Below are 72,089 nucleotides of genomic sequence, written 5' to 3' on the forward strand. Positions count from 1 at the left end.
TTTATGAAGCATTCAATCCATTTCTGGCCCTTTTCACAAGAAGGAAGGGATGCTCCTGTCACTCTCTGATCGTCACACATGGTGGATGCTGTGGTCCTTCTTCAGGCTTGGTGGCTGGTTTTGGTATCTCTGTCTTCTTACCTATATTCTTTTTAAACATAACTTTCCTACTTTTGTGTTCTTGGTCAAAAAATCTGGAGTGCTTTTAAAAGTAGCATAATGTCTGGCTGAAATGATGAATTTTTACCATTAAAAGTTGTAAAAATAAGCTATTTCAAAGTTGCTACTCGTTCTTGCTTCTAATTTCAGAAAACATTTGTTTATATATTTGTCTTTTGTTTCAGCTAAAGTATCAACATGTGTTGGGTTTTTTTTTTCATTTTTTAAAAAGTCATCATTTTTTAAAGCTATTACTGAATGACAATGTCAATCACTCTTCTAGATCCCAAGGATCAATTAGTGAACACAACTGACAAGATCCTTGCTCTGTCAAAAATCACATTCAAGATAGGGGAGAGAAATCCCACTGATACAGGGGACAGCGTTTTAGCATCTTCGGAGGTGATGCATAACAAGGATAAAGGGACACAAAGATTGGCAGGGGTCAGAGAGCTGGAGGGCATGTCAGAGTTCTCCGTGCACAGCAAGTAGTCTCACATTGGTTTTGAACAAAATCTGGTATCTTTCTCACACTAAAAGCAGACATTTTCTCTGAAATGTTATCTATAGCATAGAAAAGTAGATATTTCTTCAGAGACAGAGGCTAGGCTGGAATCACTCAGGATGTATCACTTGCTTTTCAGATCCTACGGTTTCTGTAGGAAACATGTCTGTCTTCTTTCTCAGATGAATGGTCTCTGGTGATAGAAAGATGGCTTAGTGATTAAGAACACTGGTTGTCCTTCCAGAGGAGCAGTGTTTGATTCTCAGCACCTACCTACATAGACGCTCATACCTGTCTGTAACTCTAGTCCCAAGAGATCCTATGCTGACTTGGGACCTCCAAGGGTATTGCATGAATTTTGTGCATAAAAAATACACACAGCAAAACAACTGTACACATTTAAAAAAAGAAGAAAGGAGGGAGGGAGAGAGATGGAGACTGAGAGGGAGAGAGAGGAAAGGAGGGAGGGAGGGAAAGAGAGGAGTGGAAAGAGGGTGGGAGGGAAGGAGGGAGGGAGGGAGGGAGGGAGGGAGGGAGGGAGGGAGGGAGGGAGGGAGGGAGGGAGAGAAGGGGACAGGGAGATAGTCAGGACTCTGCATGAAGAGGGCACTGTGTCTGGTATGATTCTGCCAAAAGTCCTGGAGCTTGGGACTGTGGAACTGTGAGTCTGTGGGTCTGTGAGTCTGTGGATCTATGGGTCTGTGGGTCTGTGGAACTGTGGATCTGAGAGTCTGGTCTATGGTGCTACAGAGATCCTTTCCATTAGTTGAAGTCAGGATCATTTTTTTCCTTTGAAAAGGCTGGAAACTTCTCTTTTGCTCAGGAACTGGGAGGGTCTTTCCTCAGTTGGTGGGAAGGGCCATTTTCCTTTCAAGGCAACCAATAGGCAGAGCCAGCAAGTGATATTTCAGGGACACCTTGTTTTTGGTAACGATTATTTCTGAGAGTAAATCTAGCAACAGAAGGGTAGACTTTTCATTTTGCAACCGAACCCAGTTCTAACTGGTGTCAATGGACTAATTAGACACTCGAGAGACTTGGTTTTAACTAGGATAAAGTCTGACTGCTCGTTACATCAGTGTTGCTTGTTAGAACTCTAGAAGTTCTGACCTACACTAATAATACAGAAAATGTGAGAAGAAGTGCAACTATCAGAAGAAAAGATTATTACTTAGAAATGTCAAAACAATCAGCTGAAAGACCTTCCTAATTCAGAGCACTCAGCTACATGCGTGAATACTAGGTACTACTTAAAGATCTAAGAAATTATACTATACTAACGTGCAACTTGAAAATGTATGTACTAAGCAAAAAGAAATTCCACTGGTGAAATAAAAAATCATAAACCTTTTTAGCAATCAATACACTAAGAAATATTTTGAACTTCTATATTGAAAATATTAAATGCTCTCTATGAAATACTAAACAACTAGGTAGATGGAAATCCAAATTGTACACTGGGGTTTCAGGAAGCTGAGTTGTGAATTATGCGAGGAAATCAGGTCACCTCTCATTACTTTTAGGTGGATAGCAACTATATTTAGGAAATGGCTGTGTTAACATTATTATTGTTGTTGTTGTTTTTTTTTTTTTTTTTTAGTTTTTATTTTATATGTGTTCTTGTTTCATCGGCATGTATATCTGTGCACCACATGCATGCAGTGCCACGAGAGGCCAGAAGAGGACATCAGATGCCTTGGAACTGTAGTTACAGATGATGTAAGCTGTCATGTAGGTGCTGGGAATGGGACTCAGTTTCTCTGGGAAAGTTGCCAGTGCCATCTCTCGAAATGTTAGCCACTGTGTTAACATTTCGTTACCTTTGTAGTACCCAAAACAGTTAAGGATATAAAATAAGAGTTGAAGTCAATGTGAGTTAGTTACAGTTTTATGAGGCAGCAAGTAGGAAGTAAACTATAAAGTGAAGGCATGCATATTTTTCTATACCACACATGCCCGTTTCTGCTTTTCTTCCATTATCCTTTCCCCCTGGCAATGTCAAACTTACTTTAGCCAGCTCAACCCTCCTTTCTCATAGTGCCTTGGAGCTTCCCTGTGAAATGATGCTGGACTTAGCAGTCCTACAGACATCATTTATTTGATGCCATTTGTGATAACATGCCTTAGCCTGCATTTTTATGACAGCATCTGAAAAATCTTTGCCTGACACATACGAGGTGATGGTGCAGATGGGATAATGACTTAAGAGAATGCTTATGAACGGGGAAGAAGTAGAGAGGACTGGAGTAAGTAGAAAGACATAAATCAGGATTCGAGTAACACTCGAGTGAAGACCAAGGATTGTTAATCTGCCTTTACTAACAGCAGCCTTATATGTCTTCATTTACAGGCAGTTAGTCAGCAGCTCTTCATATGAAAACCTGTCTTCAACTGTGGCCAAAGCCAAAACATGGAAGTGGCTAAGAAATGGATTAAAAAATCTATTGCAATGATGTCTGGCATAAAGAGCATGATAGGAAAGCTTCATTACCAATGGACGGATTGCCTCAATTACTAGCTAACATTGAAAAGGCAAAGAATAGGCATCTTTCAAGATGTTGTGGAAAATCTAACTTTGATAAGGCAATTACAAAATAAAATAATTATTTTACAGAGAGACAATAATTCCTATGCCTCATTGTCTCTGATGGTGTGCATGGGAAACAGTATTCTTCCTTTTGCTGTACAAGGTAAAACATTATGGGTAGCACCTTGCTGTGGCTTTATTTTTTCCATACTCTAAGTCATGAACTCCCCACATGTAAAATATATAGTTTGCAAATGTCTGTTATCTCTATACCCAGGAGACTAACTCTGCAAAACCACAAGTTCAAGGCCTAATCAGCTAATCAGAGCTAGTCTCAGAAGAAAAAAAATGAAAGAGAGAGAGACAGAGAAAGAGAGAGAGAGAGAGAGAGAGAGAGAGAGAGAGATTGAGAGAGGAAGGAAGGAAGGAAGGAAGGAAGGAAGGAAGGAAGGAAGGAAGGAAGGAAGGAAGACATGTAACACAACCAAATCCAACTAAACTAAGACACAAAACCAACCAACCAAACAAACAAACATATCCAATCTACTTGGGTGCCAGGAAGCAAGGGCAATATCACTAAATAGATAAGAGACAACTTATGATGAAATAGAATTCTACAGTTCTTGTTTAATACTCTCTAATAGCTGAAACTTCTATTTATTTAGCACTTTCCATGTGCTTTGTACTGCCTCAGACTCTTTTTTCATAGAAAAAAATTTGCCTTTGTAACTTGTGGGGAAGCAAAACCCTCATTTTACCAAAAGAGACCACTGCTTGTAGAAGTTGAGCACATGTGAGCTTAAATTCAGATTTCAAGCAAGCCTATTTGAAAGTTCTTTTTCTTCCCCACACTGGAGGCAAGCATAGCTTTGGTGATGTAGATTTATTACTGCTTTCATCCCAGACAGAAGTTTTCTGAATGGGAGCTTTCTTTGATCCTGCAAGAATCTGATGCCAACACCTCCCTGATGGGAGGGGCAGGAGGAGAGACAGTTGTAATATTCAATGATCTGCAACCAATGCACCCGGAGTCACCGTCTTTCATCCAGACTGTGTGGACACATTTTAAAAATGACATCTATTACCACATTAGAAGCAGCCCATAATAGTCTCTTATGGAATGTTTGTCTCAATTGTGGTTATTTAATGGCGTTATACCAAATTTCAAAGGGCTCTTATGGTAAACAGACATAGTTCTCAAAGTCTGGGCCTCTCTCTCTCTCTCTCTCTCTCTCTCTCTCTCTCTCTCTCTCTCTCTCTCTCCATCTTTCCCTCTGTAATTTATTTTCTTCAGTCTCTAATTTTCTGGTCTTAGGCGTTTCCTCTCTAAGGAAGAGCGCTACATAAATTCTATGATTAGCACAACTTAAGACTTAAGTGTTAATGACATTGTTATTATGAAGAGGGAAAAATACATAAATCCATTTGATCCTGGCATCTGTGCAAAAGCACACTAATGCTCCTCAGGTTAAAACTCCATGTTAAGCTCTGACTCAGGGCAAAGTTGAAAGCTGAGCTAAAGCCATGAATAAAGTCAGACTGGAGTTGGTGACAGCCCTCATCTTCAGCCGTACATGTAGGTATTAAGTGGGATGGAACAAGCCTCAGGGGACAGTGACGTGCATGCTGCTGCAGGTCCCAAGCCTTTAGCAGGAGCAGAGGACTATCCTGTTTCACACTGTGGTTACATCTGTGGTTTCTAAGTGTTTCTTTCCCTCCTTTCTCTCTTCTTTGAGCACAGGGCATGGTTATAATGATATGTAAACAAAATAAAAAATAATGAGCAATATCTTTTACGGTTCTAATTTAACATTATTAAAACGACACAATATTGCCTCAGAAGAAAGTGGTAGAGGGCAAATGCTGTTAAACAGAAATTAAATACCAATATGCTGGCATATTATTGTCTACACGCTTGGCTAGATTGCGCTTTGTATTGCTGCCACAGGCAAGCTATGCCTATGAGAAGATAAAAGAAATCTAGAAAAATGTCTGACATTTTCTGAACTGTTTTGACACTCTTAAGAGCTGAAAGCAGAAGAATTTCAAGTGCACTGAGCCTTTCCCAAGGCAGACACTCCACATTTGCTGCCCACGATTCCAGGTAAGTGAACCAATCAAAATACCCAAGTGGGTTCTTGAAAGGACCATTCACAGGAACAGGAACCAATTCTAAATATTGACAGATGTTGACTTTGGGATTCAGTGTCAAAAACATGTCAGCAACTTCAGCAAAGGAAAGAAAAAAGAAGGAACAAACAAAATAAGTATAACAGTCTTGAATATTTGTTGGCTCTGGGGCTGTAGGGATTTATTGTCTTATGATTTCTAGTCTGTATGCTTTTGACATTTTTAATGGGAGAGTTCATTTTCAAGAGTCATCACTTCAAGAATGGCTTATTTGATGAGTTCTTCACCTTCCTTGTGCTCGGGCATGGATACGTGTATTTTGTTGGACTGTTGTCAACAAAATGTCCCAACTCTTTTTACTGCCGTTGAATTTTTTGCATTGCATATAGGATGAAAGGGAGCGTTGGGGGATTCTTCCTAGAATGGCAGTATTTGTATAGTGCTGGGATTTGCCAAGTTTTGATTATGGCCTTTGCGAAGAAAAGTACCTTGCAGACAGAGCTCCCATCTGTATGTGAGCAACTGGGACGTTTCTTGAGCAGTGGGATCCTCACAGTTGTCAACACATTTTGAAAGCTGTGCTGCAAACACTGAGTTACCTCAGACATGAGCTAAGCAGTACAGCCAGTACAGTGGGAACTGTATAGCTAAGAGATGGAAAGGAAGCTAGAGGGATGGTGATTGAGAAAGAGCTGCATGCCAGCAAACATTCCTGAGACCTCCATGCCCCTCTGCAGGATCCCTGGTTTTAATCTTAACTGGGAATGGATTCTCTTCAGGTCACTATAGTCATCTTTAGTGTTTCTCTCTTCGGTGTTTGACACTACCCATATCACACAACCCAAGCTCACAGCAATAAAATTTCAGGCCTTGGGAAGTTTCCTGGGTACCTCCTGGGCCAAAGAGAAAGCAGCTAGCCATGCATATCACACAGCTTGTTTCCTTGTTCGGTTGCTTCTGTGAACTTGCCCACCCCTCTGCGTGCCAGCTTCTCTCGTATATGTTTTTTTATGTTCTGTCATTGAATCAGACAGTCACCTGCCTTCCTAGGCCTCATGACCCTAGATGAGGGTTCTTTTCCTATCAAGATAAATATTTGGGGGACATCACGCACCTTCTCATTTCTACCTTGTGTATCAGAAGATATTCTTGCTAGCTTTACCAGATTAGAATCCTTTTTTTTTTTCATACTTTTTTTTTTCAAACATGCTTTGGTCTAGCTATGCTGAAGTTGTTACCATCTCTCTTAGAGGACCTTTGGTTTGTCTCTGTTTCCAGCTTGTCTTCTGTGGAGCACTTCATCCCCCTGCCATCAATTGGTCCACTCCTTCTATCACGAAAGTCCTGAGCATCAGATCTGGGTCACCAGGCCTTGTGAGAAAACACCTTTACATGCTGAGTCACCTCATCAGCTCCTATCTAACTTTAAGCACAGCCCATGGGTTTATAAATGTGTTGACTTCTGTTTGCAGTTGAAAAAAAAAGTGGTGTAGTTGAATAAGAAGTTGATGCAGAGGTGGGAGTCTCTAGTTTTGTAATTACACAGATGCGTACATCAGAATGCCGCAAACAAAGGGTTGAGTGCCTTTGGACTGAGAATTCTCATTTGTCACTTTCCCTCTTTCAACTTTATAAGGACTTAGCTTTCAAGTTAGTTCTCCAAACTTGTTTTGTGAAGATCTGGAGAAGCTGCAGCAACTTTACTTTTAGTTTAGTAATAAATGTAAATAAATGACATGTTTAGTAATAAACAAGGCATGGGATCCATTTATAGTTCTGAAATGGCCCCAGTCATCCTGTAAGGCACTGACCCATTGAACTTGGTAGTTGCAACTGAAGACAGTGTGGCTTTGATCTGTGAGAGGCTGCTGATCTGTGCTCAGGGAATGACCTTGTAGCAGGTTCTTCCTTGTGAACTTGAATTTGAATACCATCTTCCCTCCCACATACGGCTGAGACTTACTGAGTAATGCTTTGGATATCTCTCTTCAGTTTGCTGACATTTACTCCTTCTCTGGATCAGAGTAAGGATGTACCTAATTCATGAGCTTTCTAATCTTAGTCTGTGTTGAGCAATAAAGTAAAGAATATCCGCACATTTTCTTTAGGTCCTATGTCTACAAAACATAACCATGTTGAAAATTATCATGTGGGTAAAGAGAGAATAGTCTGGCTTTTGTGTTGATCCAGTCGATTTCTTTTCCAGTTTACCATCCATCTAGAGAGCCAAGTTGGCATCACCCTGTGGCTGAGTTTGGGTATCTTCAAGGTTGTCTTCTTAACATTGATCCTCTATCATAATGGTCCTCAACCTTCCTAATGCTGTGACCCTTTAGTAAGTCTGTCATGTGGTAGTGACCCCTCAACCATAAAATTATTTCATTGCTACTTCATAACTGTAATTTTGCTAGTGTTTTAAATTTTAAAGCAAATATTGGGCATGCAGGATATCTGATGTGTGATCCTCAAAGGGGTCACAACCCAAATGTTGAAAGCCATTGCCTATCACTATACTCCAGGCTCAGAGTGGAAGACATATTGCAGCCTTATTTCTTGTGGGCTTCTTTCATCCATACACATTCTATAAATAGAAGCACAAGATTGCCAAGGCAGTCAGGCTCACTCCTTCATTTCCTGGCAGGTGAAGTGCAAGTTGCCAGGTTTCTAGCTATAAGGCTGACAGATATGCTCCTTGGGAACTTACATCCTAGAAGATAAAGCTTTCAGAGAAACGAAGAGTCAGAGAGTTATGTTGCATTGCTTCTTTCTCCTCAACCATTGCTGGAGGAGGTCCCCATAAGTCCATATATCTTTGGGAGTATCAAAATATAGGTACTTCATGGGTTTAATAATTCTTAAATATTCAGTTTAAAGTAACTGTGCCTAATAAACATTCACCACTAACAATTTTTTCACTTTCTTACATTAACTAATAGTCCTTAGATTTATTTGTAAATTCAAGAAATTACTTGCTACAGTCTTGAAACGATTACAGTCACCCGTATGTGATAACTGATATTGCATACAAATAAATGGGAAGCCAGCAGTGTGCTTTAGTCTGCTGGTCCCACTGTAATGTAATGTCATGGAAGAAGCAATTTATAAACAACAGAAAGCAATTTTCTTTTAAATCTGGAGGCTGGAATTTTAGGGAGATGGAGGGCTTGGTGTTTGGTGAGGTGCCAGGCTCTCTGTGTCCAAAATGGCAGCTTTCAAGAGACATATTTAAGACATAGCATGATGTTAAAAATTATGAATCTAGTCACTAGTAAATCTTGAGTGATTACTGTGTTTCAAGTTCTGTTTGGCAGCAGCTATGGAGAAGAATTAAGTATGAGAAGGATAATGTAAACTAGCTTACCGGGACTGAAGTGAGTCTCATTAGGAAACCTCAGAGAGCAAGGGAATCCCATTCATAGTAATAGGAACAGGTTGATGGAATCTGAGATTGAATTCCTGACACAAAGTGTAATCAATATACAATGATGTGAAGTGGAATGTGCATCAAATAAGAACATATGTGTGAAGTCTTTGAGGTGGGAAATCCAATGTGTGACTCCTTATTCTGCAGGTAATATGTGGAGGATATTCTGATTGATTTCAACCAACCATGATAGACCATGAAATAGGAAAGATAGTTAAGCGAGCAAGGTTAAACAGATCCCCTGTGCCTCTCCTTCAGGCAGTTATTTCCCCTTTGGAATTCAGAAAGGAATGCAGAACATTATTTTTTTCAGCATCACTTGGAATGCTTGTACCTGAGAAAAATTATAAAATCCTATGGGGAAAAAATGTCTTTGCAAGAAAAAAGATCATGACCATCACACAGACACAAAAATGAGCATTAAGCATTGGTGGAACTAAGGAGATATTTTACTTGGCTCGAGAAAAACTTAAGAATGAATGCATCTATTTGTAATTTGGAGATTTGCAAGGTCTGGGCAAATGCTATGTAGGGAGTTTTGGGAGAGAAGATAGTTAGTTGCCTACCCATGAAACACAATTTGCATAGCTATAGGTAAGAGTTACCTTCGTAGTTTATCAAGTTTTAAAAATACTCCTGTGGAATTTTCATCAGACAACCCTGTGGGGGGAAATCATCTGGAATCTCAAAGGTAGTCCTTTTTTTTTTCTTTTTTTTTTTTTTTTTACTAAAGTACAAATGCCTCCCTGTGGTTTTACACATGAAACCAGAATGTATTTCTCCAGCCATGCTTAGTGATCATTGGATAAAAATTTAATCCACTTTTGTAGATTAAGGAATATATATATTTATATAAAAGTTAGCTTAAGTCTAAAAGGTAAGTTTATGGCACTGTGTTTGCTTATTTTGTTTTGCTTGAGACAACCTCTTACTTCACGGGCTATTCTGGAACTTGGTAAGCAGCACAAGCTAGATTGGCATCCTTGGTGTCAGGCAAACAGCACAGGCAAGATTGATACTCTTGGTCTCATGCCTGAAATGCTTTCTTAGGAGTTCTTAGTGTTCTCTATTGTGTGCCTGATGGAGACCTTACCTTTCCCTTCGGCACATCTCTTAAGAACTCATGGTGACGATTGTTAAGCATTTACAATAACCCTCTAGTCATTGTGAGAAATAAATAAACAACCTGTTTTTTTTTTTTTTCTCTAAGATACAAACCTGCCTCTAAATATACAAACTTAGATACCTGGTGACTGTAAAAGTTCATTTCAGCTGTGAGCACGGAGCCATTCAAACACCTCTTCCTTTTTCCTTCCCGGGGGATAGACAAGACAAGTTCCCTAGGCTGGACACAGAAAGAAGCAGGAAGATGAAGTAGAGCTTACAATCTCAGATTACTCTAATGAAACAACTATGTTTCATTAGATCTGAGCCTGAAAAGTTCACCCAGTGTCAGCCGGTGCTACAGATGCACTTAAAGAAAAGACTTTTATTTTGAATTAGTTGCAGGCACACATGCTCACATAAAACTTCTAGCACAGGTACCCAAAACTACAAAGGCATTGGACTCCCTTGGAGTTGGAGCTACTGTGGTTGTTAGCTGCCTGATGTGGGTACTTGGGCCCTATGAAAGAGCAGTAAGCTCTCTTAACCACTGAGCCATCATCTCTCCAGCCCCACAAATGCACTTGCAATTTAGTGGTATTTTGGTAATCTGACATTTTGGGTCTTCACAAAATGAAATATGTTATAAGTGTTAGAATTTCTAGAAGCAATTAATATACCATGTCTAGAAAACATTTGGCATAAAGAAATGTATGTATACTTGTAACTGCAAAAACATCTATGAGTCTTCCTTTTATTTAATTAAGGCATGTAATAGGATGATTCTAGTATGTTTTCTCCAAGACGAGTTATATTAGATAAGCTAATCTTGTTGTTCAGCATATGTTTCAGGGTTCAGCCTACTGGGGCTGATGAGATGGTGTAGTGTTTGAGAGCACTGGCTGTTTTTCTAGAGCACCCACATTTTATTCCCAGCATTCACATGATGACTCAGAATTGTTTGCAACTTCAGTTTCAGGGAATCCCATACTTCTTTCTGGCCTCCAATGGCACCAGTCATGTATATTGTAGACAGACATACCCACAGGCAAACACTCATACACATAATTTCCCCTTAAGTCTTCAGTTTTATTCTAGTTCTCAAAGCTATTATAATTAATATACAAGCATTTAACATTTTTTGTTAGAAGCATTGTGAGAATTTCACAAGCCACGTAGAGCTCAGAAAAATACTTGTTTAGCCTTCACTAGTCACAGACATACACAGTCTGCTGTCCAGCTCCAGATAAGGTTACACGAGGTTAAGACATTCTGTACAATTGACTCAGGGTCACTTAGTAAATATGGAGGAACCAAGACAAGGCTATGGCTGAACCCCTTGACCTGATATTATGTTATTATTTATGTAAGCAGATAAATACATTATGAAGTAAAGTCTTAAATGTTTTCCGGGTGCATACAGCTAAACTCTTAATGTCTATGCAGTATTAACTGTTGAAAAGGGCTTCTCTTCTTATAGTTCTAATGAGGAAATAGGAAGAATGAATAAGAAGGAGCACACAACTTTGATCAAAAACACTCATGGAGCTCATGGAAGGGACATCTGCAAAATGTTAAAATAGAAAAAAAAGAAAATCATCATGGGTTTCTGATTACATGAAATGGACCTAAACCTTGTCGCTTCTTCCCTTATGATGTCATGCATTTCCTTGACTCATTTCTGAGGAATCTGCAGTTACCATCAATTGTAGAATAGGCATATAATTTCCCTCAAGCTATCTGGCGGAGCTAGAGAAAATAAAACAATGATTTTATGTCATTGCTGTCTAATGCCCTGGGAGCTATCCAGCCCACCCACACTCTATCAAGATGCCATTATGGGAAGAATAAGTTCCTTGTAACCCAGAGCAATACAATTTCAAGTATGTGGTGCTGTGTGTGCCTCTGACCATTACAAAAATATCCATTCAAGCAACGCTAAGCCATCTGAGGAGTCATTGCTCTCATCTAATTCTGCACTAGATCATTTGAATATAAAAGTTTCCAAAAGAGATATTTTGTTTACTTATAGATTCTATTTTCCATTCATTTCAAATCCATGTACCAAGTGTCTCATTCCATGTGCATGCCAAAGGAAACAGATCATAGTATGTGGCTAAATGGGTTCCTTCTTACCACCTTCCTGATGTATGTGATGACTGGGCCCCATTCCCAGATTCTGAGATTCAGAGATTCTGAATAAATGGAGTTGAGACAAAGCCAAGAACTGTTCATTTTTAATGTTTCAGATTGTATGAATACCAGTCTAAACACCACACTTTAGGTCACTTTCTTTGATTCTCCATTTCCTCATCTGGCTTAACAATAACAGCTCCTGTAGAATGAGGTTTGTACCTAAGGCAAAATGTTATTTAGAACAAACTACGACACTCCTTATCCATGCAAATAATAATCAATTGAATGCACAGTACTTTTGCATTAGAGTTATTTTGAAGAGTTTTTAAACATTATTGTTTTGAGATTATATATGTATATGTAATTATACATATATATGTAAATATGTATACATATATATAAATATGTATACACACACACACACATATATATATATATATATATATATATATATTTACATCATTCCTTATTTTCCCTTCCATCCTCTATTTTCACACACACACACATACATGTCAATTGGAATTTGACATTTGATCTATTTGGAATAAATACTATGTGTGTTATCTTGGGTTTATACTATAGACATATGAAGGTGTTCCCAGAGAGTTTTGATTGGGATGAAAGACTCACCTGGAATGTGGGCAGCATCATTCCATCCGTTGCAGCTGTAGATGAATGAAAGCCTGAAAGGGGCAGAGCAGCAGCACAGCATCCCCCTCTGCTTCTTACTGAAGCTGCAATGTGACCAGCAGCCTCACCTTCCTGCTTCCATTTCTTCTTTCCTACAGTGGACTGTATCCCCTCGAACTGTAAGTCCAAATAAACTCTTCCTGCATTAAGTTATTTCTTGCCTGGCATTAGTCACAGCAATTAGAAAAGTGACTAAAGAATAAAAGATACTAGCCCAAAACTTAGGATACCCAAGATATAAGATACAATTTGCTAAATGCATGAAACTCAGGAAGAATGAAGACCAAAGTGTGGACACTGTGCCCCTTCTTAGAATTGAAAACAAAACACCCATGGAAGGAGTTACAGAGACAAAGTTTGGAGCTGTGACGAAAGAATGGACGATCTAGAGTCTTCCATATCCAGGGATCCACCCCATAATCAGCTTCCAAACGCTGACACCATTGCATATACTAGCAAGATTTTGCTGAAAGGTCCCAGATATAGCTGTCTCTAGTGAGACTATGCCAGGGCCTAGCAAACACAAAAGTGGATGCTCACAGTCAGCTATTGGATGGATCACAGGGCTCCCAATGGAGGAGCTAGAGAAAGTACCCAAGGAGCTAAAGGGATCTGCAACCCTATAGATGGAACAACATTCTGAACTAACCAGTACCCCGGATCTCTTGACTATAGCTGCATATGTATCGAAAGATGGCCTAGTCGGCCATCACTGGAAAGAGAGGCCCATTGGACACACAAACTTTATATGCCCCAGTACAGGGGAACGCCAGGGCCAAAAATAGGAATGGGTGGGTAGGGAAGTGGGGGGGGGAGAGTATGGGGGACTTTTGGGATAGCATTGGAAATGTAATTGAGGAAAATACATAATAATAATAATAATCACCATCATCATCATCATCATCATCATAAAAGAAATTGGTCACTATGAAGTAAGGCCATTGCTGGTATAAACTAGACGGCTTCTTCATTAGCACAAAACATTTTATTTTTATTTTTTGTTAGATATTTTTTTATTTAGATTTCAAATGCTATTCCCAAAGTTCCCTATACCCTCCCCCTGCCCTGCTTCCCTACCCACCCACTCCCACATCTTGGCCCTGGCGTTCCCCTATACTGGGGCATATAAAGTTTGCAAGACGTAGGGGCCTCTCTTCCCAATGATGGCCAACTAGGCCATCTTCTGCTACATATGCAGGTAGGGACAAGAGTTCTGGGGTACTGGTTAGTTCATATTATTGTTCCACCTATAGGGTTGCAGACCCCTTTAGCTCCTTGGGTACTTCCTCTAGCTCCTCCATTGTGGGCCCTGTGTTACATCTTATAGATGACTGTGAGCATCTACTTCTGTATTTGCCAGGCATAGCCTCATACGAGACAGCTATACCAGGGTCCCTTCAGCAAAAACTTGCTGGCATATGCAATAGTGTCTGGGTTTGGTGGCTGATTATGGGATGGATCCCAGGGTGTGGTAGTCTCTGGATAGTCCATCTTTTCGTCTTAGCTCCAAACGTTGTCTCTGTAACTCTTTCCATGGGTATTTTGTTCCTTATTCTAAGGAGGAATGAAGTATCCACACGATGGTCTTTCGTCTTCTTGATTTTCTTGTGTTTTGCAAATTGTATCTTGGGTATTCTAAGTTTCTGAACTAATATCCACTTATCAGTGAGTGCATATCTAGTGACTTCTTTTATGACTGGGTTACCTAACTAAGGATGATATCCTCCAGATACATCCATTTGCCCAATAGTCACAAATAATATAAAATACTGTGGTGTGACTCTAAGGAAGTGAAAGATCTGTATGATAAGAACTTCAAGTCTCTGAAGAAAGAAATTGAAAAAGATCTCAGAAGATGGAAAGATTTCCCATGCTCATGGATTGGCAGGATTAATATAGTCAAAATGGCTATCCTGCTGAAAGCAATCTACAGATTCAATGCAATCCCCATCAAAATTCCAACTCAATTCTTCACTGAGTTAGAAAGGGTAATTTGCAAATTCATCTGGAATAATAAAAAACTTGGATAGAAAAAACTATTCTCAACAATAAAAAAACCTCTGGTGGAATCACCATGCCTGTCCTCAAGCTGTACTACAGAGCAATTGTAATAAAAACTGCATGGTACTGATACAGCGACAGACAGGTAGATCAATGGAATAGAATTGAAGACCCGAAATGAACCCACACACCTATGGTCACTTGATCTTTGATAAGCGAGCAAAAACCATCCAGTGGAAAAAAGACAGCATTTTCAACAAGTGGTGCTGGCACAACTGGCATTTATCATGTAGAAGAATGTGAATTGATCCATTCTTATCTCCTTGTACAAAGCTCAAATCTAAGTGGATCAAAGACCTCCACATAAAACCAGAGATCCTGAAATTTATAGAGGAGAAAGTGGGGAAAAGCCTCGAAGATATGGGCACAGGGGAAAAATTCCTAAACAGAACAGCAATAGCTTGTGCTATAAGATCAAGAATTGACAAATGGGACCTCATAAAATTGCAAAGCTTTCGTAAGGCAAAAGACACCTTCAATAAGACAAAAAGGCCACCAACAGATTGGTAAAGGATTTTTACCAATCTTAAATCTGATAGGGGACTAATATCCAATATATACAAAGAGCTCAAGAAGCTGAACTCCAGAAATTCAAATAACCCCATTAAAAATAGGGTACAGAGCTAAACAAAGAATTCTCAACTGAGGCATACCAAATGGCTGAGGAGCACCTGAAAAAAATGTTCAAAATCCTCAATCATCAGGGAAATGCAAATCAAAACAACGTTGAGATTCCACCTCACACAATTCAGAATGGCTAAGTTCAAGACAGCTGCTGGAAAGGATGTGGAGAAAGAGGAACACTCCTCTATTTCTGGTGGGATTGCAAGCTTGTACAACCACTCTGGAAGTCAGTCTGGGGAAGTACTACCGGAAGATCCAGCCATTCCTCTCCTGGGCATATACCCAGAAGATGTTCCAACTGGTAATAGGGACACATGTTCAACTATGTTCATAGCAGCCTTATTTATAATAGCCAGATGTGGGAAAGAACCTAGATGTCCCTCAACAGAAGACTAGATACAGAAAATGTGGTACATTTACACAATGGAGTACAAAATACTTCTTAAAAAGGAATTATAATCAAGCCATGAGAATCTTCCATGCTGCCTCTTTGGATCAATTTTGATTCATAACCCAAAGTATGCTCAGGTATAACAGGCTATCAATTACCTTTTGGTTATATTTTGTGATTCCTAACAGTCACATGCTCTACAGGATGCAGGCTAATTCAGCACTTCACAGTGTTCCTATTCCTTGAGCATAGGATGTGATTTTAAAAGTCAATGAGAGCTGTGAGCCAAAATGTCTTTGTTCACATAAAATGACATTTAGAGTGAATTAGCCTTCTTTGGCTGCTGGTTATAGTTGCCTGGGAATGTTGCCTCATCTCTTTATTGTAAGGGGAGCCAGCCTGAGGACAGGCTGGGGATAGGGGGAACAAAACGGACGGGGGAAACCTAATTTATTTATTATAGGATTAAACCACTGAATCAGTGTCCCTAGAATTTCTTTCTTGCATCCTATTTATATGTGGATATTCTGTAATAATTTTCCATATTCTGTAAACCACTTTCAATTCTGTTTCCTATTAGAGATAACTGACACATCAATTTTATAAGCATATTCACCTTGAAATTAATTAAAATGATCCAAGTGTCGCTACACTGGGGTCTCATTTTAGCATGGCATTTATGGACAATATGGCTGGACAAGTGACTTAACTTCTGTTGGCTTCACATTCCTTATTTGTGGAATAGTACAGTTGGGCTAGATCATCTCTAAAGCCATCCTAAGTTTCAGTGCTGGGATCTATTTAATTACCTGCCGTGTGAAACATATTAATGCTTTATGCCCTCAACAATGGGGTCACACACATGTCCTCTAATGGCTACAGAACATAATGACACCTATGTAACATGATGACCACATTCACGCTTTGATGATACTCCACTATCACTCTAGTTAGATGCTCTGATTGACAGAGACCGAATCATTACGACTATGGACAATTACAGCTCTTTAAATGATGCTGTAATTAAAAAAAAAAATCATGTCTCTAATATTTATAACTTTGAGGGGAGGGAAAAACAACCCAAGAAGTACTTTCAACTTTTTTTCACATGACACCTCTATTTACATAAATATGGGCATGACTGTTTAAAATGCAAAGTTACCTGTCCAGATGGGAACAAAGCTCAGCGCCCTGGTTCTTTTCCTCCCTGGAAGTACACATCCTTCACCTTTGTGTGACTTTGAAGGGTTAGTTACATGGGGAAGTGAAATGCAAATTCAATGTGTGCTCCATCAAAGCACAGCTATTGTGGGTGTGACATCTTTCGTATACCATAAAACTGGCACCTTCAATTTTTTTTTTCTGAGCAACCTTAAGTGGGATTTTTGTTTCCTATTTCCTAATGACAGGAAAACAAATGAATAATGCAGCAAAATAAGTAATATATCATGGAAAACTGCGTTGTTTCAAAGTTAAAAGTTAAGATGGGGTATGGATCCAGCTTAGTGGTTAGGCTTTTGCCTAGTCTGCATGAAGCCTTGTGGTCAGCATTGAGTAACACACACACACACACACACACACACACACGCATGCATGAACACATGTAATCTAATGCCCTTGTAATAGTAATCATTCCAACATTGCCTTTTCGGTCTCTTTTTTTCAATTGTCGCAGGCTTATGTCTCCTTGGGGAAGAGTTTCCTGGTACAGCTCTGGTCATTAGCATCCAGCCCCAGAACTTCCCACTCATAAGCGCATTCCTGTGCTTTTTGAAAAATAGAAACATCACAGGATGCACCTTAGAGATGAGCATTTTAATGTTTTAGTTGTGAATGAAATTAAAGAAAAAGTAAAAATGATGATAGAAAGTTGAGTATATGTAAAACAGTGTTTTAAAATACCATTCCTAATTGTAAAACATGATTTTTGATAGGTTCATGCACACATATAATGCATATTAGTCATTTCAACCCCATCTCCTCCCTCATGTCCCCCACCCCCCATCCTGTGAAACTTCTCTTCCCATGAAGTCCCTATCCTAGGTTTCCATCTTCCTTTTGTGTGTGACCCAGTTGGTTTAAATAAGACCACCTGCATCAGCATGGGTGGAAAATAATTGACATGAGGATGGCAACTTATTGGTGGCTATACCACTAGAGAGAATGATCCCTTCCCCTCCAGCAACTGTTACCTGATCATGGCTCCTCAGTTAGAGATGGAGGCCTCAGAAGCACTCTCCACTCCAAGACTAAGTATCCCCAGGCCCAATCTTGTGCAGTTCTTTCCTAGGTAGCCACACCTGCAGGGAGTTCATGAGTGCACGAGTCACGTGCAGAAAGATTTTCTTCTGACTGTCTCTGCATCTTCTGGCTGTTCCATTCTTTCTGCCCACTCTTCCATAGTACAACCCAAACTTTGACGGGGATGACAGAAGTGTCATATTTAAGGTCAAGGACTTCACTGTAACTTATTCTGGACACTTGGATCAGTGATGAGTCTCACTAAATAGCACCTGCTATGACTATCCCTTTGTTCATATTCCCTCAGATCCAATAAGCTGAGATGATATGGCTATCTTTTTTTTTTTTAAGTAATTAGTACATGCGATTTATTTTTGGTCTTCCTTGCCCCCAAAATTTCTCTAGCTCCTAATTCCATAAACTTCTTAGCCAATTCCTTGTTCCTATGGGGAAAGAGTAAATTAAACACTTTTCCATTGGCCTGGTGAGCAACTCAAGGTGAGCTCCTGCGGTAAGCCCTCTGTATTTAATGCTTCCTTTGTAGTGTCAGATAACTTTCTCTATAAATATGCATTTGTATTGACACAATGCCTCTGCTGTGTTCCTTCTATTTCTTGGTGAGTTAGAAAATACATAAGCTATGATTAGCAAGATTCTCACATCTCTGTTCTAGTAAGGTGGGAATGAACTGAGAATGGGTCTAAGCATCGTTGATTTCCTGGTCCTCTCTGGCGGTCTGATCTCTCGTGTCTGTAGCCAAAGCTCTTTGGGTTCTTTATCAAATGTTCTGTTCTGGAACTTACGTTGGAAAAAAAAAAAAAGACAGGGGACTTCTGACTTCAGAGTCAGATCTTTATCTGTGCACTTTGGAATCTCCCCTTCATACTTGTCTGGATGTTTAGAGCCATTCAAAGCAGAACACTGTTCTGAAAATCAGCTTAAAGTCTGTGCTGGGACCATCTCTAGATGCAAAGTTGTATGTTAGGATAAAACTCTCCTGATAAGCTTGACTTTTGATAGTCAAGGTTACTAGGTCTGTCATTTGAAATCATGAATGTGTGCGTGCCTTTTTCCTTCTCCGCCTTCTCTACCTTCCTTCTTCCTTTCCTTCCTTCTTTAATATGTGTGTGTGTGTGTATACACACATATACATATATTGTCTAACATATATAATTTATAACTTATAATACTATATATAAATATATTTATATCTTCATTGATTCATTTACCTATTCATTCACTAAACATCCATAGGGCCATAGCTGGCCTAGATGCTGTCAATTTGACACTGAGAAAGGAACAAAGGGCCTCTACTTAGTTTAGCAGCTTTATAGTCCCTTAGGAAGAAAGACTGAAAACTGAGAAAGATGAAAAGATTGTGGCTGAAGCCATGAAGGCAGGAGTACAGAGCTACAAGTGAACGTCGGGGTCATCTAGTCTAGCCAGTATGACAGGAAGTGCTTCCTACAGAATTGCTAGAAGATGGAAGACTATTCTCGATAGGAGAAATTGTGAAAGGGCCAGAAATTATAGGGAATGAAAGGAAAATACATTTTACTGAAGCCTAGATTCTCTGTGTCTTAAGTGAGAGAGGCCAGAATGAATGTGGAGAGACTGCCCAGGAAAGGCCATTGAGGGCCATTTTATAAGCTGCATGTCGTCTGAGGGCACTGGTCAATGATGGTGCCCGTGGTTCAACTGTAAGTGGGCAACTCGGGACCCTGTGACTACAAAACTGTTCTTTCTGTTGGCTTACTAACAGTGACACTTCAGTTGTAATTAAGTATTATCATTTTGTAAGGTGTTGTCATTGATGGAAACTGGAATGTGTTTCATGGAGAATTAGGCATGGTAGAACACGCTAGGAATCACAGCACTTAGGAGGCCAGGTGTGTGAAGACAAGGAGTTTATGGATAGCCTGATCTACACAGTGACTCATCTGAAAACCAAAACATAAATAAAATACTTTCTTGGATTTCTGTGTTTTATTTCTTGCAATGATCTCTGAATCTGTAATTATCATAATATACAAAAGTTAAATGCTTCTGTAATAGTATCTAATGTATTGTAATAATAAAATTAAAATAATAAATAAAACAAATACAAACAAAATTGAGTTGTTTCTTAGTCATTCAAGAAGAACAAAATTTAGAGTTTGCTTAAAGACTAATCTCAATTATATTTCATACAGAGTCAAAACCTGCTGTCCTATCATATCTGTTAGGGAAGTTAATTAGTGAAACCAAGGTTTTCAACCATCTCTGTCAACTCTTTGAGTAACAAAACAACGCAAAATGGCATTTAAAGGGAGTGATGTGCTATCATGTAACTCAAACATCTGTAGGATACCCTCACACGTGCCCTGTGATAGTTTGGTCTCTCTTACTCTTTCTCTATACTTGTGTCCCTTTTGTCCCCATTCACATGCCAGTTTTTGTTCCCAAGGTTTTGTCTTCCATGCTGTGACAGTTCTAGGGACTCAAGTCTTTAAGCCGTAGCATGTGCTGTCTCCTCAGAGGGAGATTATCTTCCTCCCCAAGTTCATCATCTTATGTGTAGTTGGGTTTCACATCCTAAATTGAATCACTGTTCCATCCGTGATTGGAGACCAGAGGAACATAAGTGCAGATTGGTACAAGAATGGAGGAGCTGTACTTGAAGCAAAGGTACATTTATCTGATGCTGTCCTCTAGCTACAGCGCCAGCTTGTGGGAATCAGTCATTAAATCCTTGGGAATTTTGCAAGTAGTAGTTATCTATAAGCATTATTAAAAATAAAATTAGTGCTGGAGCAATGGCTGAGTAATTAAGAGTCTTTGCTGCACTTTCAAAGACTTTCTTATCAAGTGGCTCACAGTCTTTTATAGTCCTAGCTTTAGAGGCTTCAGTTCCTTCTTCTGGCCTTCAGGGACAACTTTGCTCACATGCACATCTACCCCCAACCCCCACAGAGACACATATAGAAATATGTAATAAAATAAAATCAATCTTAAGAAATTATGTAGCCTGTTATATTATAGTGAACATAAATAGAATGTATATGCAGAACCCACCACTTCCTAATTATTATACTTGATATTAGTATCAAATACACCCATAGGGTAATGGATATGCATCTGAGTGTCATCTGACAGGAATAGGATACAATGTACTTCTGTGTATTTCTTAACTGCACACCCAGTGATGCTATTTTGGTGATGTGAAAGTAGCCACTGTGAGCATGTCTATGCCATGGAAAAGAACAAGAAGACATGACATGGAACTGGTCTACTGCTCATCAGAATCAATAGGGAAAATGAAGTCAGTGAATACAGCAGCAAGGAACACAGCAGAGTTTTGCTTAGCCATAAAGAATTAAATTATGTCCTTTTGAGGAAGTGGCTAGAAATACAAACACAATAAGCAAAACGAGCCAAACTACAAAAGAGCAATATCATCTTTTTCTCATACACAGATGTTAGATATGCTACCACTGGATAATGTAATCTACTAAATAGAATACATATGGCATGAATGGAGACAGGGAACTCATGTGTGGGGGAACAAAATGGCATAAAGGAAATGAGGAATAAGAGACGGTAAAGGGTGTAAGAAAGACAAAGTACACCATTCCTTCTTTCATGTACCAACCTAAATTTAATTATACACTCGTTTATCCACAAGACAAAAGGGGGTCTTAGGAGAGGAAAGGGAACAGCCAGAAGACACACTTCAGGAGGATTGCACTAAGAACAACGGGTATAAACTAAGCATAATGAATGATATATATGCATGGAAGTGTCATAGGGTAACATAAATTTTAATGAAAAACTAAGACTTTAAAATAAAACAAAACCTACCTCCCAATACTTGTTTCTTTTGGGTCTTTGTAGGAGAGGTAAACTGATTGACACCCCAGGGCCTGTGCCTGCTTCTCCTGCCATCTGGCACCTAGCCTATGTACTGTAGTAGCTCCATCCAGGATCCCCATCATTTTGTCACCCAGAACTCAAAGCTGGGATTCTTCTCCTTGGATGATGTTGCTATCACTAAAGTGACTTTAGGCGAGGAAATCAGACTGGATTTTGAGTCTAATTTGGATTCTATAGAGTTGAAGGGACAAGCTGGAAAGTAAGGTGGCCATTTTCCTAGGGTTGCTTGTCTCTGGTTCCTCTTCACTATACCCAGAAGCTGAGCATTTTTCCCAGGTGAGTTTCTAGAGTGCCATTGAGAAGCAAGGACATGATTTATAGCTTTGTCCCCATCAGCTGAGTGGCAGGTAACATCTGGGAAGGCACCTTTGATTGTCGCTGGATATCACAGTTGACCCTCTATGTTCCATTCTTGGATTCAACCATTGATCGAAAAGTTTGAAGGGGGAAAATATCTTCCCAGAACATCTACGGATTTTTTCTTGTCATTTTCTCCTAGCAATGTAATCAGAGAAACTCTATATATAACATTTTAAATTAGGGGTTATAAAGTAATCTTAGGGTGACTTAAATAATATGGGAGATGGTATGTAAATTATATGCAAATAGCATGTCATTTTTATACATGGGGCTTGAGTATCTGTGAGCTTGGGTATCCGAGTAGGGTGGAGATCCTGAAATCTGTCCCATGTGGGTATATAGGGACTGTACACAGAGATAGTTGTAGTTGTGCATCTGTGTGGTCTCCTCCATAGTGAATGCAATGTTGAGTGACCAACTGCGACGAAAGTGATCATGGGACATCTAAGGCTGGGTCTGGGCATTATGACTTCTGCTTTTCCTTTCTGAACCATTTTCTTTTAGGGACTCCAGATGGAAGAAGGCAAGGGAATAGACATGAATCCCTGTGAAGAATCCCACAGGTATAGAACTGAAGGAGGCTGGTAATCACCAACAATGAAGTGTCAGATGGGCCTTGGAGCAGTCCCTACAACTCCAAGTCAGAGTATCAATGATTGCGATTCCAAATGATATGTGATGCCTGGCGAGAGATTGTGACTTGAAATTACTTATCAAAACTGAAATTTAGAAATGAATTGCTGGTTTTAAACCAGAATGTTTTAGAGGTTTACCATGCAATATTAGACAACCACTATATGTTGTATGGCCATGGGCATAATCCATACAGGCAAGATGATATTAACCCCTACCTTACAAAATTATGGAGAGGGTTGAATGGGATATATATGTCACATGCAGGCTTCAGTGTAAACACATAGCAAATGGTATGTATTTGCTCAATAGTGGCAGTATTTTAGGTGTTCCTATCTCTACTCTATCCAGCTCTTTCCAAAACTCTAACTCCAGGTTTGACCTAGGAGCTAAGTTCTGTCCTGTCCTTTAATCAGTGTGCTATGACTCCAGCAACTCATTCTTTAGACTCCAGACTATATACTCAATATGGATATAGGCCATATGGGTATTGATATAGACTATAAATTATACTTATTTTTGTGGAGAAAATATTAACCACCCCCCCAGGACACCATAGCCTATTTCCCAGTGTTTTTCTAAAAGCATCATGCCCACAGTGACTTCTAGCCCTTTGCATTGCTCAATGAGTCTCCATTACCATTTTGCTGATTTTATGCATGTGTTTTCTAAAACAAGTGAACATCCATTCCACTTCTTGCCCTCATCCTGTGCACCTTAAACTTCAAGGGTTAAATGTGGAAAAGGGAAAAGGAAATGCCATTTGCAGTGGGAACATGAGGAGAAGTGACAGTTTTTGATTCTCAGCATTCATTTACCTCACTTTCAGGATGTTGGGTGCCTGCATACCTGACAGAGACTGTAAGGATCAACTAGGCTGAGGTGAAGTACTCAATATCTTCCTTCGATGGTAACTATCAGATATCCCAGTAACAATAGAAGATGTCCCATAAGCCGCAGTATCATTTCATCACATGCTTAACCAACCCTTTTACATTGCTATGACTGGATCAGAGGGGCATGTACTTGCAGTTTGCATCTTGCTTGCCTTCTACACTCATTCCTTGCAGCTGTCTTCTCATCTCTACTATTCACACCCTGGAAAGAATACAAATGACTGGCATCTGTCTCTCTTGTCTCCCAACAAGCTTAAGTTGCCTGGTACTTTCCAATGTTCTATTTCAAATATCCGCCAACATCCTTTAGAGCCAAGAAGGACTGTTGTTGCTCATGTATTTCTGGATCACCACTTAGTGGTGTTGCCTGAAAATGACACAACGCATCACTCAGGGATCTTTCCTTCCATTCTGAACACTAAAAGGACAGGTGATTTGTTCACATGGTCCAAGACTTCCAGATATTTTGTCTGACAATTCACTGGCAGATTCTAAACGTGGCTACTTAGTGACTCCTCCATCTGGTGGTTTCACTTGCGATGTAGAAGCACCAGGTTCTAAATGGGATTGCCACAGTTAGGGGGACTGTAAGGAAAACTCTGCTGAAGTAGGGACTTACACTTGCCAGGATCACAGCTTGCATCTGGCAAAGTTTCAGTGGCTGATGAAAGTTGTGTGTGTGATATGACTGTGAAGATGGCAGAGGGGACATGGGTAGGTTACCCTTTAATGGCTAGGCCTATTACACTAAAACAGCCTTTTGTGAATGTCAGAAAGCATCAAATAGAAGAGGCAGAGAAACAAAGGATCAACAGAAATACCAACCGTGCCACACCTTTGAGGTGCTATTATTTCAAGTTCAAGTGTTATTGATATGATTTAATTCATCTTTTTAGGATGTGGCCACATTTGAAGATGCACAAAAACATGCTGAACAGGCAGAGAGAAATGTACAAATGGACCAGCGAGGTGACAACCTCAGCCCCGAGATTGCAACGTTTCAGCTTCTACAGCATCACTCGTAAGCCAGACACGGACCAACTTCTCATCTGCCTCACTGGGAGACTGTGATTTTGCTGTCTGGTGCATTTTGGGTCACATCTGTTGGCTGCATTCTCATCTCTGAGATTTGTGCTGGCTGATAGCTTCAAGCCACGGTTATCTATGCCTGCTGCTCCTACTCCTTTCTTAGGATGTCTCCAGGGGGACATAGTATGTCGAATGTAGGAGTCTTGACCTTATTAATCAATAGATGGTGACTACATCCAGGCAGTTCCATATGTTTCAGAATAGGAAACTTTATAAATGTAAAATTCTTTATGAAAACTTATTTATTAAAACCATTTATTAAAGCTTAATCTACTTTATTAATAATAAACTTTTGAAACAGGTTTGTTCACAATAAACATGGTTGTTTCTTTTTGGCTCTTGTGTGTCCTTGACGCCTGCATTATTCCATCTCTCGTGACAAACTGATTAAAACTCATTGTTTCAACCCTGAAAATTTGGCTCTCGTCTCTATAAGGCTTTAAATTTCACCATGCCTGTCTGTGCTCCAGCCTAGGGAGGCCTTTTGCATTTCATCCGTTGCTAATGTTTCATGTCTGTGTACTGAATGAAACCCTTGATTTCCTTTCGTAGACACATGTAATCTAAAGGCATGCAACATTTTGCAAATGTTGGCTCGTATATTAATTTCATAAGGTCTTATTTGGTCGGTCGACCAAGTTTTGATTACTTCCATATTGTTCTTAATTGCCCTAATATCCCCAAAGACTTTCCCATTCCGTGCATCCCTTTATCTTTGCTTCTTTTATCTCTTGCTGTGAGAGTCCAAAATTGCTGACATATTCAGTGGGTTTAAATCCTGAGTGCTGCAGAAGAGTTTGCAAATCTGTTTTAATTTTCTATACTCAGCTGAGGGCCATGACGCATTCTGTTCTGTTAATCTGTTTTTAATCATATCTGCAAATGCTAGAGCTGTGCAGGGGAGAAATGATGCATAAAGCGAATCTAGACCAAGCACACTTCCGCATTTGTGGAGTTGAATTCTTATTCTCTTCCACCTACACGTTTTGTTTTTCCTGGATTGGTACAGAGTTGACTTAGAGAAGAAGTTATGGACCCAGAGTAATGATACTCTATTGAAGAAAAGCTTAGGTTTCTCATGTTTAACCTGTGCACTAATTATTACTATCAATGCAAGTAATAACCTCACAATATGACTCATAGGTAGATAGTTACTATTTATATTTCATCTCTTATCGGCTAGGATAAATTCAGCTGCCTAAAAGTAGTAACTTTAACAGCAATGGCACCAGCTACTCTTACTAAGAGCTCCAGGGGAGGATCGGAGGCATCACCCATCTCTTTTCCATCCTGAAGGTCAGCTGTATTATACTCCATGACATGCAAAAGCCCTTCCTAGAGTGCAGTGAGCAAAACTCCCAGATGCCAAACTCCTCAGGAGCAGGATGAGAGGCGACAGAACCATGTGCTTCTCCCGCCACATGCCTCTTGACTTTTATCTTTCTTTCAAGGCCTAAGCTATCTTACCTTTATGCCTTATGACGAATAAAGTTGGACTACAAAGTTACCCTTAGACCAGATAACTATTTCTCAAGGCAGGACCTCATTCCTACTGGTTTAAGCTATTCATAATCATCCTGACCTTCTATGTACAACACTTGAACAAGGAGTTTTTGTGAGCAAGCAGGGATAAGCTGTGAGCCAGGGGGTGGAGGCAAGAACCCCTTACCACACTTAGTAACTATTAAAAGTTCACGGTCCATTATATTTACAAGGTTTCTGCTATTGTATTTTGACCTATGAAGTCAGCGGAAATGTTTCAAAGTGCTGCCTGTTCATATATTATTCCTTGCATTTAAAAATAGCATATCTTATTATTACATTTTTCTTCCCAAGTTTAATGGACAATATAAAATATACTATTCTATTCATCTGAAAGGGGAAATAGCAAATGCATAGAAGTAGAGAAAAAAATGTAAAAGGGGGAAGGAAATAACAAAGCCTGAGTTGTTAAGAATTTCATGTGCAGAATCTCCTCTGTGGAACAAACACACAGCATGTGTTTGGCCTATCAACGGAGAATTACTTTCTCAGAAGAAAACACTGGAGCGCACTGGGTGAAGGGTTAGCAGGACTAGGACATAATTCTGCTGCAGCCTCGAGCCAGTTAGTTAAATGAATAAATACAGATGTGGAAATCTCACGTCTTCAGCCGTTTATCTTCCGACTCCTCTGACTCTTTGTTGCAGTTTAGACCTTTGTGCTGAGTTAGAATAAAAATAGAAAGAGCTAGTGTGGGGTAGGGACACTTTAACTCTTAGGGCAGACTCTGAGTTGACAATTAACTCTTAGCCACCAATCCAACACTTGGGGAGTGGGGGTAAGGGGGTGGGAGCGGCACTTTTCCTTGTTTTAATTTACAATTTAAAGGAAGTAGAATGACCTTTCTCAGGGTCCTCTTGATTATAGATCATAGAAACTCATTATATACTAATTAAAACAAAACATAGGAATTCCAGGTACAAGTATTTGGGTAGCACAAACTCAAGTGGAGAATTCAACAACCCTGTCTTAGGAGGTTGTAGTATTCTGAAATCATGGACCCAGAACTAAGGTGCTTGCATTTTTGCATGTTTCAATGTCTACTGGCCTCCATGTTCTCCGTGTGTCAGAACCAGCACTTCAGATAGACGCCAAGTCATATTCTTGCTGCAATAGACAATAATTGTTTTTCCAGGAAAAGTTTTGATAAAGCCCAGGTATGATCTTCGACTTTTTTTGATTAGAGGAGAAACTGCCTCTTGAAGGTTGGATGAAGAAAGCATTCTAAGCCAGTAGGATAAGAATGACTGGCTAGTAGGAATAGCTGACCTACTGACCTACAGTCATGTTCTGCTTCCATGTTTAAGAACACTCATGTTCCCTGATGTTTGGTGGGGCTATATCTTGACAGATTCATCCGAAGCTGAAAATAGATGTAATACATTGATCCCCCTCCCCCAAATTCCATGAGTTGACAAGATAATCCACTGTACTGCATGGTTGTATATCATCCTGGCTAAGCTGGCTCATGGGACCTGTGTCTCTCTGCTGCCACCCTGATTCACCAGACTAAGTAATTTACTGCATATCACCAGTGGTAGGAAAATGTTAAAATACAAAGTCCAAACAATGGTTTCTATAGAATAGTGATTGCTTTCGCACACCACTATGACATCATAAAAATATAAGCCAAACCATTGTACATTGAGAACTGTCTGTACCAGGGTGAAACATGTTCCCTCCCCAACCCTCATTGGAACCCTGGCCATAAAGCAGTAATTCCAGAAGAAAAGGGCCTTTCTAAGTGGAAATGTCTACTACAACACAGACCTCACTGTTTGAGTCCCTGATTTAATAGCATGGCGACTCTCTGATGGGACTGATCAGAGGTGGCACCTGCTTGTGGCTTTGAAGGGCCAGTGTCATAATTCTGTCATGCATAATCTAAAGCCATTTTTCAGAACAATCTTAGAACTCCTTCACTTACACAAGCAGGCAAAAACTGGCCCTTTAAGTTGTCTATTCAAGTGTCCCCAGCTCATTCTCATCAAAGTCACATTCTTATTTATTTCATCATGGACACACTCGAGGGACCATGCAAAAGACAGCCACTCTTATTGGCGATACTTTCACAGAGAGACAGGAAATAATGAAGTAAACCAGAGAGTGGATAATCTAATTGCCACTTCTGATAAATACCATGAAGGAAATAAACAGGATATTATGGAAGAAAATGTTTGTGAAAGATGCCCGTGCAAAAGTTTCCTTCCCCTTTTACTTTCTTTTTAGAATTCTTTATAGTTCTTCTTGCATGGCCTTGAGACCAGGCTCTCCCTGTGACCCACCCCTCTCTGGGTTTGCTTTCTTCTACCTGTTGTTGTAACACAGAAAGCTTGAGCAGGAAAAATTCAGTCCATTTCCATCCTCTCTTCTTTATTCGGAGAGCCTCATGAGTTTTCTTACTATTATTTCTCTTGCTCTGGATGGAAGGGAAAGGATCCATCTTAGATAAACATCTTTCCACAAGATCTATCCCTGAAGGAAGGTTAGAAACCCCCACTAGCTGACATCTGGTTATGGGAGAGGACAATTTTGAGGAGATCTTTCCTTCATTTTTTTCCCGGTGCCCAAAGCAACAATTTAACATCTCTAAGTAGAGATGCAACATATTAGAGTCAAATGGTCCTTATTTTTGCATAACCCATGCTTTACTTCCTATCATTAGTTCTCTGCTAAAGCCACACACATATGCTTATAAACAAACACACTCATCATAGTCTTTCAGTGTATAACAGAAGGCAAGTGTCGGTCTTAAAGAAACATCAATGTCCTTTAGATTTGAGAGGGTTTTCTCCAATCACTGAAAGTTTATACCCTACTTCCTGTAACCTCCCTGCTTTCCCAGGCACATGAATGCTATGCTGCACAGCTCAGCATGCAGCCAAAGTCCAGGATGCGGGCCAAATTCTTTATGTCTCCGCTGCCATGTTTTCTCTCCGAGTGAATTGATATTTGCTTCATTTCCAAGCTGGCCTGCTGTTAGCAGTGATGGAAATCTGTGACCACAATCTTGGTGGGGCTTCCCAGAATTCAAGCTGTGCTGATCTGAGTTAGAAGGCTGAGAGGAGTTTGTGGCTTGGCAAGGTGACATTTTATTTAAAATATGCTAACAGTGTTTATAAGGCACATTTAGTACTTTTACAACATTTTTAAAAAATCAATGAAAATTTCTTGGTAATAAAATATGTTTTCCAGGAAAATTGTTTTCAAAGTTGTAGTCTAACAGTCTCAAAAGCAAATAATTAGATTCTTAGCTTAATAGACATCAATGGCTCAGGAAGGGAGTCTTTTCTAACCCTACTCTTATCGACTTTTCTCAGGCTGTTTTCCAATACAGTTTTATTTTATAGTCTCCAATCTGATCACACACACACACACACACACACACAAACACACACACACACACACACTTACTTTCTGTAAACTCAATTTTAGCTAATGAAGCTCCTTTATTGGGATATAATTTTCTGAGTTCCTGAGACTCCCTCTCCACCCCCACCTCACTCAGGTCTGTCTTAGGGATTTCTGAACTATATATTAAAGATTGAAAACTAGAAAGGGCTGTTTTTTTTTTTTTTAATGTTCACCACATGCACTAAAATGGCTGAAGTAAGATACAAGGATACTTAATGGTATGTCTGTAAGACAGACCATAAACACATCAAAATGATGAGGGAATTAAGATAAAGCTAACAGCAACAGAAAGCAGCTGCAGATGGACAGTCAAGAGACATCCAGTTGGCCAGGTTTATTACAGTGCAACGGAGGAGAGAAGATAGAAGAAAGGCCTGGAGCAACAGCAGTTGGGGGGTGTAAGAATGGCAGTTTCCTTCCTCCCACAGAGAATAATAAAGGGATTTACCCCAGGAGTTTTCTATTCAGCAGTCACCTCTAGAATAGATTCTGGGTCTCCTGGACTCCTAAATGCTGAGTCAGTTTCCTGGTGCCTGTGGGTGAGTGTGAACCTGTACAGTTCCCTGGCCACCACTATAGCAGTTCTTTAATCCTTTTAGTAGAACACCAAGAGGTGGCTGTGTGCGTTCACATCCTTAGGGAGTTTAGTGGTTTTTAGTGATGTCTCCTTAGCCAATTTTTGTTGTTGTTATTATTCTGACTCTGTTGTGAAAAATATCACATTTTCTTAATAGAGCAAGTGACTTGCTTGCAAAAATCACACACTCAATAAACATTAGCTGGTGGACTGCAAATCCCTCTGATTTACAGACTCTGTTAACTCAGAGAAATGGTAACCAAATTTTAAGTTCCCAAGCTCTATTTTCCTTCCCTAGTGCCAAGGTAGAAACCACAGCTCCCATCTTAAAGGGACTAAGACATAGTTTATTCTGAAGCCAATATGAGTGACCACGGCCAGGGAACATGGAGTTAGGTTACTCTGTAGCTTCCATGTTCCGATGTGGAAGCAGTTTTACATGGTTTCTATTGTTTACAGGTAAGAAAGTCACTAGTCAAGGCAACTTTAAAATACATGGTTGGAAGCCAGGCCTGGTGCAGAGGCCCTTAAATAACCTGGGAGGCTAAGACAGGCAGATCTCTATGAGCAAGTTCCAGGACACACATAGAGAAACCCTGTCTCAAGAAACTGAAATAAATTGGTGGGTACAACCAAAAGCAAGTTCATGAAGATAGGGGAAGGTTTTGTATAGGCCTAAGATGTTATCTGATGACTTTCTCAGCTCTTGGATTGGTGGAAGCCAGTGTTCTGCTAAGTTGATAGCTTCTAAGAGGTTTGTATTTATTACCAAGAGATGTTAGTTCAGATAGAGTAGGGCAAGGAAAGGCTGTTCCAGAAAGCTAAAACTAGCCCAAGATAAAGTAATTAGCCTCTGAACCAACACAATTCCAGTCTCTCCACAGTGCTGAAATTCCAATCCATCTGTTAGTCTCTGTGGACGCAGAAGCCCCTACCGGTTATTTGTTCACAGCCAGGCACAGCTTCTCTTCAGGAAATGTTGTTCACACCTGGCAAACAGCTCAGCAGAATTATCCTCACAGTCAGACCAAATGCCAGTCTGTGCTCTTCCCTTTCTGCCTGGAAAGTTGGGTCCTGACCATATCGAACCTTCAGTTGTTTGTAGAAGATGGTCGACACTCCTCCGAAGTGGGAATTTCTGGTTTCTTTGGAGACTCGGTTGTGTCACGTGATGCTGTTCTGGAAACTGTCTTATAAAAGGATGTCTTGCAGAAGCAGAAACTTGAGAGGATGTTTTGCTGAGAACAGACACCTGGTGTTCTTCTGGAAGGGCCTGCTGTAAGGGCAGGTGATGTTTTTAGCAGACTTTTGAGAGGACTTGTGATGCTTGGGAAGAATATAAGTGTAACCCAACGGACAGTGGATGAAGCTATTGCATTGGTTTACCTTGCAAATTTTGCTGGTCATTGTTAAGCTTTGCTGACTCTGGTCTTGGCCCAGGACCATATTGCATCGGTTCACCTTGCTTTCTTCGCTGAACATTGCTTGTTGTGGCTCTGTAGAGAGAAATGCACCAAAGAACTCATGATACACTGGGAGCTTCCTGCCACCTTGGCAGACGCAGGCTGAATGGGAGAGCCTCACGATTTCTTCTGGACTGACCTGACATTGCTGGTTTATGAATGATGGTTAAGAGTGGATCGAGCTACCACTGCTGATTCATGTGCACTGAACTGCTGATATCCTGACATTAAATACCAGAATTGTCCCAAAGAATGATTTCTAAACAGGGACACATCCCCCTTTGCCCTATTAACCTTTCCTATCCACTACCTCTGGTGGTAGGTGGCCTAGAAGGGAAGTTAAAGCATTTAAGAACCCTTATTAAAGTAGGTTTTGAACCATCTAAACCTACATTCCTCTGCCTTATTGCGTTTGTTCATGCTATAGCCTTTTATCTCAAAAGGTTCTCCAGTGAGCAAGCTCCCATGTCCCCTGCTATCTGATGGTACCACCTCCTGCTCAACTCCCCAACCACAGAGCATCTTTCTGCATTCAGGACTAGTTTTTTTTTTTTCTGTGCTACGACAGGCCTGTAAATCATATTTCATGTACAGAGTGAGGACATAGGATCATCATTTGCTGAAACCATGCCTTTAACCACATCAGCTGAACTCAGGGCTGGAGCATTTTATATTATTCAAGTTATACCTCTCATCCTTAGGAGAACCAGGGGCAGGTATTGAGTGTTCAAACCATGTTCACATAATATAAAACAACACTCTCCTTTTTCTATAGTTCTATAGCCTATATTTCCTATAGGGCATCATTTCACCTTCTATGTTTTCTCCTATTTGTTTTTTAAAATAAAGTACATTTTGCTTAAATATAAGAAAACATAAAATTGAAAAATTTTCAATAAATTTGAATTTATTGTGTTCTCAAAATGTTCATGTGATGGTTTATATATGTTTGATCCAGGGAATGGTATTGTTAGGAGGTGTGGTCTTGTTGAAGTAGGTGTGTCACTGTGGGAGTGGGCTTTATGACCCTGATCCTAGCTGCCTGGAAGCCAATTCTTCTCTTGTTTGCTTTCAGATAAAGATGTAGAACTGTCAGTGCCTCCTGCACCAGGTCAGCCTGGATGCTGCCATGTTCCTGCCCTGATGATAATGGACTGAGCCTCTGAACCTGTAAGCCAACCCCAATTAAATGTTCTCCTTATAAGACTTGCCTTGGTCATGGTGTCTGTTCACATCAGTAAAACCCAAGCAAACACAGTTAATATACTACTTACATGAATCTAATTTGTATTGACAGTTTTTTAAAATTTGATTCCCATATTTTATTGCATTGGCAATTTATTGCCTTTACACACACGCACACGCACACACACAACTGTATTAAACATGCCCTTAACTCTCAGGACTGAGTATTCATTGGCATGCTTATTAGAAATATCCACATAAATACAGATTATGGAAGATTTAAAATAAAATATAGTGAATAATGAATTTGATACCACAAATTAAGGAAATGTGTGTGGAAAAAACAATTGATTTGTGCACCATCCTCTAGTCAAACATCTAATTTGTGCACCATCCTCTAGTCAAACATCTAATTAAGCACTGTATTTTTCAAAATTTATAGTCAATGTTGTTCTGGCTCTTTTTCTATCTCCTGGGTATTTTGTTTGCATCTTATATTTACTTACAAATGTCTTCAGCACAAGCATTATTGTAGGCTGGTGGTAAACCTACAGAAATGATTGCAGTGGCGATAATGGAATGCTCATGTGTTGAGACTATTAGCTAGGCTGTGAAGTACTCTAATAGCACATGATGAAATGGAAAATGTACAAATTTTATTTGTGGAGTTTGCATAATGTAATATTATCAAGTATTTATGATTGCATTATTTTTATACAACATGAAATTTTGTACTTATTAAAGAAAGGAAACTTTAGAAGATATACTTATAATAGGAATTATTTTATATTAATAGAATACATTGCTATTTTAACTCAAGTCTAACCCTGAAGAGCACATAAACTGCATTTTCTCAAAAATAAAAAAATGGAGGTTAGAGTGGTATTGTAGAGAAGATGTCAGCAAACATTTCTGTAAAGGACAGTAACAATTGTTTCATACTCTGCAGGTAGTGGGAGGTTTTTATTGTGTAATATCTTTAAGGTTTTTTTTGTTGTTGTTGTTTATTTTCTTTCCTAGTTTTTTTTTGTTTGTTTTTGTTTTTTGTAGTTTGGTTTCTCAACTCTATGAATTTGAAAATTCTTATCAGCTTGAGAAATAAGAAAGAACAAACAACACATCATTGGCCTATGGTCCATAGGTTCTCTGATCTATACAAGAAAGGTGTAGCAAGCAAATAAAGACGGCAAGCCTTGGTTGTATCCTACTGAAAAACAGGACAATTGTAAAGTTATTGGGGGACTAAAAGCAAATTGAAATGTGCATATTAGAGGACAGCTCCATGTGTCACAGTTACACTGGAAGAGTGCATGATGATGCTGAGACACTCTGAAGAGAAGAATTAGGATGCCCTTCAACTTAGATTTAGTTATTTTAGGAGAAAATTTGAAGTAATAGAAAGTGGGAGCCAATGCCTGTTTTTACTAATATTTTTTAATGTTTATTTATGATGTGTGTGTGTGTGTGTGATGGTGTATGTAGAGGTAACAGGACACCACGGGGGAATTTGGTTCTCTCTGTGTATTTGTTCATTTATTTGTGTGTGGGTTATGGCATCTGTACCAAGGTCACAGGACACCTTGTTGGAGTCCATTGTCTCTTTTTAACAAGAGGATTGAGAGGATAGGAGTCAGGTTTTAAGGCTTAGTAGCGGGTAACTTGCCAGGGCCCCCAATGACTATTATTAAATGGCTGAATGGAAGTACATTAAATTGACTCATTCTTTTGCAAATATATTCAGGAAGATGAAATAGCCTAAAGCTCATTTACCAGATTCTATACAGAAATGGATAAAAATCAAACTTCTGCAATATAGTCCAGATTTGAAATATTAGTACTTTAAGTTGTGAGTCATAGAAGAGTGGCCAGAGAAAGAAATCTGACTAGCTTTAGAAGAATAAAAAAGAAATACTAAGAGAAATGATGATAAGTTATTATTATTTTTTATCTCAAACATGATATTAGACTGTAAGGGTCCATGGAGATTATTATTCAGATCTCTTCATTATCCAAACAGAAACACCACTGCCTAGATCACTTTGTTCTATGTCTAAACTTACTTATCATCAAACATTTGTGTAAATGTAGACCAACAACACACAGTGCACTGTTTTTTTCTTCCTGAACCACAACTACTGACAGCAGCTCACGTTACAAAATGCAATAGAGCCCTCATTCATTTGAATTTGTCAGGTTAAGTTTCCTTCCATCATTACAAAGTGTGTGTGTGTGTGTGTGTGTGTGTGTGTGTGTGTAGTGTGTTGATAAAGACAATAAATAAGATGAATAATCTATTGATTTGCTGAAAGTTATCTAGTTACTCAGGCTACGTGTGCAAACATTTGAGTGTTTGTGCGCTTAAATATCCAGCCATTTGCCTGTCTTGAAAGATAAGACAATCTTAATAAATCCTAATAAATCAACATTAGATGGCACTCAGCATTGTGGGGACACAGACAGAACCTCCCCTCCCCAAGGTAGGGGTTGTTTGTTTGTAATTTACATCAGAAAGCACAGGAGTTTGTACAGAGAAGATCTGTCTGCAAATGACTACTTAGGTTGTGATGAATGCGCCCCTCCATCAGAACATCCTGCTTTAATAAACGTGTAATATGATGGCCCTGGGCAGATTTTTAAATAAAGCACACTCGAATCTACGAGGAACTTGAGGTAGGCTTCTGATAGAAGGAGGTTTAGGGCACAGAATGTCCACAAAGACCAGGCAGGAACTGAGCAGAAGGTGTTGTCCTCTAGGGACAACAGGAGGAAAAATGTTGTGTGACTGACTGTTCCTGAATTTGGAAAAGGCAATGCTGAACTCTCGGCGCTTGAAGCTTCTCTGTACTTGGTCAATCCTCAAACTACTTCATTAGTAGGGAAAGAATTGCTTAGATATGAATGTTGATAATGTCCTCAATTTTGTCTTAGCTGGAATTGGTAAAGCTCCAATTAGCTGGCATTCAAGGACATATCTATTAGAAGGAGGCCACTGTGTGGTGTGTTCTGGAGAGGGTTTTGACGGCTCTTACTTAGAGGTGTCTTTTCAGTGTAAAAATGATGGAGCAGTTGCTGTCCATGGTTCACTTCCTCATGAGAATGTACTGGAATATTTTATTGGTAGCTTGCCATTGAAGTTGACTGTGAAATTATTTTTATGAATGCCATTTCCTGGGAGACACACAAAACTGAGAATTGCATGTCATGGGGCCGTGGTCCCAGTGAGCAGAAATCAAATAAATAAAGGTCTTGGGGAATTATGGTCTGTGGTATATATTTTCTTTTAAAAATGAGTCCATACTTCACTGGGATGGTGAGTTTAAATGGATCATATGAGAGCAGAAAACAAGTCTATCTTCAAGTGGTAACAATATTCCATTTAAGAATTCCCCCTATAAAATCATATGTGAAGCCTAACATTCAAGAGAATAAATAAGACAAGAGAATATTTCCTATAATAGAAAGAAGAGGCTTAATCCACAGCTTTTCAAGCTTTTGATTTAATGATATTCATACTTGAAATTCAAGAAGGGGCAATTTACAGCTTACTGTTCCATACGGGTATATGTTTGAGGCTTCATTTTAAGCAGCCATGTTAAAAGAGTTTCTCCTTCAGTAGAAAAATGCACCTTATAGGAGGAAGAGCTGAAAATAGGTGTCTACAGCTGCAGACAGGGAACAAGGTTAGCTGGAAACAGGAGGAAGAGAATTGTTCATGCAGTCATCTCCCTAGCACAGTAATAATTTGATTCCCTCATAGACCCCCACAGACATCCTGACCTGATCCCCAGGTCTAGCTCAAGGCAATATCATCATCATGATTAAAGCAAGTTCAGGGAGCTACATTTTAGAAGAAAAAGTAAGGAACAAAATCTTTATATTTGACTCTGAGATAGGGACATTGTTCAGCGACCTGTGTCCACAGGCCCCTAGTTGCTCAGACCACTGCTCATAATAGTGGCTTGGGGAAACCTATACAGTATGGACAAAGTTTTATATGACTTGGAACCTTTGTGTTTACAAGCAGAAACTTCCAGATTCCCCAACCTTAGCAGAATCAATACAATATTCTTCAGTCCATAGTAAAGAGAAAACAATCCAAATGCCTTTCTTCCCAGACTATGATAACAGACAAGTTACACATATCACGAGAGAATACTCAAAGGCTCTATCCAGAGACAAGGAAACAGATTCAGTACCAAACACCAGGCAGACATCAGTGTTTCCAATGTGCATCTGCTTATAAATTTCCCATCCTACTTACGGTGTACACATTTTTTAAAGCACACTCTTGAAATTGGTTGGATCGTAGCAAACATAAACAATGCACATGATGACACTGAGTGCAATATTTAAGCAAATTGAGATTCCTGTGGTAGAGATAATAAATCAGGGTGACAGTGAAGTATGAAGGCTAACATAATTCTTTATCTGCCTTTCAACCCTTTGGAAGGCATTTTGAATTCAGGTTGCAAGTTTCTGATCGGAACACAATGTAATGTCTCCACTAGCAAAACTAAGGTTGAGAAAAATGACTGGCCTAAGAGCAGCGGTTCTGTGAGGGCACAATACAGAGTGCTGGGAAGGCTCTGGCTCCACTCAGGAAAGTTAGCTCAGCAGTAATTTGTTTCTCATTGAAACTGAGGCTAGGTGACTTGCCCAAGGCTATGCAGAGAGCAGCCAAAGAGGCTAAAGCTAATTCTGCTTAGTGATCTAAAAAAAAAAAAAAAAAAGAGGGACAGAGGGATCCAGTAGCAGAGAGAATACAGACCCTCTTTTCTATGTGGCCACAGGATTCTCATCAAATTTAAAATGCAAGCAGAGCTTAGGTCAGAGCTTTTCTGAGGGGACAAGGGATTTTTAGTGTCCCTTAAAATTGTGAGAGCAGGGATGCGGCTTTTGGGGACTTTGATTTTGTTCCCTTCTCCCAGCGGGTCATCACTGGAGGTGAAAAAAGAGAGGAAATTAGATCCTTGTATTAGAGAAGGACACAGGTGCTTTGATCAACCTGCCAACAAGGCTCCCATGAGGACTTATTTAAGGTGGCTGGGATGACAAACTCCCTCCAAGATCTCCATCCAGTCTGCTGAACTGAAACCATTAAGAGAATGAAAACATGAACAGAAGGAAGTTTCTTCTAAGTCAGAGATAACTGATGCTAAGAAATAGTCTCTCATAATGACAGTAGTTGGGTATCTTAGTAAACGAATCTCTGTTCAAGGCTCTGCAAGATGACCCAAAAAATATTTAAGGAAGTACTAAGAAATGATCCCAATAATCTTCTTGTGGCCCAGTTTACAGACCAATGCAATTGATAGCAAGTTTGAGAGGCAAATATTTCCCCCATCAGATCCATCTACTAAGCCTGATAGTGTAAAAACCCAAATGTTTGTGTAAAACTTTAAATGTGAGTCAAAATCTGTGCAGAGTATCTCTTTACTTTTTGATTAAGTACTCAAGAAATCAAGATTAAACAAAACAATAGAGATGTCCATATATTCTCCTATAAACCCAACTAACTTTAAATGATACAGGAAGTAGATGTTACTTAGTAATGGACTAACATGATATATTCATGCATGCATATGTCATATATTTAAATCAGTTTAAACATAACAAGTTTCTCAAACACTTGTACCAAGAACATATTCTTAGTAACATCAATTATTGGGGCTCCAATATTTAGACAGTCTGATAGTTGAAAGGAGGCGTAGCTCTTTAAAGTATCTCCTTTTTTGAACAGAGTGACTACAAGAACAGGGCCTTGGGATATGTTGATTGTGGCTGGTTGGTTTTTCATGTGTATCCACACAGTCCATTGGCATAAGTGGATTTAAAACTCCATGGAGATCAGAACATGATTATTGGGGAGGACTGAACTCATTTTCTGATTTTAGATGATGGCACAGGGTCACCAAGGAAGCAGAGAAAGACCAACTAGAAAGCTGAAGTAAAAATCTTTACTTGATTGTATCTTTAACTGGAATCTTTCCCATAAAATGTAGGCCAATCTCAATCAAAGAGCAAGGCTCAGGGCTGAGATGGAGACAGGCACAGGATGCTGACTAATGCAGTGAAGTGGAAGGAGGAAAGTGGGAGAAAGAAGCCAGGGCAGGAAATCCAGCCTCATATAATGAAGGGTCTTGAATGTCATGTCAAGGAGTCCAGATTGAAAATTAGAGAAACATAAAGCAGAGAGACTAATTATATGGCCTCTGCAAAAGATTGGGACCTGAGCCAATTTAGGGCATTGAGAACGATAAAGAACATTTCAGAGAAAAAAATTTATAGACCTAATGACTATTCTAGTCAGGGTTCTCCAGAGGAAAAGACTCAGTAAGGTGTAAGCTTGTGTGTGTGTGTGTGTGTGTGTGTGTATGTGAGAGAGAGAGAGTATTTGTATATGTGTGAGCTTGTGTGTGTGTGTGTGTGTGTGTGTGTGTGTGAGAGAGAGAGAGAGAGAGAGAGAGAGAGAGAGAGAGAGTGAGAGAGAGAGGGAGAGAGAGTATTTGTATATGTGTGAGCTTGTGTGTGTGTGTGTGTGTTTGTGCGCTCATTCTAAGAAAATGGTTCATTCATTTATGGATCTGGAAAAAAATCAAAATCTGCAGGGCAGGGAGGAAGGCTGCAGACGTGACCCAGGGAACAGTCTAGGTCCTCATTTAACTACGAAGATTGGCTGGTAGCAGAATTTGTTCTTACCCTGGGGGAAGACTGCCTTTGTTAACTGGTGACAGAGACAGACTGTCACGGAGCACATCTGCTTTACTCAAAGTCTACCATTTTGAGTATCAATGTCCAAAACCCTATCATAAGAATCTAGATGCTGTGGCCCATTCAAGTAAATATATATAATTAACCATTACACTGAATGTGTGCTGTGATGCCAGAGGATGAGAAATACAAAATAAATGGTTCTGTGGCTTTTCGTTTCCATATTTGAGTGAACAGTGATGCCTTTTACTTAAGATAAAGTGCTGGTTACTTTTAACCCTCAGCTTGACACATCCTGGGAAGAGATTCTTAATAAGGGGTTATCTAGATCTAGTTGAACTGTCGTCATGCCTGTGGGTGAGCATTTTGGATGTCAATTGAGGTAGAAAGGCCTAGCCCATTGTAGGCTGCTCCATTCCCTAGGCTAGAGCATCCTGAGCTATGTAAGCATGCCGAGCATAAACCACAGCAAACAAGCAGCAAGGATGCCTGTCTACATCCTCTCTGCGCTGACCGTGCAGGCGATGCTCCGAGTTCCTGCCTTGATTTTTCTGAAACAATTGACATTGTGAGCCAAATAAAGACATTCTGCTCCCTCATCTCTTTTTGTCAGAATACTTTATTCCAGCAAAAGAAATGAAGCCATGGCAGATGGAAGTCCTGGAAGGAGGGGCAAATAATGAATAGAAGAGATTTAAGAAGTATTTATTGGTTATCAACGTTACATCAAGTACAAAGCAAAACTTTTTCCATTTTTGTGTACGTGAGAGGAGATAAATAAGAAAGAGTAGGGACCACTATGTAGTGTTTTTGCATGTGTTTTAAAGATGGAGGCATTTTGGCTCTATGACCTAGACCAGCTATTTAACCTCTTCAAGAATGATCTGTAAAGCTAGCCATTATTTTTAATTTTTTAAACTTTATTTACTTACCCTTCCCACTCCTCTGTACATTGGTATGTGTGTGTACACTTGTGTGCCAGTGCATATGTGAGTGTGGTCAGAGGACAGCTCCTCCAGGCTCACTTGTCTTCTTCCAGCATGTGGGTTCTGGGACAGATGACTCAAACTCAAGAAGTCAGGGTGGGGAATGTGTGCCCTCACCCACTGCGTCATCTTCCTACTCCTGCAAAATGAGATTTTCTGAGAGATGAATATATCTGCCCTCAATGACACATAGTAGTTCATCAGGAAGTAACTGTCTTCAGGAGACAGAGGCAGTGTCCAGTCTCTGTTTTTACTCTGTCAGTCGCTGCAGTAAATCAAGAACACTAAACAGCCTTGTCCCCAAGTGCCACGATATTATCAGGGGACATGGTTGCTGGGAGGGCCCTAAGTGACATTGTCTTCTGTTACAGTATGCTAAATGGCTCCATGGTGGCTTGAAACAGATAATGAACCCCCTTAAGGACCTGTGTCAGAACCAGGGAATAAAGCAGGCCCTGGTCTCATTAGAGTCTGTTATTCACTATATAAACATTGTCTGAAAGATCTAGTAAGGGATACATAGCAATTCATTAAATTTCATAAAGGTTGTAAATAAGTTTCAGGTTTATAAAACATACTGAAGCCCCTTTAAGATAGTTTAATCATAGCTAATAAGATGACACCTTAATTTTCTTCTTCAGAGATACAAAGGAATTTAATAGAAAGGAGGTAGCTTTTAAAAGTTGATGCGATGATTTAAGTATGGTTTGAGAATTCATTCATGAATGGGTATGCTGTAGGTATTTCAAAATCCGATGTGATGATCAAAACACAGAGGAGGGAACTGTGAAACATGGGCCAAGTTTGTCTCCCCGCTTGCTTTTCATAAAGGTTTATTGAAATACTGCCATATTCTTCTGTGTCTGGTGACTATTGCTCTCCAGTCATCACAGAACAGAGCCCACAAAGCTCTTCCAGTAAAGTAAACCTATATTCTTTGTACCCAATCAGGATCACTTCCTATCAGTTTGAAAGATTCAGATACATTCAAGGTCATGGTAAAAAAAAACTATAAGTGCTTTATGTGGATCTCATGGGCAGAAGGACCCCAACGAGTTAGAAACAGAAAAGGTGAATAACCTCAAAAGAGCTGTAATGAGAAGGCATTCATTCCAGTGAACTTCGCCAAAGGGAGACATGAGATCCTATGTGCTGCTCTTTCCAAATTTGGAAAGAAACCAGGATTCTGATGTTTTAACCATGGGTTCTAGTTCTGTGTCAATTTCAGAATAAACCAACAAGGTCCAGCCACTCCCACTGTGTCTCCACACTAAGGAGACACCATTGGAAATGACAGATAGTAAGGGGCTTGGGGAAGGACACAGATGACTGTGATTTTACAGGTTTTTTTTGGGGGGGTGTCTCTATTCACAAGCCTCGGTGGACAGATTGGCTCAGCGAACTGCCTAAAATGATAGACAGCACGGAAGGAAAAAAAAATCACCAGGCACATCCATCAATCTCAATGTAAAAATTGTCACTTCCAAGAGGCTGATGTCTGAAGAGAGGGAGGACCGAGACGTGGTAATTCCTGCAGGAGGCTGAAAGAAAGAAGTAGGAGGAAAAAAAAAAAGAAGAAGAAGAACACATTTACCTGCATTGCCAAATCACAGCAGATGGTGAGATCTAAAGGGAGATAAACATGAGAGCCTGGGAAGTAAGCAATTCATCCTGTCAGCCTTTCAGGGCTGCTGCAGCTGAAGGATCCGTTGAAGAACCAGATAGAGTCTGTGAGACAGCAGTGTTTGACAACAATCAAGCCTGCCCATCAGAAGAACGATGGAGAGGGGACCCGCAGAGAGGAGTGAGGTCCTGCAGCAACGGGAAGTACTCTCCAAACTGGTGGGAGTCAAAGAGCAGAGATTAAGCAGGTGTGAGTAATTGGAAGAAAATAGGCCATGCTAAAAGCAGGAACTAATTGGCAGACAAGTGAAGCAATACTTTCTGTGGGTGGAACCCTGAAGTGTCAGACTGCCTTGGGCCAAGAGAGCATCCCTAGGTTGGTACCTCTGGATTTCAGTCCTCCAGTTCTCATAAATTATATAGCCTGAAGTCCTGGCAGGGTACCAGAGTTCAGGTGGTCGATGGTGTAGGATGGCTTTGACAGGCTCCCAGGATGGCTTTGAGCAGTTGCCTCTTGCCCTTAGATGCTTGTCCTACACATTTGCATTTGTTCCTTTGGTCATTGGTTCCTTTTCTCATTTATTCTACACATGTCGGCTTTTCCAAGTTTTCTTATCATATGTCAGACAATGGACTTAGTTCTAGAACTGCCACGCTGAGCAAGATAAGAGGTTTTCCTTCTGGAGATCATACTACAGTGGGGGAGATTCCAGTTTAGAGCTATGTGGAGTTTTTTTCACTTTTTAATTTGAACAAAAATATATAATCCTCATAATCATAGATATAGCTATGTTTGATATGGCACAAGGATCATTGAGAACCTTGTACAAAGCATGGCACAAAGTCAGTCTGTAATACTATAACTAATATTCATTTATTTCCCTGGTGCTGTGGATCTTATTCTGCCACCAAACTGATTTCACATCATTCCTTTTTTAAAAGTCCTCTCTTCACCCAAAGTTTTATTAACCATAATTAACTGAAAAAATGATTTTATACATACATACATACAATGTATTCTGACCATATTCACTTTGAACTCCTCCCCATAACTTCTCTCAGGTCTACTCCACTCCTCTTCACCCTTTTCCATCTTTTTGTTTTTGTTTTTAATAACCTACCTAGTCTAATTTGTGCTACCTATACACTCATTGATGTGGTGTGATACACAGGAACATGGAGCTCAACCTACCAGGAGCTACACCCTTGAAGATAATTGATTCTCCCTCGCTGAGAAGTCATCACAATAGCTCTTCAACCAGGGAGGGGGACCCATAAGCCCCTCCCACCATAAGCCCCTCCCACCGCCATGCTGGAATGTTGATTGGTTTGATGTTGTGCAGGTGTTCGCCACAGCTACTGTGACTTCATGAGTGCATTGGTCCTGGCTTGTGCAGAAGACCCTATTGCATCCTAGTCCTCCACGAAGTCTGCTTATACAGCCTTTCAGCTCCTCTTCCTCCACGATCCCTGAATTTTAGGGACAAAGGGATTAGATGCTTGTTTTTCAAGTATGTCTGAGCACTACACGGGCACTTAGTCTTTATACTTTGGCTAGTTGTGATATTCTTAATTAACTGCCATACACTGTAATACAACAAAGCTCTCAGATTAGGACAGAGACTATCACTAATCTATGGGTATAGAGATATGAATTTAGAGGGCAGTTGGATGTGATGTCCATTTAGCAAAATAATAATAAGTGGTTCAACCCTGTGGCCCAAGAACTCACTCAAAATGGATGCTTCATGGCATTTACAGTACCAGGAATGTATTTCTTCTTGTGAAGCAGGCCATAAGTACAAGTAAATACATACATACATAAAAGCACTGGTTACCACTATAGCATCTGTGCCACTATTGCATCCATATTCCTGGCTTGCTAAGTCAGCCCATTAGTGTCTCTCATAGAATTCACAGCTAGGCAAAGCTACTGATTACATTTTCCTTCTATAGGCTACATAGCTCCCTTAGGAACTATGCAAGTTAGCCAAGGGGGACGAAGCTTCCTGATCAGTACCAATTTGATTTCTCCATGCCCTGTGAAGAAGAATGTCTGGTAAGAGAGTAAGAGAGTCTTGCTATAAAATTTTGGTGGGCAAGCCATGACAAGTCCCTAAATTTTCTAGGGGTCTTTAATACACCTGTGACCAACAACTCTAGGGGTGGTGTTCTATGCCTTCATTGAAAGTTTTATTTGATATGCTATGGCTCCTGAGAGGGAGCACTATTTACTGTGTAGAGTAACTCTTTTATGTGAAATGTATATATTAAAGGGAGATGATAGATAGATGGATGGATGGATAGATAGATAGATAGATAAATAGATAGACAGATAGATAGATAGATAGATAGATAGATAGATAGAGCTGATAAAAAGTACATTTCTGTATGGATATTTTAAACATCCTTAGTGTTAGTATATTTCCCCCAACTTTCTTCTTTGCCATCGATTCAAATCCCCCCTTCCTATTTATCTCCTTCTCCATTTCCTTTCCCTTCATATCACTGTGTTAAGATTATTATTTTTTGAACCTAGAACATGATCAATAAACTTTTTCTTAAAGATGTTACTATAAAGCAGGGTGAGATGGCATACTTTGGAAGTAGAGGAAGGAGAATCACCAGTTTAAAGCCAACAACTTCAGCTACACTGTGAGTTTATGGCTAGCCCTGGCTTAAAAGAAGTTTTTGAAAGTAAATGTTTTAGCCATGTGGGCCACATAATCTCTTTCATATTTATCTGACTCTGCCTTCACAGTACAGAACTATGCATATACATGTAAGGAGAACCGTGGGCAGCTGAGTTACAGTGAACATTGTCTATGAAAACAGGAGGCAAATCAGGCCTGGCTCAGGGATTAAATCACTCAGCTACCATTCTAGTATTATATATGAGGCCAAGCTCTGGGGTATCATGTAAATACTGATTTGAAGGTAATAATTTCCTACCACACTGATCAAAGCTTTATATTCCCCAATTATTTAATCTATTTTATTACCTATCTTGAACATAAATGATATGTTTCTGAATTACTCAAATAAGGAAGAGGACCTAAAAAGTATGGGAGAACCCACTTTGAATAGTTTCATTCATAAATGTCAAAATGTCATTTAAGGTACTGCTTCTATGTCATTTTAAAAGATATATTTATTTGTGTGTGTATGTGTTTGTGTGTGGTGTATGAATAAATGTGAATAAATGAATAAATGTCAGAGGACAGCTGCATGAATTAGCTCTTCCCTTCCTCCATGGAGGTCCTGGGAATCAAACTCAGGTCATCAGGCTAGCAGTAAGTTATCTTACTAACCGAGCAATGGTACCAGCCCAAACCCCCTGCATCTTAACGCACTGTACAGATAAACAAGAATTGATGTAAGAAGTCAATTCTCTACCCTTCAAACTTTCCCATCGTTCATCATCATGTGTGATTGCTCTGCCTTAAACAAATGTATTGTGGTTAGAGATGGAGCTAAGTGTTGGGGATTTTACCTAGCATAGGCAAAGCCCTGGGTTCAAGGCCAACATTACAATTAGTCAATCAGTCAGTCAGTCAGTCAGTCAGTCAATCAATCAACCAATATGCACCTTTGCTTTTGTGGTTTTCAACCTGGCAATCTGTTTGTTAAACTCAAGAATCCAATGAAACAAATTTCTGTATAAAACCTGTCTCTCTCACTTCCCAGAGAACCTTTACCACATAGTCATTTACTTAACATATAATCCTCTGTATCTCTGAGAGTCTAGCAAGAGAGATCAGGAGGTGAAAATAACAGGTGGAATCTAGTGTTTACGTTACCCAGGATGCTGTTTAAAGTGCTCACCATGACTACCCAAAGAATCATGTTCATCATGGCTGAAACATGACTATGTTATTCTTTACTTTGATTCTCTAAATATTAAAGATGGTGAGTTGCCTTCTGCAGCGAAACAAAGGAACTCCACTTTACAGTATTCCAGATCACATACACTGTGCTTAGAGCAATGCAAAAGCTGTATCCACTCTCTGCTTTTACACACCAAGCTCCCTGGCCATGATCACCTGACCTTAATCACTTTGGATCACCAAGGGCCAGGATAGTAATTTGCTCATGGCGGAATCTCAGTAAATATCTGCCTGGTGAGTTAATGACTCAGCTGTAGAGGCTAGATAATTAACTGAATGGGAAGAGAGCCGGACAACTTAATACCTTTTCAGAGTTCAGTTTCTCTCTCTTCTAGGGGGTTGTTGTTTTAACTGCTTTGTTGATATAAAAGATTAGGGGTAAAGACAGAGTGTGACATTACTGGCTTGCATGGTAATCCACTTGGGTTCTAGTCTGCATAACCTTCAGCTTTTCAGAACTCCACTGCATATGAAAGCTTTGATTTAAAGCCCCATCATAATATCTGCCATACAAAACAGGGAGCATAATGGGAATTCTGTTTGCTTTTTAACAAGACTTCCACACTGCACTTTTATATGAGCTATTTCCATGTGAGTGAAATTTGTGGACCTTCTTTTCTGGTGACTCCTCAAGGCCCACAGGTACCTTTCTCAGATCTCTATTATCCAGGTGGACAAAGGCCGAGTTTCTCACCTAAGAAGTGGAGTTAAATTCAGCATCACATAGCTCCATGAATTTCTGAGATGGGGTGAGGCATTGTCTCTTGATTTACTGGCAAGAGTAACTCGGGGTCTCAGGGATGACAGTGAATTAAGAAAAGACAGGCATTCACATCATGTTTCATGGTTTCCTAAGAATGACAAGATAACCTAATAATAGCAGCTGTTATTCATAAAGGCAGGTTCTGCTCAAGGAGTTATAAATATTTTCTCATTGGATCCCCTTGACAACTCTATGATGTAGTAGTATTTTCATACCCATTTCATAGGTAAATAAATGTAGGCTGGGGGAGGTCTGTCGGCATGTTCTTGCTCACACTGCTGCTGGGAAGAACATTAGAGCTGAATCTCTTGGCCATCCTCTGATGTGCTGGGACACTCATGGAACAGGTATGGTTCACTTTTGAGAAATGAACCAAGTAGAGTGGTCTTTTAGGACTTCCTGTTTGCCGAGAGACTCTGGACACAGTTTTACTTCATAAATCATTTAGATGGGAGCCAGAAGCTTTAAGATGTTATTTTTCAGCTGCAATCCCAATAGGTTTGATTAGCAGAGCTGGTAGACATCTTGTTGCTATTTGTGAGCCTACATGCCTTCTCTTCTCAAAGGCCTAACTGTGTGGGTGAGGGCTGTCCCGTGGAGAAATCCCAGGAATGGGGAGATAAACAAAAAGGCAAACCAGTGAGATATTTAGTCATTGTCCTCAAAATAAAGACAATTTCTGTAGTGTCTGGGTTACAAGCCAACTCTGTCATTTTATAACTCCAGCCCCAATGAATGTCATTCCCCATGTCTGCTAGTGACTTTTGAGTCGATATGCTTCCCCGTGCCAGGATCTACCTTTGATACAGTGGCCCTCATGCAGACACAATAGGCCCACTGGCTGCCTCCTGGAGTTTGCCAGTATATATTAGTGAGTAACAGGCTGAAAAGTTCATTCTATGGTCTCTTAAATTAGTTGCTTTTCTATTACTGTGATAAAACACCATGGGCAAGGGAAACTTTCGAAGGAAGGGTTTATTTGGGCTTACGTTTCCAGCAGGATAAGTGTCTAGCATGTGTGGGAACTCAGTAACAAGCAGAAAGCTGGGGCAGGATGCTAACTAAGGGCCTTCAAGTTGAACCATGAACCACAAGCAGGGAGCAAAGAGGGTGACTAGGGAGGGCTACATGGCTTTGAAACTAGAAAGGTCTCACTCAAGTGACATGCTTTTTCTGGTAAAGCTGTACCTCTTTTATTATTATTACTTCCTTCCTTTTTTTCTTTTCTTTTCTTTTCTTTTCTTTCCTTTTCTTTTCTTTTCTTTTCTTTTCTTTTCTTTTCTTTTCTTTTCTTTTCTTTTCTTTACTTTTCTTTTCTTTAACACTCCAGAGTTTATTTCCCTCCTGGTCCACCCTCCAACTGTTCCACATCCCATACCGCCTCCCCGCCCCCTGTCTTCATGAGAATGTCCCCACCCCCACCCCACCAGACCTCTAAACTCCCTGATGCTTCCAGTCTCTTGAGGGTTAGGTGCATCTTCTCTGATTGAACCCAGATCTACCAGTTCTCTGCTGTATATGTGTTGGGGTGTCATATCAGCTGGTGTATGCTGCTTGATTGGTGATGCAGTGTCTGAGAGATCTTGGGGGTCCAGATTAACTGAGACTGCTGGTCCTCTTACAGGGTCAGCCTTCTCAGCTTCTTCCAGGTTTTCCTTAATTCAAACACAGGGGTCAGCAGCTTCCGTCCATTGGTTGGATGTAAATATCTGCATCTGACTCTTTCAGCTGCTTGCTGGGTCTTTCAGACGGCAGGCATGAAGCTGTACCTCTTAAATCTACCCAAACAGAGTGGTCAACTAAGGACCAAATATTTGAATATCTGAGCCTATGGGGAATGTTCCCATTGAAACCATCACAGCTTTTGGGATACTGTACATCTTGTACATACAAGTGCTGAATATCTTCCCAAGGTATTTTTCACAAAAGACAGCCTTGGAAGGCTCCTCACCATGAGCAGAGGTCTGGTTTACTGTGTGACCAATATAACAGAGACCATGGTTTCTTCAGGGCTTCAACCTCCTTACAGGAGTAGGTACGCTTCCTCAGTTAGGAGACTAACTGTGTTCATTGTCTGCCTGAGCAACTTTGCATTAACTCACGGGCCTTGAGAGGCAAACAGTGCAGGATATGAACTGAAAGCTCATGCTGTTTGCTAGGTTGAGGGGAAGAAAGGCCTTTGTCTCTGCCCCAGGAGTCTCATGTGTTCTGCTAGGCTAACGTCTTAGCTTTCAGACAACATAAAAAATTTGTCTTCACAGTTCTTGGCAAATCCTAACAGCCTCCCCCTCAAGAAAGTCTGAGACTATCTGAGTACAAAGCATGTCTTAAGCAGAATACAAATATGAGTTATATATGTATATATATATACACATATATACATATATATGTGTATACATACATATATGTGTGTGTATATATATGTGTATACATACACATATGACCAATATATGTATGACCATATATACATACACACACATGTTTTTTGAAACAGGGTTTCTTTGTGTAGCCCTGACTGTCCTGGAACTCCCACTGTAGACCAGGCATGCCTCAGACTTATAGAGATCTGCCTGTCTGTGCTTTCCAAGTGTTGGGCTTAAATGTGTGCACCACCACCTGGCTCTGTCTTAATTTAGTTGTAAAACTGGTGATAGTTGGGGCACTCAAACCACAGAAACTTTTATTAAAACCTCCTATGCTATCCCTTAACACCCCCTGAAGGCCCTCATAGGTTCTCTGTCTCTTACATCAAAACAAACCCTTTCCCACCCACACGCTGTTTCACTGCAGGCTGTTGGGGCACTGAGTTTCACTGGCCAGTTTGCACAATTCCAACTGCTTGTCAAACTTGCAGGATGAGATTTCACATATGCTTAGAGCAGTGCTCTGGCTATTGATCCCTTATGTGGATCTTTCCTCACACATTCCTGAAAATGGGCCTTTGTTGGTTATTACTTTCTTGCTCTTCAGATGTTAAGGTGGCTAGTCCCAAATACTTTGTTTTAAGTAGAGGCCCTTGAACTTTTACATAGTGTCCATTTTCCCTCTTATCATTTTGGCCCAGTTTCTGACACCCCTGGCTCTCACACACCTTGTCACTGATGATGTTGTCACCTGGTGGTTAAGGACAAGTGTTCGTGTTTTGATTCTATATTTAAGCCCTCACCTCATTGGCTTGAGTTCCTTTCTAACAGTGCATATTCCCATGGCATTTATAGAAGCTTTCTCAGCTGCTTCAGCAGGACAGTTAATTAGCACAGTCACCTCAGCTGTGCCGACACTGGCGGATGCGACCAATGCAAACCCAGAAATGTTTTCCAGTGATGGGCTATGTGAACTGAAGCCAAAAGAGCCCTGCTGTCTCTCCCTCGTGTATTCAAAGTCTGCTTAATTGTAGCGCTTCTTCCAAACTACAGATAACACCAGTGATTAGAAACAAAGAAGAAAGAAAAAAAATAAAAAAAATAAAAAAGAACACAACACCGATATTATAGCAAGCCAGATAGGAGATAATCACTAGCCATTAAGCAAATGTCATTTCCAAAGAGACAATATAGAGTTGCATAGTTTTGAAAGCACCAAATAGTGTTATTTTTACCTTGTTTCCAGTTCCACATATGGCAATCCTGCTGTGCCCTTCTGACCAGGCCAAGTTGAGGGACTTGTTACAGCGAATTTATTAGCTGCAGTGGGACTATGTTCCATTTCATGTAAGCCAGGAGGTTGCTGCATGCAAATCATGAACATGGTACAGAGTGACAAAGGAAATAGGAGAGAATGGGGCGATGTCTCCATATTCTCCTAGAAGAAATCCAATAGCGCTTCGCCCTGTTAAAATTTGAAGGCACATAAAAAACTTACCTGCTAGGCATTCTTTTTTTTTTTTTTTTTTTTTTTTGGTTTTTCGAGACAGGGTTTCTCTGTGTAGCCCTGGCTGTCCTGGCACTCACTTTGTAGACCAGGCTGGCCTCGAACTCAGAAATCCGCCTGCCTCTGCCTCCCGAGTGCTGGGATTAAAGGCGTGCGCCACCACGCCCGGCCTGCTAGGCATTCTTAACTTAAAAAGAATGTTTAAAAAACCAATTTTAGATGAAAGTAAGAGCATACTGTTTATAATACTGGGAGATGGGGCTTCTAAAGGCCAGCCTCCTTCAACTGAACAGCAAGTACCTGTAGACCCACATCAGATTGGCTTAATGCTGTTTGGCTTCTCTGTGTGTGATGGGAGACCAGCACCTTTCCATAATTGCAGTATGCTTTACACAGGGACACTGCTCTTGCAGTAGGCTTCCCTTAATGTTATATATTAATTGCACAGGCCAATGGCTTGTATTACAACATACTCTTGTATGCATTCAATGGAATTTTCACCCAAAATCCTTTTTGATCATGTTCATCCCTTACAGAGGGTTTCCATTTTGGTGAATGATAATTGGCCATGATAGGCATATCATTTTGGTGCTTTCCAAGATGAGATATTTTGAGAAGCTCAGCATAGTAGAATAACCTGGAAAATAAGAGACACATTAAAAAAAATCAAAGCAACAAATGGTTTTGTATATATATCACACAGGAGACCTAACAGTGGGAGCAAAGGATGCCTAGTCGTGAGCTGGCTGTTTTCACTCCAACACGTGAGCTGTGTGTTGAGTCTGTTGAGTAGCTCCCAGGGGATCAGGCCACTGTCTAGGCAGGGTACTTGGAAGTTTGTGGTTTTGAGCCTTTGTTCCATTGGGGCTTTTGGCATTGTTGTTTTTGTTATTGTTGTTGTTTCCTGCGCATTCTTTTTCTCAGACACTAAGACAACAGCCTTCTCAGAACCTCCGTCACTTGGTTATGACATTACTCGGTGTTAACCAAGAGAATATACATGATCATATACACATGTTTCTAGACAGATCTTTCTTAATATAACTGAAATAATCCTAAGAAATTCTTCAGCCTGACTAGGGTTGAATATGGATTCCTAGGCATTACTTTTCTAGTCTGGCATAGGGAAGTAGAAGCAGTCAATTGAATGCCATCATTACAAGGTCTTGTATGTCAGATGCAGGACCTACCTACGACTTGTAGAAAACACAGTTCACTTGTTGTGGATAATGTTAGCTCCACTCTGTTCCTTCTCCCTGTGTGGCAAAACAGGAAATAAAGGCAGTGTTTTGAGCTGAGAAAGCTTTAATGGTTTTTAAAGACATGTGTAAGAAAGAGGTATGAAAGGGGAAGGGAGGGCCCTGGTAAATGCACATTTACAAATGCAATTTGTATTTTTCCAGGCTGAATGGAAACTTCATAGAACCAGTGAGCCTCAAGAACTGTAAAGATATTTTAATGGCCCTGCAAACTTTTACCTGTCTCAACTATTCAGTCAATTACAATTGTGTTCACTGAATATCCAAAACTTTGATAGCTTTCTCTTTCAAAGAATGACATTGTTTTTTTTTTTTTTTCACCTCATTGGTAATTTAATGTCCAATAAACTTCTTAAAAATGGAAACTACAGAGATGTATTAATAGTGTGGTCTGGCTGGGCATGGTAGTTCAGAAACTGGAGGAAGGAGGATGATTACCGTTCAAGGTCTAGACATACCTACTTAATGGAAAACTCAAGGGGAAGAAGGAAGGAAGGACGAGAGAGAGAGAGAGAGAGAGAGAGAGAGAGGGGAAAGAAAGGAGGGAAGAAAGAAAGTTATAGTGTGAAAAAGCAATGGAGTCTTGTCTTGCTTTAAAAATATAGTTTGGCAAGTCTCAATTTGATGACTACACAGACCAGGTATTGTGCTCAGTGTCTTATCCAGCAAAGCTTCAACTAGAAGAAAACCTAGCTATCTGAGCACGGCTTGAATACATTGTTTGTGTGCACAGTGGTTGTAAATCTTAGTCAAAGAAACGATTTCCCCAGTCCTTGTAAAGCACAGCTCTCTCTATCGGTGTGGTAGAAGGCTCAGTACAACAAGGATTCAAACCCATATCTGCTGTCCCGAGTCTTCTGTTTGGCCTTCTTTGTAACAATAATGATGCAGTGCCAGCATACTGGTGACTCGGAGCTCAGAAGAAAATGGTCCTAGTGACCTTATGGATGAGAAAAGTAGTACGGTACAGGGATTCTCTGCTGGAACTGCCCCTTTGCCTGACAAAGGGCACTATGGCAACTCTGCTGCGGCCTCTTGGCAGTAACTGGTTGTGAGTTGCCTCTGAGACATCTTGCCATCCACACAAAGAGCTGGAGTCAATGGCTTAATACTGGTAGAGGTCTTCTTATCCACAAGAGAATACCTCTTCCTTGCAAGGTCTACTTAAAGACCAATGTCAGTAAATCTCTCATTGAGTTTTATTTTGCCACATAATTTAAGTGGAGGTGGCTTTGTACATTTTGGATTTACTGAAATAAAATTTAGGAAGTTGCCATAAAATATTTACATGAGAAAAAAAAAATCAAAGTGAGCAGCCAAAAATCACAATTTTTTTTTAAAAAAGTGTTTTGTGGGTTTTGACATGGGGAAAATATGGTCAGTAATGTACAGTTTGCAAGTTTGGCTCATCTGGGAAGAAAATATATAATCTTTTAAAACATCAGATTTCCTAAGGGGATCCATGTCTCCAAGAGAGGTTAAAACATGACAGCATTAAATTGTGGACTCTGGGGGGGAATATTTTGCTTAAGGAAGCACACCGTTCCATATAGGTTTCTATGAGAAATGTCTGCTCAACAAATGTTGACTGACCAAATCTCACAGCTCCCGAGTAATTACTTCCACTTTGGGACCAAGGGATACATTTCTTCCCCTGGACCTGAGCTGTTCTGCAGTGTGACAGGTAATTTGGCCTCAAAGCTGAGTGCAGAGCTGTCGAAAGGCTAGAAGGGAGGGAGAAGACTAATTGGTTTGTCACCCAACAGCGACTGCAACTGACTCTGGGTCTGAATGTCGCTCGCTCACCACTGCAAAGGTTTCAGCTCAAATGCATTCGTTTATGTGTTTCTTTAGTATCTTTTCAAGGATGCAAGGCTAATACTGGTTTTAAATTTTGTTGATTGTGACTGGCATGGTGGCATAATCTCAACGTTGTGAGACAGAAGGAGGTGGTGAGATCTCTGTGAGTTCGAAGCCAGTCAAAGTTAGGTAGTGAGACCCTGTCTCAAACAAAACAAAGCGAAACAACAAAACAAAATCCCTGCTGATTGTGAAAGGATCTGAGAAATGGTTTCGAGAAGGCAGTAAGGTGAAGAAACAAAGATCCTGTGCCCCACCCCCACTGCCCCACCCCCATCACCCCACCCCGGGTCCGTCATCCCTTCTGTAGCTCATCTGCTCTCTCTGGATGCTTTAAAAAAATATATATATTCATTTATTTGTGTGCATATGTGACAAAGAGCAAGTCAGAAGACATCTTACAGGACCCAGTTCTCTCTTTCCACCAATGTAGCTTCTGGGGATTGAACTCTGGTCACCAGGCTTGGCGCCAAGCCCCTTTACCCGTTGAGCCATGAAAACAACCCCTCAGTGTGTTTTCTTTCCTGCCCACAGTCTACTGTCCTTCTAATCACCTCACACCCTGTTCTGGCTTGGGATCACTCTGCCTCGCGCTCCTCTCTTCCCTACCTCTCCCACCTGGCCCACATCCTTCAGGGTTCATCTGTTAGCACTCTGCCTGGGCCTCAGATTACAGAAAAGCTGTAGCCCTGTAAATGGCCTGAGGGGAGGGTCAAGCTCACATTTCATGTGCTTGAAAATTTAGAATTACAAATTAATCTACAGGAAACAACTGCTTGAACAATTTAAAACTGATGCGTTCGGTAGTCCACGAGGCCCTCTCGCTCTGGCGGCCAGGCAGTGTGCTGGAGTGCCAAGCAATGTGCTGGAGCAGTCCCATCTAGTCTCTGCGTCCTGGAGTAATTTTTGTATCACCTGCTGCTCACTTCTTTACAAGGGTTAAACAAAGTAATTGAAAATGGTTATAGCATTATACTGCTAACAGAGCCATGTTCGTTTTCAGCTCGATGAAATTATCAGCTATTTAACAGCCCTTTGGGTTGTTTTGACTGCAAAATTTTCATGTATGCTTTCCTGCAAAAATGCCTACTATAGAACACTGTTATATGTCCCCTGTAGAGCTCGGTCTGCTGGTCAGGAAACGACACACAGGGTGATGTACTCAGGGCTGTTTTTGGCTGATGTCTTTAATCTTGTCCTATAATCCTCGAGGAAGTTTTGGTTCTATGAAAATACCTCAAATCTAAGATGTTATACCTTGAAAGGAATACCTTTTTGTGAATGTTAATGAACATTTTAAGGTAGTTTGTTTATTCTGGATATGACATATAAAAAAAAACCTTTGAGAAAGTGTTATAACAGTGATTTTATGCTAAAAACAGTTCTCCCCATCTTAAAATGTAAAACTAAATTTTACACACACACACACACATATTGAAAGGTAATGGCAGCTCTATGCTTAGCAAATTCTAAATTGGGTATGTATAAACCTTTACTATACAGACAATATTTTAAATGACTCTTACATGAATATTCTTGTAGTGCATATTTTTAATGTTGGTGTTGACCAGACTTTGTTGATTTCTTTCTAATCCTTGACTAATCCATTTTTAGTTCAGTATATAGTGATTTTAATGAGATATGCTCTCATATATTCGAATAGTTGGTTCCCAGTTGGTGGAATTATTTGGAAAGGATTAGGGGATGTGGCCTTGTTGGAGGAGATATGTCATTGAGGGTAGACTTTGAAGTCTCAAAAGTCCAACCAATCCCACAATCCTAGTTAGGTCTCTCTCTGTCTCTGTCTCTGTCTCTGTCTCTGTCTCTCTCTTCCCCTTGTAGTTGTTGTTTCAAGAGGTGAACTTCCCCCATGCCAGTGTTATGCTGGTCTGCCTGCCGCCATACTTTCCACCATGATGGACATCAACTTTGACCCTCTCAAATCATGAGTCCACCAGTTAAATGCTTCCTTTTTAAGTTGTCTTGGTCACAGTGTTTTGCCCCAGCATTAGAAAAGAAATGAAAACACAATATGTAGTGAAAACCTCTGCCATGGACTAGAAAAGGCACTGCACTAAATAGAATTGGTGCATAGAGTTTTCAGCGTTAAGGAGTGGGATGTCTGATATGTGACATAGTCAACATTTACTCAACCAAAACGAATGTGTGAAAATGCAGGAGAAGTGGCTAACCTCATTCATCCAACTCCTTTCCTCTCTGTTTTTAATACCTCTAGGATGAAAACTGTGAATAGGTTGGATGAGCACAAGATGCATTCATGTTCTTAATCACTAGGGGAAGGTTTTCAATGTCTCAGCAGCACATTTCAACACATAGTTGTATCAACCATGTGTCCCAGGAACCTGTAAGTCACAAGAAATTTTTCATGGTATACTAGAAAAATACACTGTCATCACCCCCACCCCCATTATTGCTAGAATTAGGATGTTCTTCCTCCTCCCCAAGCACTGACATCATACTGGTTCCTCTGCTCCCAGGGTAACATAAGAAGCTTCCCTTGAGCCTCCTCCTTATCAGGGTTTCTGCATCATTCAGATTTGCTGGATTCTTTTTAATGGCTTACCTGTGTGCTTCCCCTGTGAATTTCTCATTCAGTGCACACTCCAAAGCAAGACTATCTAAACAATAATAAAACAAGAGTTCTGTCTTAAATGCTCTGTCTAACTTTTCTATTGCTGTGAAGAGATACCATGACTAAGACAACTAACATTTAATTGGGGGCTTGCTTATAATTTTGGAAAGTGAGTCCATGATCATCATGGAGGGAACCTGGCTACAGGCAGACAGGCAGGCAGACAGACATGAAGACATGATACTAGAGTGTTAGCTGAGAACTTACATTTGATATGAGAATTGGAGGCAGAGAAAGAGGCAGAGGCAGAGGCAGAGGCAGAGGCAGAGGCAGAGGCAGAGGCAGAGGCAGAGGCAGAGGCAGAGGCAGAGGCAGAGGCAGAGGCAGAGGCAGAGGCAGAGGCAGAGGCAGAGGCAGAGGCAGAGACATACAGATGCTGGACTTGGTATGGAGTTTTGAAATCTCAAAGCCCATCCTTAGTGACATACCTCATCCAACAAGACAGCACCTCCTAAATTTTCCCTAACAGTCCCACCAACTAGGAACCAAGCATTTTTATTATACAAGCCTATAGGGGACATCTTCCTTCAAACCTATGTGCCCTATTATAATTAGCATATACATTCTAAACCTTTGGGTTATTTTTACATTTTTCTGAATGCCAGAGTCACCAGACTTTCCTGTGTCCTTATTTACTTCTTCCTTTCCTTTTCCATTGACCACACCCTGCTCACTACCACAGCTTCATGGTCACATCATCATCACCAACCTGCTAGGAATCCCATTTTAACTTTCTCATAGCTGAAGCTAATCTCATATGGATGAAGGTAAGACAACAGAATTTAGCCTGACTTTATCACCACCAAACAACTCTTTGGTTTTCTGCTTAGCTCTATGGCTCTAAGCCTCACTGATGTCAACAGATGGGGCATTGAGTGTATTATCCCATAGCTATGATAGGAGATTAATAGCTCTGATCTCCCTCACTATTGGAAATAGCACTTTATGGGACTCATTAGTTAACTAACTCTTTTAATGGCCAACCCTTACCAAAGAGTAGTGGGGTTTTAGTTGTAAGTTCAAAGCTATATTTCTAAACAGTAGCTATATAGCTACAGAATTGCCTAACTTATCACCAGCCACGTGCACATCTCACTCAGAACACTCCTGCTCACTCTATATTGTTAGCTGTCTGCTGACAAATGTGCGGTAGCCATGCGTTTCTTTCCCACAGACATCTAACCTGTGTATGTAGTCGTCCCTTCTATCTGCGAAGAACATAAACCATAACATGACTTTTAAACAGTATTTTTTTATTTATAAAATTGACCTTTTGCTTGAACGGACACTTTTCCTTTTTGTATTTGATGCATACACCCGGGAACACAATCAGAAAATTCCTATTGATTGTTCTGAAGCAATTTAGTTGTGGTCATGGTTGTACTGGATTTGCAATTATACTTGAGGAGAGGTGTTATCGACTGGGCCTGGTAATTACCACACTGACATCAGATTCAGCCAGAGGTGAGGCTAACCTCTGTCTGAATGTTGGTGTTCCTGTTAGAAGTGCTTTGCACTGATTCTTTAAATCTGGGGATGAAGTGTATGTTCTGCTCCATTGTAGGCACAGCAATGCATTTCTGCATGCAGTTCGTTTACCTTTGCATACAAGGAACTTTACTTACTGGCTTAGATAGTTATATATTGAAGAAATTAATTATTGATCCCAAAAGCAATAAATCAAACAAAACAAAACTCATAACCACAGGGGAAAAATAGTTTATGTTTTCTACAAAGCAATGGCTTCTGGAAAAGGCTTATAAATTCTAGAATTATTTGTTCATCAAATATGGCTTACTCGATAGCAAATAAGCTTTCAATACGAATTTGAATTTCTTATATAAAATATTCACATCATGTCTCATAGTAATGGCAGTATGTTTATTCTTTGGAAGGAGAGCTGTTTGTATACACTATAATTGGTAGTTTTTAGTGAATTTCCAGGAACATATATACAAGCAAAGGTTATGTGAAACAAGGATTCTGTTTTACTTAATGCCATGTCAGAACAGACAGAAACATATCCCAGTGTAACAACCTACTGACACATTTACAGATAAGCTTGGTTTAACTATAGCCTAAAAAGTATCTATCCCGAAAGCAGGCAGCAACAAAAAACATAAACTTGGATGTAAGTGACAAAAATAGACAGGTAATTTGTTCACAGGAATTCTCAATCACACGTTGTTATTTCTGTATGATTCACAATAGACCTACTTTAATTTGCTAAATGAAATTAAGACACTCAGAAAACTTTATAACCTTGAGATACTTTAAATTCAGTTCTTTATATAGAACATGGACAATTCTCTACTCTCTGTTAGTGCAAAAAGTAGACAAGCTTTGTTTGAACAGGCAAGTACCTAAAACCTGAAAAAAAAAAACTTTCATGATTTTAAATTATGTGTAGGTATGTGTGTGTACGTTTGTTTATGTGCCCATGAATACAAGCACCCAAGGACAGAGACCCTGGGTCCCCTGGTGCTGGAGTTATAGATGGTTGTAAGGTACTTGATATGGGGTGCTGAGAACCAAATCTGGGACCACTGGCAAAGTAGCAAATGCTCTTAAGCACTGAGTGGTGTATCTAGCCCCAAGTCCCTATAATTTTTAAGTTTGACAAGAAAGAATCATGCGTTACCTCTGCTCATCTCACTTACCTTGCAAACACCGGCCTGCTCATGCTGTTAATCTCTGGTTCATGTCTACTTAGACTCATGTATCTTGAAACAGAAGATGGCTTATTTTAGCACAGATTGAATTTAGACTATGAAGGACAGTTTTGCTTTCTTCATTGTCTCACAAACTATAATAATTCTAGGACCCATATACTCTTAAAGATACATCTTTCTGAGTAGAACTCCTATGATTGTAGACTTAGTAGAATACACCCATGGTGGGTCAGAGTCTTGAGGAACTCTGGTCATGTGACATTTCCAATTTAATCTATCTAACCACAAAAACCACAGATATAGGAACAGAATCGTGATACAAGGGATAGCCTGGACAACCTGAATTCTTCAAACTTGAAGGTCAGATCATGAAATCTGCCCTAGCTGCCTCCTGACAATAGTGTATTTTAGGAGATTGGCTTTGACAAATTTGAAGTATTGGATAGCCTGGAACTAAAATTATAGACAGTTGTCAGGAGTAAAGCCCTGGTCCTCTGCAGGAGCAGCATGTGCTCTTAAGCACTGAGTCTTCTCTGCTGTTAATTATTGTTATTATTATCATTATTATTTACCCGTTCTATACTAAACAGTAGCAATCACAGGGAGATCTATCTATCAAAGCCAATGGGATGGAAATATTGACCAGTCACATTTACTCACAATGTCTTCTTTTGATGTAGAGTGCTTCAACTCCTTTTTGTCTGCAGAAAAAATGCTTCAGTTTAGCTTGTTAGCCAGAATTAGAAGCAAGAACAAAAGTTTAAATGGAATGGGAAAAACAGTCATCAAAGTGAACTAAAAGAGAAACAATTCTGGAGTGAGAATGATAATGGTTGGGCAGTTTTGAAGAGAAAATCAAGGAGATGTGGAGCTGTAAGGAAAGATCAGATCCATAATCAAATGCATGATCCATTTCTCCTCTCAACTGAGTCTTGGTGTCTTAACACGTGCGAAGGTCACGCCAGAACTGATATACACTGTCATGACAGCACGTTTGATGTTTTGTTGTTGTTGTTGCTGTTGTTGTTGTTGTTGTTTCAACAATATTTCAGCAAATAGCACTGTCTTGGGAGAGCTCTGAGCCTTGTGACATTTCCCTGTTAATTGGGAACATTAAAGATAAATGTGAAGTCCAAGAACAAAGAGAAATCTGAATGAAGAGACAGAAAGAACAGTGGAAGCCAGGTTCCAGGAAAGGACTGCAGTTGTAGAGAAAAGCAAACCAGGGGGCTCTGCCTCCCTCTCTCTCGCTCATGTTTATATTTTAAAAGATGCCTTTCTTTATATTTTAAACACACTGTTAATTGACTGTCTGAAACCATCAGACATCTTAATGTGATTTTGCCAGAGTTTTAGGGCAGGAATAATCTTTGTATGTGTAGACTCAAGTTAGAATGCTTAATACCATGTAATGTGACATTGAACCAGACAAGCTTTTCTCTATAGATTAGGTACCCAGAATGTTTTGGAGAACTTTGGGGAGGGACCCCCTCCCACCTCTATACGCTCTCCTATTATTGCACTGAGGGGGCAAGCTGTCCCTTAGCAATAGGGCAGCCATGTTCCTCTATCATCTGCAGGCAACCCAGAGCACACATCACCACCATCTCCCCGCCACCGTGGCTGACGGCCATATTTAGTTACTGAGATCAGGTTGAGGCTGGACTGAGGAATACTGAACCAAACTATTGCTCATGCCATTAAAAACTCAACTAGGCAGAAAGCTAGGCATGGAGCCGTTGACAAAGATAAAGCAGAGAGCTCTGTGGCTTATCCTTAATTAGGTGTTGGCACTGGCTCTTGTCAAACAAGGGGAAGAGTGTGTCCTGCCACACACTGACGCACACAGACAGCCCCAGTCACAGTGGGAGAGAACACAAAATGCATTCAAGCTGGCATTGAAAGGGATTTAGATAAGTACTCGAGGTAACAAAAATCGAAAAGGGAGGATGATAGCGATGGTAGCTTTAGATGAATTGTAACCGAATGCGCCTTTATTATAGCTTATCAGCCTCCAGACAGCTACAACCCAACCTTTCTAGTGCATTTCTTGTATGCTTTCCTGGATTAAAGGTCAAATTAACTCAAATTTATATGTTCTTTCCTGCTGTCTTAGCTTTCCTTGTTACTCACACGTGAGTACAGCATCTCTTAAGGGATCTCCGGCATGAAGCGTCTACACCTTGGGTGAAGTAGATGCCTCTCCTCCCTGAAAAGATTTCATGTCCTTAAAAATAATTATCTTGTAGGATGAGGTTACAAATACCACAATATTAAAAGGTCACTCCAGTGCTGCTGGCAGGACTACATACATGGCTATTTGCCAGCTGTAATCGCTCTTGCCCGCCATCATAATTGTATTTTGTGGCCATTTGACATTCTCAAATAGATAATAGTCTGGCCTATTAGAGCACCGCCTATATGTGTTCTTGACATACACAAAAGCTGTGTGTTTTCGTAATGTGTATAAGCACTTCAGACGGTAAGCTGTGCACATTGCATTGAGCAGATGGTAGCTCTTATCACAGATAAAAGCACATATATATGTTTCTGTAACTACACTCTCAGAGGGAACGGAGAAGAGAGGAGTTTCCTCCACATCACAGCTTACATTACCCATCTACTTAGGCAGCAAACAGCATATGTTTTACTGCTTTGGGAAGGCAGTTCTGGAGGGGGAAATATGATTAAAACAAACTTAAAGATAACCTGATGAAGGAGTCCAAAACGTGGTGTGAATTGAAAAGTGTTTTTGGGGAGAGCGGGGTGCTCTTCATTTAGCATTCTTCTCTAAGTCTGTCAGAGAGGAGCAATATAAGATTTCTTGTAAGTCAGCTTCTGTATTCTCTTTTTAAAAAATGTTTTTAAAATAATAAGTGAATCCCAAATTTTGCATGTCTCACATAATAATTTGAACCTTTTTATATGAAAGTGTCTTGAGCTGCTTATTGGAAGTATTAGGATTATCCCTATGTAAATGTTATATAGTTACATACTTGTGTACACACATATATCACTAAATCTCTTGACTGTAAACAGTTTTCATCTGGTGATATTAAAGTCTTTAAGCAATGCTTCCAATAGTCTGAGTGAAGGGACACCCTGCTCCCAGGCATATCTTGAAAGATCATGGCTCTCAGCTTCTTCTTTGTGGACACATAGACCTCATGGATGGGGATAACCTCTCAGAAACATAGACTCACTGTGAGAGCTGTTATGGAGAACTTGGAGCCCCACTCTCCTTATGCTGCGCTTTAGATTGTGGTGTGGGGCTATCTGGGTAATTGTTTTACGTTAGCAATACAAAAGTAGCTTTTTATTTCATTTATGAATTTATATTATTCCTTTAGACTGGGACCTACTGATGCTCATAACTGGAGAGATGACATTAAGCACCCCACATGTACACATTTGTATTCTGGTGATTCGGTATTCAACTGGAAGGTTAAATGGAGTTCAGATAATTTTTCTTTTTTCTTTTTTTTAGCTTTGGCTTTTGTCTCATGTCTTTCAGCAAAATAGAATAAAGATGTCTCTATTTTACCCCCAAAGATTCAATTACTTTTCAAATGCTGGATAAATATCTACAGAGGAATGATTTTTAACAAATGTATTTTGATTCTACACAAACTTTTGTGACACTTTTCCTTTCTCTCCTCAAGAACAGAGAATAGATGGAAGCCTGTATTTTAAGCAGGGCTCCTGTGCCCCCAGTTCAGGCACTGCTGGCAGGCAGCCAGCCAATCCCTGCAGCCCAGTGAAACTCTGATTCCATCTGCTGCGGCGGCAGCACAATATATTGCACTTCAGGTCAGAAGCAGGGAGCCAGCAGTGTTAACATTACACTAATCTGTACAGACATTTTCACTGGGCTAGATAGGCTAATGTTACATGGGCTTTCAGAGCTTCAAGGCTAAGGAGCAACGGTAATTGTCTCGGGAAGATAGAGGAGGCGGTGGATTCTAGCAGAGGTTATTTCAAGATAGCCAAGATGGATGAAACTGAAGGATGAGAAAAGAAATATCCTTTAAAAGAGACATGTAATTTGCTAGCTTGTTAAGCATGTATTTCAAACACACCACTGGATCACATATTTATCAATTATAAGCTTTATTTTTTTCCTGGTTATTTTTCCTTCCTTCCTTCCTTCCTTCCTTCCTTCCTTCCTTCCTTCCTTCCTTCCTTCCTTCCTTCCTTCCTTCCTCCCCCTCTCTCTCTCTCTCTCTTTTATTCTGTACCCTGTTCTTATGCACATATACTTGCATAAATGTTTACACATAGAGACAGAAAACCAGCCTAGGAGAGAAACAAAGAGAACATTTCAAAGATTACTATGCAATCAATAAAACCATAACCGGCATTAATAATAACTTAGATGGAGATAAAGAGATAGCTTGCTATAACATTAGTGTTTGAAAAGCAGAATTCCCAGTCCCTTGGAAGACTGTGTGGAACAGAAATGAGCATGTGGCCTGAGTCTTGTGCTACCTCTCCGCCTGTATTGGCTGCTTTGCCATTCATAGGCAGCTTGCAGAGGCTTTGAGAAGCACTGCTATATCATCAATTGTATTTCAGACAGAACCAACCAAGGCTTTTATTGTAGATCTTCTAAGAAAAAATACACCAAAGGAAATCACTCTAGAAGCAGACGAATGTCCACAATGGAAACTTAAGCCAATGAAATTGTCTCTTTCATTTTCAGAGTTTCATTTGGGAGTGGGAGAAAAAGGGTAACCAAAGATTCATGCCTTTAGGCACATCAGAAACCATTAACAGCTACATTTCAGGACATTGTAATGTATAAAAATTCAATTTAGACTGTTTGACTTTCTTTTTTCTTTTTTCTTTCTTTTTTTTTTTTTTCAGAAAGAAAAATGGTTGTCTGGGAGTGAACTCCTTAAGAAGCCCGCACAATTATGAAGTATGTAGCTGTGAGTTTCCTGTAATTTGAAGGTACACATAGCTGAAATAAAAAAAAATAAAAAAGCTACAGTAGATTGCCTTTAGACAGACATATAGACTGTCTCTATAATTTAAGAAGCAGTGACAGCTGCCTAATTTCAGTTTTTCTTGCGTTATAAAATAAGTCAGAACCAAGGATTGTACATTGTAAAGTTTTTACTTCTTTTTCCTTTTTAAACTCAGCTGTAAAAGCTGTTTAGAAATCTGTATAACCATCAAAATATTCAATCTCAGAAAATAAGAAAAAAAATTGCCAAGCTTTTTTTTAATTGTCCTGGCTTAACACGGCCTCTCTATATTTCTTGTCATAAAAACTAGGTCATAAAAGGTACTAAAATTGCACAGACTAGAAGACTTCTCTCAGGCCCATTCTTTTCTATAGCCTTCAAACTAAATGAAAATTCACAGAGTACAGATTAATGAATATGCATGAGTCTCCATGCATTGACATACATATGATTTCTCATCTACAAAGCACGTTTGGAAGACTTGTTATCTGACCAGAAAAGCCTGTAGTAAGTTGAGATAAAGGAGACTGACTCCAATCCCTTCAGTCTCTGCAATTGCTTTATATTCTAATCACTGTGCTAAGCATCTGTCCCCGGCAGGCAGCCTGTTCAATCTAGCAGATAACGAATGCAGCGGATGGATGGATGGTGGCTGGGCTGGCCTTTCCCCACGTGCACGTGAGGAACCACTGTTCCATTTCTCTGATTACATGGGCAGCGGGAAAGCACTCTCAGAGCTGTAATTGCCTCCGTTATGAAACATCTTCACCTGTTAGCCAAAGCTAAGTTGAATCACAGCAGAAATTATTAACAGTGGCTGTTTTCAAGCCAGCTTAATCTGAGCTGATGCTGCTGTTCATTTAACACAGATGAATAGGTGTGCAGGATGAGAGTCTAAGTGGAGATGACACACCAATGAATATTTGCTCACAGTCCTGCTGTGGGGAGCTGGCTTGTACAACAACAGACAATTGTCAAAAGCTAAAGGCTGGGGGATATTGGAGCTTTGGACAGGACCTGCTCTGTAAGAATTTTCTCTGTGCTCATGAGTTCTTCCTGGCTAATGGCAGTTTTTGACAGCTGAATCATTTTTTCAATTAGTTTCCACAAATGTTGGCAAAGACAAAATAATCTCTCTCTCTTTCTCTTTGTGTGTGTGTGTGCATGCACAATAGTTTGTGGAACACTGCTTTGCTTCCAATATGACCAGAAAGCCTCCTTTTCTTTCTTTTTTTTTTTCTCTTTTCTTTTTCTTTTTTTTTTCCAGGGAGCCGAACAAGCATTAAAATTTAATGGTCTGCTTTCATTTTCTCTGCAGTATGCTTCAAGATGATTATAAATTACAGCATTCTGCTTACTTTTGATGGAATAAGTCATGTATCAGCATTTGATTTAGGCGCTATGTGCACTTGACACATGAAGCACATCTTGCAGATATGATTTGTCACACAGCTCTTTTGTGTTTGTTTCAGAAGAAGCCAGCAGCACCGGAGATTTGGCCCGGTGACAGTAACAGCCACCCCAGGGGTGGGGCTGTGGCTGTGGCTTTAGAGTATTGAGTTCCAGGAGCCACAGTCATCTGGCCATACTACGGTTTTATTAATACGATTACTAGTAAAGCCTCCTGGAATCCTCGTGTTTGCCCTTCATGTTCATTATGGTCCCCAAATGACCGTGCCATTTGTGTTTTGAAGTTCATGGGGGGAAATATGAGCAAGGCATTACTTGAGAGAGGAACCATTTCACCAAGATGGATGCGGGGATCACAGGGCAAGAGGTTCTCCCATATCCAGCTCAGGAAGTAACTGTCTGATGCTGTGCAGTTGGCCCAAGAGGGAGGCTGAGAGAAGATAGGAAACTTGTGGTTAGAGACCAGAGGAACAGCCTATCATAGCTTCTGCCTGCATCCTTTTCTGATGCATTGCTTGCCTCCAAGCTTATATTCACTGGGGAATTATAGCATGGCCAATCCTTTCATTTCACCATCTCTTTACCAATTAGCTCTGATGGCACTGACCAAACCAGTTAGTTGTAGATGAAATATACTGGTTCTCAAAGAGTGTGGCCAAGCAATCTGCTGGGCTGTGTTCGATTGATCAAGTCTGACCAATAACTCCTGTAGCACATTTACTTGGGAAGCATTCATTGCATCTCTTTTCATTTGTAACATTCCCTTCATCTGACTAGAACATAAGTTTCTAGGGAACAGGAGTGCTCTCTCTCTCTCTCTCTCTCACTCTCTCTCTCTCTCTCTCTCTCTCTCTCCCCCCACCCCCAACCCCGAACACCCCCTGTGCTGCCCACTCATCTGTGAACCACAAAGAGCTTGTTTTGTTTGGATCCTTGCAAGCACTCACTGAGGGCTGGTATACAGCACAAGGAGACTAGACCAAGTGCGTAGACACTTGACCAGGACCCACTGTGCACACTTGACCTGGACTCACTAGAACACACTGATTAACTGATTAGATTTCTTCACTCCTTAGAAATACTTCTTTGGCTTTTTTTTTTTTTTTTTTACTTTTTAAAAAATTATAACCTATTCACTTTTTGTGTTTAGCTATAGGGCCATTGTTGTGCAAAGATAAAGCTTTTATGTGTGAGCACATGTGAGAAAAGAATAATTCCTCCTGGTCAGACATGTTTATATTGTCATTTTTACACACACACACTACAAAGAGCTGACTCTTCTTGTTGCCCAACAGTTTATTTCTGTTAACATGATTATGTTTGAGGTTTGGTATTTTCTCTTAATTAGCATAATTTGGTGTTTAGGTAATCCCATGGCACATCACAAGAAATTCTAGAAATATCTATGTAACCTTTAGTGGACAACATCACCAGAGAGGTTTCCTCAAAGATTCTTTCAGTCCTTTGCCAATTTTCAGCTTAATCTGAATCTGCTCTCTGTATTAAAGGTCCATGTTTACAGCAAATCCAATTCCTCTATAAATCCTGGCCTTTCTCCTCCTGTCCAAGATACAACCAAAGGAAGGTGGTACTCCAACAATGGTGGCAATAAGCAGTAAATTCAATGTTGTCTTCTCACCACACGGAATTTTTATTATTTGTAGAGTTGCTATTTAACAAGCCTGGACTAGTTCTTTGAACAAAGAAACCCCATACATTTATAAATTTGATTATTTAGAATATTTGCTAACAAGAAGGAAATAAACGTTTCCAGCTCCCCATAAAGGTGATTTTCTTACAGGCACATTCATGCCAAAAGTTTCCATAGAAGATAAAAATTTAGAGAACATAAGAATCAGAGGATGTAAAAAAAAAAAAAAAAGAAAAGAAAGGCCGGCATGGTGGCGCACATCTTTAATCCCAGCACTCGGGAGGCAGAGGCAGGCGGATTTCTGAGTTCGAGGCCAGCCTGGTCTACAAAGTGAGTTCCAGGACAGCCAGGGCGATACAGAGAAACCCTGTCTCGAAAAAACAAACAAACAAACAGAATCAGAGGATGTGCAATTATAGTCTTATGTGAGCATAGTCAGAGATGGTGAGCTCTAGTCATCCACCCCAACTGAGCTTGTGCGTGGAGCGAATCCATACCGAAGTTGTCTGTCCAATAGACCCCAGTTTCAACAGTGATGTGGAGAAAATGTGGAACACCTCATTAATAATTTCTCCTCATGAATCAGATTTCATCAGAATGTCTTCTCTAATTAACTTTCCAAGACACATTTAATGCAATGGACGAAGCCAAGAAGCTGTAGCATTAACAAGAATTTGTGGAAAGGTTTTATATTCCTCTAACTGGAGAGCATAATTCATATGTGTTAAGAGGCAGATTTAATCTGTAGTTTCTCTCGGCAGGCTTTTCTCGTTGGGAATGATGACCTGCCAATGTTCACACTAAGGACTAGAGAGGAGCACACGGACTTTTCTCTGTCTCTGTTGATCTAGACATCCTCCATTCCTGCTGCGCTTGGATTCTGGGTATAATGGACCATTTCTTCTTAAAAGGCACCGGCCAAAGCAACACATGGATGAGATGATTTCAGGGCCACCCTGTAGAACTAAAATTATGCACAAGGCAAGGACTGGACAGAGGTTCTTGATCCAGAGTGAAAGAAATGACCTGTCAGAATAAGAAGTAAAATAAAAATGCCCTTCCAACCCAGGACTTCATTCATTGCAATGCAGAACAAAGCATTCTGTTTCATTGCTGTTCCCTTCTCTGCACATAGGACTTTAGAGTAACAGTTGATCTTTTGTTCAAGAGCCTAAAACACTTGCTTTTATTGCAATGTGTGAGCTGAGCCATCCTTCAAATGCTCTTTTCTGAAGTTGCTCCCATATTTGACAAACAACAAAAGATTCTTGTGTGATATATCTAGATGGCAATGTTACAAATCAGTTTTCAAAATGTATGTGTGTGTGTATGGTAGTCTGCTAGAGTGTATTTTAACTTCTGTCCTCAGCTGTTCTGGTAGTTAGCAACTTCTCACAAAACCTCCCTACTCCTATTTTACTGAAAAGATGAAGAGAATAATGTCAGGGTCCTCTAGAGTAACAGAGATTATGGAATAAATCACCCCCCCCGTGTATACATATATATATATATATATATATATATATATATATATATATATACATATATATATATATATACATATATATACATATTGGTTTAATTAGAATGTCAAAAGGATTTTGTTCCAGCTAATCCATCAACAGTTGTTTGTGAACTGAAGGTCCAATAATTAGTTGTTCGTTGTTCATTCTATGAGGGTGAATGTTTCACTGGTCTTCAGTGTGTGCTGTGCTAGAATCCCAAAGAAGTACCTCTAATGCCAGTGAAGGAATGGGCTTGATGGTGAGGGCAAGAACATGAAGAGGAAGAGACAGAGCTTCCTTATTCCATGCCCTTTGTACACGCTGCCAGCAGAGTATGGTGTGGTCTAGATAAAGGAGAATCTTCTCATCTCAGAAGAGCTGGATTAAAGTTTTATCTTCCAACCTCAAAGATATGGGCTAGAAATGATTTCCTACTTTTAATGATTTAATTAAGGAAACAAATCCGTTATAGGTATGAGTGGTCATTTGGGTTTTTGGTTAATTCCAGATCTATTTGAGGTGACAATCAGGGATCGCCATTATAGCATCTCATGAGAAAATCAATTCCCCTCTTATTTAGAAGGAAGAATAAAAACAGAAATTGGCCAGAAACTCAAACTCTGTAGGTAACATCAATGTTTGGCATATGGACCTATAAGGAAACTGAAATACAGCTAAACCTGTATTTATAAACCACCTAAACATCATGACGTGTTTCTCTGCAGTGTCTCCTGTCATAAAACAAAAGGACTGTCACCTCCTGACCCTGGCTGTTTGGCTGAAAAGATTGCCCCACCAAAGATTGCACTTTGGGGTATGCATTTTTCTCTCTAGGAGCAGAGTTCAGGGGCACAGGAGTTGTGTGTACAACAGATGAGCTGTATGGATATATATATATATATATATATATATATATATATATATATATATATATATGGCAGTAAGACCAGATTGGTATCCTTAGCACAAACAGTCTTTTTAAATAAAACCTAAACTGAAAATTGTCACCTGCAGTGGAACTTAGACATTCTTGATACCAATTCTCTAGAACACTAATTGTATGCTTTTATTTTCTTTTAAGAAAAAGAAGCAAAAAAATCATTTCCCTTTGTGATACACTTAGATTTTTATCTTTGCGTCCCATTGCAATCTGAAGATCTTGCTTAAAATTTTAAAAGCGAGAACGACAGAGCTTTTCCTATGAAAAGAAAATGCCGCTCAAAGTGAATACAAACTCCATACTTTATATTTTCAAACCAATGATCTCACTATCAACTTAATGTATAAGAAACAAGTTAATTTCATTTGATAGCATGTTAGACCAAAGTGAGAGCAAGTGCAAAGGAAATTATTGGTCTGAGGAGCTATAAAGACCTGTGAGTTTTGCTAGAAGCTCAGAAATCAGCTCAAAAGATTGCCACAACAGACCATCCCCTCCTCCCTCCCATAGAGCTCACACAATTGACACTTGGAGTCTATTTCTTCAAACTGTTATTTTTGAGAAAAATTAATTGTCACTGTGTGTAGTAGGCTGAGTGTGTTCCCCACAATTCTTGGGTTGCAATCTTACCCAGAAGATTACTGTATTGGAGGGTCTTTGGAGAGGTAATTAAGTTAAAATGATGTCCTTATTAAGGGGTGTAAACCAGTCCAGCTGCTGTCTTTGTAAGGACAGGACATCAAGGCAGCAGCAACACACACAGACAAGACTCAGTGAAGACACAGGGAAGGATCAGTGATAGATAAACAAACTAAACCAAACTACCAATCCAAAAATCCATGCCCAATTCCACCAACACCTTCATCAGGAACCTCTAGTTTCCAGACCAGTCAGGACATAAGCATCTGGCCTTCGAGCTACTCCTTCAATAAGCTCTGCTGTGGAAGCCTCTCAGATGAACATATCTGACATTTTCAGCCAAAGTTCCTGCGGTCACATTCACGGGAGTTGCTTAGGCCATGCATCACCCTGGAACTTTTGACTAATTCCTGAATTCTTGGGTTGGCTTCCTGTCAGCTACTGTGAGCTTCAGGAAAAGGACCCGCCATGTGAGACTATGATGGCAGGTGCCACCTCCAAGTGTGTACAGCCTAGTAGAGCACACACGTTGACTCCAACATGGCGGTCTGTTTAGCTGTCTCTCAGTTGTAAACATCAGAGAGATCTCTCTGCACCACTGGCATCTGTGGATATGCTTAGTTCCTTTGAGATAAAGTTTGCTCTTAAAATGAGGAGATGTTTTCAAGACAGAAATTGTCCTCTGACAAAACATTCCTTTAATAATATTTTAGTTCAATCTTGGGGACTTCCTTGAAGATCCTAAGGGTCCAATCTAAGAACAGCTGTAAAACAAGATGCAGCAATTTTGGCATTTATTTTGCTGGCAAGAGCCAGCTGGCAGGATTTTACTGAAGGTCTGTGTGAGGGAACAAGGATAGTATGTTGCCTGTATGTTGCTTGACATTACAACCTAAAATCCTATTTGTATAAGGACATCAGGCATATCGAGGTAGAGTCTTCCCTAAATAACTGTAGTCTTGTTGAAGATAGGCTGTCTCTACTCCATTTCTGCTCCATGTGATCTCTTTGCGCACAACCTACTTCAGGCCCCATTCCCTTACTTCTGTTTAGAGCAGTGCTTCTCACCCTTCCTAATGCTACAGCCCTTTAACACAGTTTCTCATGTTGTGCTGATCCCAACCATAAAATTATATCTGTTGCTGCTTCATAACTGTAGTTTTGACACTATTATGAATTATAATGTAGATATCTGTGTTTTCCAATGATCTTTGATAACCCCTGCGATAGGGTCATTCAAACCCCAAATGGGCTTGTAACTCCCAGCTTGAGAACTACTGGATTAGAGGCTCTACTAGAATATCCGCGAGGATCCTCTTGTCTTCCCTCACATCTCTGCCCTGCATGGATGTTGACTCCAGTGCTCTGTGTCGCTCTCTCACTTCATTTCCTCCCATGGTTGTCATCACCTAGTTCTCTGCCTTCCTCCCACACCTCCACAGTGAGAAGACATCCATGCTTTCTTTCCTGATGAACTGTTTTATCACTTAAATGCTGCCTGGTATGTATTCTCTTCTCTGTTGCTGTGATGAGGTGACCCGAGAAGAGCAACTGGAGGGGGAAAGGGTTCATGTTGGCTCACAGTTGGGGTTAACAGTCAATCACAGTGGACAAATTGTAGCCACTG

This window comes from Mus caroli, unplaced genomic scaffold, assembly GCF_978045245.1.
Source record: "Mus caroli unplaced genomic scaffold, Mus_caroli_1 scaffold_19, whole genome shotgun sequence".
In the NCBI taxonomy this organism is placed as follows: Eukaryota; Metazoa; Chordata; class Mammalia; order Rodentia; family Muridae; genus Mus; species Mus caroli.